Below are 72,089 nucleotides of genomic sequence, written 5' to 3'. Positions count from 1 at the left end.
AAAGAATAATAGAAGTACTTGATGATTGATCGAAGGTTGTCAATCTCCCAATAAACCCAAATGATCTTCTAATTACCCAATAATAAACTTGAATTACTCAATAATAAAGTTGAACAATAATTAAAGGAGAGATTAATGTGTGATTTGTGAAAAGATTAAAGAGTAATCTATTCCAATCTACTCCTAATGAAGGCTTAACCTAATCTAAAGAAGGATTGATTTAATCTAATAAAAACTTGATGGTTTGATTATTACAAATGGGGTATATATAGTAGTACATCATTAGGTTAAGCAAGGATAATTTAGTAAATAACAATGCTAATTATTGGGTAGGGAAATGCTCCTCTCAAAGAAAGATGCGAGTCTCCTTTTTTCTAGTCTTTCAAGAAATATGCGTGGATCATGGATCACGTAGCAGGGAAAAGCTTCCTGTCCAACAATACGCTAGTCCCGAGCTGAAAACGAGCATCCTGAGCTTCAACCCGAGCGGGTTGAATTTGACCCGACTGGGTTGACCAGTATCCCGCTCCAGATAAGCTTGACCCGCGCGGGTTGAGCTGATGTTCCCTTTCTTTTTGCTTTTAAGCCTAAGATGCCTCAATATACTCTTTATTTCTTCTTCCTTGGTCATCATTCTTGCCTCCTCTTCATACTTAGTTCATCATATATCGTCAACAAGCTTCCAAATATGCATGAAAGACGGGAATTTCCGCCTTATTATCTCCTTTCCTATAAAACATATAAAATGCACTAGGAAAGCAAAATAGAAAGCATTTGACGGATAAAATGGTCATGAAATGTTATAAAAGTATGCAAAATAGGTTCTGTTTGGGGATATTTGATGTTATCAATATTTGAGCATATTTAGTCCCCGAATTAGCCTCGTTCCTATGCTATTTAGTGCATATTTGGGTCATTTACTATCTTTAGTCCTTTGTTTTGCATATTCTTTGAGGTTTTGTTTCCTTGGTAGGATAGGAGTGCAAACCTTGCATTTTCATGGCAAAATAGAGCTAAATTGATCGAATCTAATGACCAAGCATCAAAGAGAAGACAAGACTAGAAGGCCTTCGTACATAATATAGTAGATGGGCAATGATGAAGAAGATCCTTGCATCTCCGACAAAATCCCGGAGGATTGTTGGAAGAAGTGAAGAAGAGAAGAAGAAAAGAAGAAATGGTAAGCTGGACTAAGATCCGAGCGTCTCACCTATCGGGACGCACGTCCAGAAGCTCCACAGGCCGCTCGTCCAACACCTATACAATCCACTCGTCCCGACCTTTTGGACGCTCGGATTGTCCTCCAGAGCAACACGTCCTCTTCCTTCTCCATTCGAGATGCGCATATTTTTGAAAGCCTAGCTAAAAGGAGACCCTCATCTTTTCTTGAGAGGAGCGATTCCTCAAGGACTTATTCGTCATTTAAGCCCTTCGTAACCCTAATTTGTGCACCTAATCCCCACTATAAATACCCCATTAGTCTAATTAGATTATCATGTTCTTCTTATCAATCTTTAGTGTAGTTTATATTATTTTAATCTCTCTTTAATCTTGTAATCAACTTATAATCAAGTATTAATACAAATCTCATTTCCTTAATTTCTCTATTGTTCATCTTTTATTTTGGGTAATTGAAGATTATTTGGGTTTATTGGGAGATTGACAACCTTCCATCAATCATCAAGTACTTCTATTATTCTTTGCATTATTATTTTGGAATCATCATTAGGTATAATTCTCTTATTCCCTTTTTAATTATTGTTAATCATCTTCATTTATTCATCATGTTTTGCTTTGTTAATATGATTGACAACCTTGTTAACATGTTAAACTTGATAATGAGTGAGTAGTTTCCTTAACTAGGGTTAATGGGGAATTAGGGGAAACCAACATGGGGGATGATTCATTCTTAATTTAATATGTTCACATAATTTATTTGCTTGCTTGTTGTGATCTCAACTTATGCACATGTTATGTTTGATGAAATGCGAGCCTATGAATCCTTGCATTTTTTACCCATCACTTACATTTTCAATGAGACTTGTAAGACATAAACCAACTCGAGTTTCATTAGACCATGCATATAGTTGAGTAGGGAGGATTAAGTCGACTTGTAGGTGTTGTAAAATCTAATTGATTCGGCTCCGGGACCCAAACCTTCCTAGGATTGTAAGATATAAACCAACTCGATCCTATCACAATAATAATTGCTTGCTTATAATTTGAGAATATGTTTGTATGATCAATTCCCATGAATCCCCTATGAACCCATGACACCCTAGTGCTTTTAATCAATTGTTTAAATCTCATTTTAGTCGTCTTGCTTGTTTACTTTTATTGTTATTTATTTTAGTGATCTTCTTATCTCAACCCAAATTGTGACAGCCCTAGACACCACTACTTACAATCGAAAATCCTACATCAATACCCGTCCCTTGGGATCCGACCTTTACTTGCCTCTTTACTAGTAGTAGAGTTGTTTGTGAAGTTATATATATTACTTTGGTCTAGGTGCTCCTAACGACAAGTAATCGAAATCTAAGCTCAAAGCGGACCGACCAAAAATGGCGCCGTTGCCGAGGACGGTGTTAACTTGATTTGATTTTCTTTGATTGTTATTAGTTGTGTCTTTCTTTGCTTTAGGGAAGTAAAACTCCTCAAGGTTTGTTCTAATTGTTTTCGAGTTGTTTGATATTTTGCATGTCTAGAAGATCACAAGGTAACTTGTTACCCATTGATTACGAAATTGAAAGGACTTTGACAACCAATAGAAGACTTGCTAGAAATAATTTGAGAGGTATTGGTGAGATTGTAGATATTCAACCAAATACTATTGAGTTCATCAAACCTTTTGCAAGAGAATGTGAGGAGAACTCAATACAAAACCAGCCACACAATCACCTCACAATGCCTACGTTTTCATCACATTCCGTACCAACCGAGGAGAACCTACTCAATGGTACTCCCACACAACAACACTTAACCAGAAATTTCATTGTAAAATCCGCATTTATCCAATTAGTCGAAAGAAGCCAATTTGGGGGGATGCCTAGCAAAGACCCTCATTCCCAGATGGAGACTTTTTGTGACTATTGTGATGCGATTTCACAAACCGGAGTGACTCAAGACCAAATTCGATGGGTCTTATTTCCTTTTTCTCTAATTGGTACCGCAAAACAATGGTTGAAGAGCCTTGATAAGGCCGCTCTTGGAATTGACTCTTGGAAAAAGTTGGCTCTAGCTTTCTACAAAAAATTCTACCCTCCGGAAAAGACTAACATGCTAAGAGCTCAAATCACGGGTTTTAAGCAAAGGGACGAAGAATCTTTGTATAAAGCTTGGGAGCGATTCAAAGGAACTTGTCGCTCATGTCCTCATCATGGACTTAGCGAGTGGTTCTTGGTACAATAATTTTAGAATGATCTTTATGAAGACTCAAGAAACATTCTCAACATGGGATCAAATGGTATGTTCACCGAAGTTGACGATAATCAAACTTGAAACAAGATTGAGGAAGTGGCGGTCCATAATTCACAATATAGTAGACCTCGCAAGGCTACTAGAGGAAGAAAGCATGAAGTGGACTCTATTACTCAATTGGGTGCTAAACTTAGTGCTCATATTGATACCATCAACTTAAAGTTTGAGAAGGCTATGGCTAAGCTTGAAGAAGCCTCAAAATCACCAATGTATCATGTTAATGCCATGGTGGCATCTTCATCAATCCCAAGTGGGATATGTGAGAATTGTGGAACTTTGGGGCATGACCAAAGTGAATGTAGGGGAACAAATGAGCAAGTGAATGCTTTTCAAGCATACAAAAGTGGAACCCCTTATTCCAACTATTAAAATGAAAACACCAAATATCATCCAAATCTCTCATACAAAAGCCAAAATGTTCAAAACCCTTAACCAACATACACCCCACCTGCCATGAGAAACCAAAATCAAAGACCCTTTTACAACCAAAACCAAGGTTATCAAAATCAAACTCCATACAATCAACAAAATGACCAAGGTTTTGATGTTCAAAAAGCGGTCCTCCTAATGCAAAAGAATCAACAAGAATTTTTCACTCAAATGCAAAAAGATAGCCAAGCAAAAGACATCACCATCAACAACATCCTAGCCCACACAAAAATGTTGGAAACTCAAATGACCCAACTAGCATCTTCAAGCTCTCAAAGACAAAAGGGGCAATTACCACCTCAAAGTAATCCCACAAGACATGAAACGGTTAGTGACATTCACTTGAGGAGTGGTACGAGATATGAAGGGCCAAAGAAGCAAGTTGAGGATGAAGTTGTGGAAGCTAGTGACAAGGAAAGAGTTGTGCAAAACTCTAGGGAAGAAGAACCCACCTATCAGGAAGTTTCAAAGAAAAGTAAAGTAAAGGCCAAAGAGAAGGAGCCTATTGTGATTAGACTTCCATTCCCGAGTCGTCAAGCTAAGCCTAAGTTTGATGACCAGCTTGAAAAATTCATGGAAATTGTAAAGAATTTAGAAGTCTCGATTCCTTTCACGGAATTGATCAATCACGTTCCGGTCTATGCAGAGTACATGAAGGACATCCTTACGAAGAAGAAATCAATCCGGAAGCTTGAGACTATTGCCTTCACTAAGGTGAGTAGTGCCATCCTTCAAGGGAGTTCACCTCCAAAACTCAAGGATCCGGGAAGTTTTTCCATTCCATGCACTATTGGTGACACTACAATCAACAAAGCTTTATGTGACCTTGGGGCAAGTGTTAGTGTCATGCCATATTCGATTAGAAAGAGGCTAGGAATGGGAGAACTCAAATGTGCCAACACCACGCTATAAATGGCGGATAGATCGACAAAGACACCTTTGGGGGTATGGGAAGATATTCCCGTGAGAATTGGAAAATTCTTCATCCCGGTGGATTTCGTTATTGTTGACATGGAAGAAGGCTCCAACATTCCTATTATCTTAGGAAGACCTTTCTTGCACACCGCGAGAGCGGTGATCGACGTGAAGCATGGAGAGCTCACCCTTGAAGTAGGAGATGAAACCATCACTTTTAATCTTGACAAGACCATGAGAGCTCCCCGATTGCATGAGCCATGTTTTATGGTCGATCACTATAGCCGGAAGGATGATAGGAAGAAGTTGGAATTTCAATGGAAAAAGAAAGTGGATGATGCTCCATCAAAAGAACAAGGAAATAGCAACAATGAGAGCTTGAAAAGCTCACCCATGACAAGTGAAGAGGAAGGCCTCATTGGCCAAGACAAGAAAGAAGGAGAGTTATCTCCATCAATTCAAGAAATTTTTAGTGATCAAGTAGACAAAGTTTGCGGTCTTTGGGATGATGAGTTCGAAGGGATATTCAATCCCTATATTGGTAATGCTATAAACCAAGACCATCATGGAGAATAACAAGTGCAAAGATCTATTGAGGACCTTTATCATGATCATGAGCAAGCTTTCGACTACTTCTTCAAGGTGTTGAATAACATCAACAACACCTTGAACATGCCCCCTTGACATCTCACATTGGATGAGAGTTTGGTGGAGTCCTCCCTAAAACACCATTTGTAAATATTATAACTCCCTAACTTGCATTTCAATTATTACATTGCAGTTTTGTCATTTTTGGATTTATATTTTTGTGCCTTGATCAAGATATTCATCATTTTGAGAGAAGTGAGGGAGGGACTTATGATTTCTTTGATGTGTAGTGCTTTACCTTAGTATGGGAATAGCAATTGCCTAGGCTATTCATGCCTTTGTAGTGGCCTTACAATGAAGAACACGAGAATTGAAGAATGAAAATGACACGGGTTACGAAGTACCCACGGATGGACCTGAATCCGTGTGGTCAGGGAAGAATCCGAGCGGCCAAAAGGACAATCCGCTCGTCCTGAAGAAACCCGAGCATTCAAGTCACCAGAAGCTCGTCCGGTAGAGCTGCAAAAATAAAAAATCTAGTCTGACAATGAATCCGAGCGTCTCAGCTGAGAAACCGCTCGTCTCATTCTGGACGGTCGTCCTTCAAGAAAGACGCTCGTCTTTTTGCTGCAAAATTTTTTGGATTTTCTCTGTAAAGGAATCCGAGCGTCCACCCAGAAAGACGCTCATCCCTCCACAAAGAATCCGCTCGTCTTTCCAGAAAGACGCTCGTCCTGTGGCGTCTTTTCCTGAGCCAAATTTTGAAGAATCCGAGCGTCTCGACACCTGGTCCGCTCGTCTTCCCCTGCATTTTCAAATATAACGGGTCTTTTAAAGCCCTCTTCTCCCATTCATTCTCATTTCTTCAAACATACAAACACTACCCAAAACCTAAAAACCCCAAAACCCTCATCCTCTCCATCAACAAAATCAAATTTCCTCAACCAAACTCAACCAAATCAAATCCAAACTTCCTCACAACAAAAATTAATCACTCCTTTTGCAACAACAATTGATTCAAACACCAAAATCTTCAAGTTTTTAGTCGATTTTTAGGATACAAAGCAACATTCATTCATCCTAAATCGATTTGGGCATTACTAAAAATTGAAGATTTTAATATTTCATTAGTGTAATCAAGCAAAGGAGAATGGCAAGAACTAAAGGAGGCAACAAGGCACCCCAAAATAAGACACTTTCCAAAAGGCAACTAGCTTTTCAAGCAAAATAATAGTCAAAGGCTTTGGTAGTCCATGAGGCAAGGTTGGAGGTTCAACAACAAGATCCCCTATGGAAGCTACAACATCAACAACTCCGGTCATTGAACAATTATCCAATTAACCGTAGGTAATTTTCACTTCTGACTCTCATAGGGAGAAATTCATTCTCTTTGCTAAGAAAACCATCATGCCTACTAAGTTTATTTGTGAAGATGCATTGTCAAAGTTGGGTGTCCTTGAACAAACCAAAACCTTCTTTGAGTCTATAGGATTGGGTAAATTGTTTACAATGAAAGAATTGACATACCCCTCCCTCACCTTGGAATTTTTAAGTTCTTTGAAAGTCACAAGGTTGGAGACTCGAACCAACATCGAATTTCGCCTTGAAAATGTTGATAGACGCATAACTTATGTTGAATTAGGTAAGATATTAGGCCTTAGTGATAACCCGAAATATACAAAGACTCCTATCAAGTATAACCCCGCTCCTCTTTGGATGGAAATTTCCGGAAAGAAATTCATACGCTTTCATGATTGTCGTGCTCTCTTAGTCCACCATCCGGGCATTAGAGTATGGCATAAGGTCATTGGGAATACTTTGATAGCTAGAAATGGCACAAATCAACTTACCAAACTCCATTGTATTCTTCTTGAGTCGGCCATGAACATTGGGAGGGAATTTACCAAGCCATACAATGCTCTAAGACATTTGGTTGAACGATGGCTTAATGTCGATTGTTGCAAAGAAGGCACCGCCTTTATTGTCAATGGAGGACTAGTTACCCATTTGGCTAAGCATTTCAACCGGAATTTTAACAAAAACAACACTTATGTGCCGGTTAAAGGAAGCCATCTTATTGATATGGACTCCATGATTCACAATTTTAAGTGGGTCAAGCACGACACTCTTAAAAACAAATATGGGTGGTTAACAAATGAAGCTAGATCCTTCACCTTGCCTTCCAAAATTTGCCGATTGAATGTTCACCGACCGAACTACCTTCCCCCACTCTCCGAAGAGACCGAGTATATCATTCAACAACAAAGGGGCGCAATTGCCGAGCCCTCCTCCTCCATTATCACCCCACCTTACCCATTTGAATACCACGAGTTCAAACCCAAAGATGTCGAAGTGGGAAATGATTACTTGACTCTACTCATGAGGGAAATGTATAAGCAAGCTTACAATGATAGAGTGGATTCTTACAAGGCCCAATATCCGCCCCTCCTACATCTAGCTAGGCAAGGACTTCTTGATCCGTCTTGTCCTTTGCCTAGTTGGGCGGATAGGGAAGTATTCTTTCCTAGCATTCCTAGTGGTGGTAGACCGGGTGGAGAGGAGATGGTTGTTGAAGAGGGTGGTGACCAAGAAGGAGGAGAAGAAGAAGAGGTTCAAAAAGAAGAAGTCCAAGAAGAGGAAGAGGAAAGTGAGGAAGAACAAGCAAGTGAAAGTGAGAGTGGACATGATTCCACATCTATGGAGGTTGATGATGCCTCAAGAGAGGAAGATGATGATGATGATGATACGATGGGTGAGGATTAGCAAACTTTGGAGGCTCCTACATTCTTACACCTCCCTTATGGTTTGTTTACTTCTCTTGTTTTTATTTTATCTTGATCATTTTATTGGAGTCCTAGCAACATTGGAGGACTAACACCTTGGCTTCATTAAGGTGTTCATTATCATTGTTCCCGACTTGTAAAATCCAAAATGACAATTTTTAGTTTCATGCATTGCATTCCATGTGCATGAACTCCCTCGAAATTCATGACATTAGAAATAATGTCTATATTGGTTTGGGGTAGTCCATGCATATGCATTGGGAGCTAATTTAAATTATGCTCTCCGCCATAACAAAAAAAAACACATGCATCATGTAGTGTAGTTTAGTATAGTTTGCATTTAGTTTAGAAATCATGCATATTCATTGCATAATTTTCTATCGTATTGGCCATTGAGGACAATGCCCATACTAGTGTGGGGATGGGAAATTCTAACTTGACTTTTATATCAAAATCCAAAAAAAATCAAAAATTTCGAAAAATCCTAAAAAATTGAAAAATTGAAAATCCAAAAACAAGTTCATTTCCTTTGTAGTGTAGTCTTGTATATATTGTTTTTTTATATATTGTGTTTGTTTATCCTTGTTCACATTGATTGACTACGCCACATCCGAGACATGAGGATATTGAAGACCGCATGGTATGATCTTTCCAATCTTCTTTTTCCTCTTTATGTTAATGACTATGTGGGTTTATTTTGATTGATGCTATATAAACAATGTGAATTTAGGATTGCATTTAGATTATTTGGCATACTAGTTGGTAGAAGCATATGCATTAGGTTGTATATATGTTAGTTGCATCATGGCATATAATTGCATTTAGGAAAATTTTGTGAAACCATCTATTTGGGAAGCTTGATAAGTGTATATAAGGCCCTTGTTGATACTTTTTCTTCTTAAGACTTTGCTTGTTAGAATACTTGTAAAACACCCTAGGATGTGTCATGCTAGTATCCTTTGACCCATGGATTAAGGCCTAGTCGAGAGTACCTTGTGATGTGATAACTTCTTGGCTACCGTTTATTCCAAGGTGACCCTTGGAACCATGCAACCATCATTCATCCATGTTCTACCATACATTTTGTCATCAAAGGGAATGGGCACAAAAATTATTCAAATTTGAGTTCAAGAATTGAAATGAAAATGAAAAAGTTTGCAATTGCATCAAAAGAAAAGAGGAGTAACAAAAATGAAAACTCCTATACTTCAAATATAAGGCACCCTCATTACTAATTGGGGTGACTTTGAAAATGTTCAAAAGAAAATGCAAAAAGTTGAAAAGTTGTCAAGTATTGAAATGCCAAACATCAAAAGAAATAGCAAAAAGAAAGTGTCCTCAAATGTCAAATGCCACAAGAAATTGGGGGGAAAAACAATAACAAAAGCAAACTCCCACATGAAACTCAAATTTTATTGATCCCTTTATCCATCGAATCCACTTTTGTGCATGGTAGAGAGGGGACGACCCTTCTTCTTGTCTAGGAAAGAAGGGGAATTCCGCGACCCTCCAGTATTTCTAACACCATAGGGAGTCTATTCTTGACAAAAGCATTTAACGATTGAGGACAATGGTACCCTTGCTTGACACAACTTGGAGGTGATTTATTGGTATCCTTCTAGGCTTAGTAGTTTGAAGAAACCATATCTATGAAGGAGTGTGTACCCTTAGATTGCTTCCTCTTTAGATAATTTCCGCCACTTAGATGAGGAAAGTGGCTATTCCTTTTGTAGATGCAACCATTACTTTATTTTGTGTGCTTTAATGATTGGATGTGTCGCCATTTTGGCAAGACCCACCTTGCCTTGCAGGAAGGCATCCTACCTCATGGTGTCTTGTTGTGAGTTGAAGGGGCGGATTGAGACCCACTAATTGTCTCATATCGGCTATATTAGTAGGTTAGTTTAAATAAGGGTCCGAGTTTTTGTCACCTCTTTACTCGGGACGAGCAAAGGTTCGGTTTGAGGATATTTGATGTGATCAATATTTGAGCATATTTAGTCCCCGAATTAGCCTCGTCCCTATGCTTTTTAGTGCATATTTGGGTCATTTACTATCTTTAGTCCTTTGTTTTGCATATTCTTTGAGGTTTTGTTTCCTTAGTAGGAGAGGAGTGCAAATCTTGCATTTTCATGACAAAATAGATTTAAATTGATCGAATCTAATGAGCAAGCATCAAAGCGAAGACAAGACTAGAAAGCCTTTGTACATAATGTAGTAGATGGGCAATGATGAAGAAGATCCTTGCATCTCCGACAAAATCCCGGAGGATTGTTGGAAGAAGAGAAGAAGAGAAGAAGAAAAGAAGAAAAGAAGAAATGGTAAGCTGGACTAAGATCCGAGCGTCTCACCTATCGGGACACCCGTGCAGAAGCTCCACAGGCCGCTCGTCCAAGCCGCCAGGCCGCTCGTCCAACACCTATACAATCCGCTCGTCCCGACCTTTTGGACGCTCGTATTGTCCTCCAGAGCAACACGTCCTCTTCCTTCTCTATTCGAGATGCGCATATTTTTGAAAGACTAGCTAAAAGGAGACCCGCAACTTTTCTTGAGAGGAGCGATTCCTCAAGGACTTAATCGTCATTTAAGCCCTTAGTAACCGTAATTTGTGCACCTAATCCCCACTATAAATGCCCCATTAGTCTAATTAGATTATCATGTTCTTCTTTTCAATCTTTAGTGTAGTTTATATTATTCTAATCTCTATTTAATCTTGTAATCAACTTCTAATCAAGTATTAATACAAATCTCATTTCCTTAATTTCTCTATTGTTCATCTTTTATTTTGGGTAATTGAAGATTATTTGGGTTTATTGGGAGATTGACAACCTTCCAATCATTTATCAAGTACTTCTATTATTCTTTGCTTATTATTTTGGAATCATCATTAGGTGTAATTATCTTAATCCCTTTTTAATTATTGTTAATCATCTTTACTTATTCATCATGTTTTGCTTTGTTGATATGATTGACAACCTTGTTAACATGTTAAACTTGATAATGAGTGAGTAGTTTACTTATCTAGGGTTAATGTGGAATTAGGGGAAACCAACATGGGGATTGATTCATGCTTAATCTAATATGCTTTCATAATCAATTTCCTTGCTTGTTGTAATTTCAACTTATGCACATGTTATGTTTGATGAAATGCGAGCCTATGAATCCTTGCATTTTTTACTCATCACTTACCTTTTCAATGAGACTTGTAAGACATAAACCAACTCGAGTCTCATTAGACCATGCATATAGTTGAGTAGGGAGGATTAAGTCGACTTGTAGGTGTTGTATAATCTAATCGATTCGGCTCCGAGACCCAAACCTTGGCTCCGGAACCCAAACCTTCCTAGGATTGTAAGATATAAACCAACTCGATCCTATCACAACAATAATTGCTTGCTTATAATTTGAGAATATGTTTGTATGATCAATTCCCATGAATCCCCTATGAACCCATGACACTCTAGTGCTTTTAATCAATTGTTTACATCTCATTTTAGTCGTCTTGCTTGTTTACTTTTATTGTTATTTAGTTTAGTGATCTTCTTATCTCAACCCAAATTGTGACACCCCTAGACACCACTACTTGCCATCGAAAATCCTACATCAATACCCATCCCTTGCCTCTTTACTAGTAGTAGTGTTGTTTGTGAAGTTATAAATATTGTTTTGGTCTAGGTGCTCCTAACGACAAGTAATCGAAATCTAAGCTCAAAGCGGACCGACCAAAAATATTATGGTCATTTCTTATCTTCAGTTTTCCATTTTGCATATTCTTTGAGGTTTTGTGTCATTGGTAGGAGAGGATTGCTATCCTTGCATTTATGGAGCTAAATGGATCGCATCTAATGACCAAGCATCGAAGAGGAGACCGACACTAGAAGCCTAAGAAAATAAATGAAGTTAAATGGGCAATGACGAAAGATCCGTGCATCCCCAATACAATCCTCACGGATTGTTAGGAAGCCAAGAACAAGAGAAAACCCTGTACCAGGATCCAAGCGTCCTGAGCCCACGACGAGCGTCCCAGTACCAGGATCCGAGTGTCTCCAAGCCAGCCCGAGCGGATCTTGTTACAGGACCAACCATGCTTCAGGCGAGGACCTTGGGAGTTGATGCATGATCCGCACATGTCCCTCGGGAGTAGAAAAATTACCAAGTTTCTCTTAGGGTCTTAATCATCATTTAGCCCTTAGTAACCCTAATCCTTATAAGTAATTTTTGTATAAATACCCTATTGTACTATCTTAGAATCATCTTATCATAATCAATCTCTTAATTTAGTCTTAATCAAAGTTGTAATACACATTTTAATATTAATCACATCTTAATCTTTCCTTAATCTCTCAATTGTTCTTAGTTTTAGTTGGGTAATTAGAAGATTATTTGGTGTTATTGGAGGATTGACAACCTTCCATCAATCATCAAGTTTACTTCTATTATTCTTTGCTTTATTGTTTGGATCATCTCAAGTAGGTATAATCTCTTTTACCCTTGCTTAATTATTTTTTAATCACATCATTTATTCATCATCTTTTGCTTTGTTAGTATGATTGACAACATTATTAGCATGCTAAACTTGACCATGAGTGAGTAGTCCTTTAGCTAGGGTTAATGGAAAATTAGGGAAAACAATCATGGGAATTAATCTATGCTTAATCTAATATGTTTTCATAATTAAATTGCTTGCTTGTTGTGATTTCAACCTATGCACATGATATGTTTGATGAAATGCTAGACTATGAAACCTTGCATTTTTAACCCATCTCTTATCTTTTCAATGAGGCTTGTAAGACATGAACCAACTCGAGCCTTGTTAGACCATGCATAAATTTGAATAGGAAGTGTTTAAGTCGACTTGTAGGTGTTGTAAAGTCTTGATCGACTCGGCTCCGGGACCTAAATCTTCCTAGGGATTGTAAGATATACATTAACTCGATCCCATCACAACAATAAGTGCTTGCTTCTAATTGAGAACATGTTTGTATGATCTATTTCCATGAATCCCCTATGAACCCATGACACCCTAGTACCTTTAATCAATTGTTTACAAACCCCTTTAATTGCTTTACTTTGTTTTCATTAATTTACATTCATCTTGTTGATTAGTTTAGATTACATCTCATCTCAACACAATTTGTGACACCCTAAGACATAACTACTTGCAATTGAAATCTTAAATCGATACCCGTCCCTTGGGATCCAACCTTTACTTACCTATTTCCTAAGAGTAGTTTGTGAGGTTATAAATATTGTTTTAGTTAGGTAGTGACAACGACTAAGCATTACACACAATAAAGCCTCACCAATTGAGGAGGTTGTTGATGATAAGGATGAGGAAGGTAGTGGGTCAAATGATGACGATGAGGAGCAAAGTTCAAGTGGAAGTGAAGAAGAAGAGGATGATGATGATGCCTCCGGGTCCATGGAGGATGATGATGTTGATGATGAGATGAGTGAAACTTGATGGTTGACAAAGCATGAAGGAGGAGGACACAAATGCGGGGTTGGTGGCTTATGCTAGCATTTCGGCCTATTCCATTGTGAGTCTCCTACCCCTCCTTTTTCTTTGTTTTTATATCTTGATTACATTGTTGACATGACTTGTATAACTTATATAACATTTAGCTTAGAGCATTTAAAGAGTCATTTTGGACTCTTTTATGGATGAGAGTTTTTGAGTCCTAACACCACCAAAGGACTCACACCTCGGTGATATTGAGGTAACTATCTTTTTGCTCCCACCGTAAAGAATCCAAAATGACAACTTATCTTGAATGCATTGCATTTGCATGCTTGTGTATAAACTTTACCTATTTTTGCACTAGAAATAGTGTTTTGTTCGGTTTGGGGTAGTTCATTCATAAGCAACCCGAGTTAATTTAAATTAGCTCTCCGAACAATAGAAAGAATGCATCATTTAGTTTAGTTTAGTTTGCATCACTTGTATATACTCATCACATGTAAATTTTTCACATGTAGTATGCATTTAGTGTAGAATCATGCATCATAACATATCATTCATTTGCATAATTCCCTATTGTTTTGTCCATTGGGGACAATGTCCATTTTAAGTGTGGGGATGGGGAATTCTAACATTCTAACCCTTATTTCAAAAAAATGATAAAAATTTGAAAAATTTAAAAAATACAAAAAACATGTTCTTCCCTTTGTAGTGTAGAATTGTATATTGTATATATTTGTTTGTTTGTTTGTCACTCTTATCACATTGGGCCGACTATGCCGCATTCGAGGCATGAACGAAATAGAAGACTGCATGGTATGATCTTTCCAAATATCCTTCCTCTTTTTATATGTTAATGACAATGTGGCTATATTTTAATTGATGCGGTACAAAGCAATGTGTGTTTGAGAGTTTGCATCTAGTTTATATGACATTTTAGTTGATATAAGCATCTGCATTAGAGTTGTATATATGATAGTTGCATCATGGCATGTAGTTGCATGTTAGAAATTTTTTGTAAAAATGCCTATTTGGGAAGCTTGACAAGTGTATATAAGGCCTTTGTAGATAATTTTTCTCCTTGGGAATTTGTTTGCTAGAATACCCTCAAGACACCCTAGGATGTGTCATACTAGTATCCTTTGACCTATGGACTAAGGCCTAGTCAAGAGTGCCTTGTGGTGTGATAACTCATTGGCTACCATTTATTCCAAGGTGACCTTTGATGTCATGCGACCGTCGTTACACTTCTATCATCATATTTTGTCAACAAAAAGGGAATGGACACAAAAATATCAAATTGAGTTCAAGTTATCAAATGTCAAATATTTGCAATTGCTTCAAATGAAAAATGGAGCAAAAACAGACTCCTATGCTTTAATAGAAGTACCCTTGCTACAAATGGGATTACTTTTGAAAATGTTCAAAGAAATGCAAAAGTTGAAAATGCCAAACATCAAAGAATGGCATGTTCTTAATCGTCAAATGCTACAAAAAGGGGGAAAAATAAACCCAAAAGCAACCTACTATCAATGAAACTAATGATTTTTGAAACCCTTTTATCCTTTGAAGATCCTACTTTGTTGTATGGTGGAAAGGGGATGACCCTTCTTCTTGTCTAGGCAAGAGGGGGAATTCCGCGATACTACCATAGGGACTTGGCCCTTGACAAAAGCATTTAGCGATTGTGGATAAAGGTACCCGAGTTTAACACAACTTGGAGGTGACTTGTCTGTATCCTCTTGGACTTAGTAACTAGGAGAACCAATATCTATCGAGTGTGTGCCCTTGAATTGCTTCCCTTGTAGGTGATTTCCGCCACTTGGATGAGGAAAATGGCTATTCTTTTTGTAGATTCATCCTTTACTTGATCTTGTGTGCTTATATGATAGGATGCATCTTTATTTTGGCAAGCCCTACCTTGCCTTGCAAGAAGGCATCTTACCTCATTGATGTATTGTTGAGAGTTGAAGGGACGGAGTGTGATCCGCTAATTGTCTCACATCGGCTAGTAGTATTAATAAAAGTCATAGTTCTAGTCACCTCTTTGCTCAGGACGAGAAAAGGTTCAATTTGGGGATATTTGATGTGACTCATATTTGCACACATTTAGTCCCCGAACTAGCCTCGTTCCTATGCTTTCTTGCATGCATTAGGATCGTTTCTTATCTTTAGCTTCCTACATTACATATTCTTTGATGTTTTGTGTCCTTGGTAGAAGAGGAATGCTAACCTTGCATATATGGAGCAAAATGGAGCTAAATGGATCCCATCTAATGACCAAGCAATAAAGAGGAAACCAATACTAACGGCCTTGATCAATAAAGCAAGTATTTGGGCAATGATGAAGGACCCCCAAGGCTCCTCAACAATCCCCACGGATCTTGAAGCAGCAAATTGAAGAAAAAGCCACGCTGGCCTATGGGACGGGCGTCCCTAGCTCAGTTCGAGCGTCCTGATGATCAAGATAGGCGTCCCAAGACTCTGCTCGAGCACCCCACAAGCAGGACGGGCGAATTCCCTTACAGCATGGGCGTCCAATAGGGTTAGGTCGAGCGGCTCTTTAGGGACTTGCAAGGCGTTAATCTTCATCTTAGGGACTTAATCGTCATTTAAGCCCTTAGTTACCCTAATACTTGTACTTAGTATAAATACCAAGTTTTAGTAGAGTTTTAGTAGAGTTAATTACCAAGTTAATCAAGTTGTATTACACATTTCAATCTTAATAAAATCTTAATCTTTCCTTAATCATTCAAGTGTTAGATTTAGTTGGCTAATTTGAAGACTATTTGGGTTTATTGAAGAATTGACAACTCTTCATCATTCATCAAGGTTTTTTCTATTATTCTTCGTTTATTATTTGGATCATCCTAAGTTGGTATAATTCCTTTTATCCTTTGCTTAATTATTGTTTATTGCTTTACTCATTTACCATGTTTATCCTTGTTAATATGATCGACACCCTTATTCGCATGTTTACCATGATCATGAGTGAGTAGTCTCTTAGCTAGAGTTAATGGGGGATTAGGGGAATTAATCATGGGGTAGATCTTTACTTTATAAGTTCATATGATTGCTTGCTTGTTGTAGTTTTAATTTATGTACATGTTATGCTTGATGAAATGCTTGATTAAGTACCTAGTATGAATCTCTTATCCATTCAATAAGAGTTGTAAGACATAAACTAACTCAAGTCTTGTTAGACCATGCATATATTTGAATATAAAGAAACTAAGTCGACTTGTAGGTGTTGTAATGTCTTGACCGACTCGGCTCCGAGATTCAAATCTTCCTAGGAATTGTAAGATATAAACTAACTCGATTCCACTACAACAATAACTTGCTTGCATCTATGAAACTTGTTTATTCGATCTCACCATGATTCCCTTAAGAACCCATTACACCCCAGGGCTTTAATCAATTGTTTACAACCTCATTTGCTTGCTTTGCTTTACTTTCATTTGTTTACATTTCCTTTTTAAGTAGTTTAGATTGCAAACCTCAAACTCAACCCAAATTGTGACACCCTAAGACATAACTTTCTACATTCGATAATTTAATCCAATACCCGTCCCTTGGGATCCGACATTTACTTACCACTCTACTAAGAGTAGTTTGTTGAGATTATAAATAGTGTTTGATAGGGAGAATAGACGACGATTCGACCCTCATCACCAAATCAAGGAACATTTGTAAAAGAAATGATCTTTGTTTTCGATAGAATAGCTGCATAAAATACAATGAGGTGGAACATTTATATGACTCTTGAGCAGCCTATCTTTCATTGGGAGGCCGTCAACACAGGCTTTCAAACGAAAATTTTTTAACTTTGGAGGAATATTCAGTTTCCAAGTCCTGTGAAATAAAGATTTGTCATGAGTTTCATGGAGCAAACCTTGCGGTAACGAAGTTGCTGTTTTGGTAGAAAAAGTTCCATCCACGGGCAACCCCCAAAGGAGGGTATCTGGAATGTCATTATGTGGTAACAGAATGTTAGTAATCTGATTTACAATATCATTATTCACTAAATTGGATAATTTACAAACATCCCATTATTTATCAGATGTTATAAAATCTTTAACCAAAAGATTAAGATCACTATTACTATCATCATAACCCGTACTGCTGGTAAGAGGGTGAGAAAATACCCAATTATCAGACCAAAATTTAATGTTGGTACCTGTTAGAGTAGTGTCCACCACAATAAGTGCGTTTACATATTAAATCTCGTTAAAGGAATATCAGAGATTTATTTATTTATTTGTCAGCTGGTCGTCGGTAATCGGTAATGATTGGCTGACTAGAGTTTGACATTACTGTCGTGTGATGGCGGTGATCAGCTGATCCCTTTAGGTCACACCTATAGGATGACGCCCAAAAAGAATGAATTAATTATTTGTATGAGATATGATTTAATTAAATCCTTGTATTAATTAAGTTTTGTTAAGTCAAATGAATGTATTATTTGATGACGGGTTACAAACTCGGGCCAAGAGTTTTATTATTTAGTTATGTGATAATTAATTAATAAATATAAATATAAATTTATTAATTAATTGTTAATTAATTACTTTTATACGATGTGTGTGTATGTTGTGAGGCGGAGGTAATTAGCTATTTAAATTTACAAGAGGTTGTAAAATTAGCTAATAAGGGTTCATAAGATACATTTTATATTGATAAAATGAGCTAATAATAACATAATAGTTAAGTGATCATTAGTTGTTAATTTGTATTATTTAAGTGTTTAATAATCAAATTAATATTTAATTATATAAGATAATCAAATATAAGACTTATAAGCATTTGTGTGACAAATGTTAAAAAACCGAAATGGACCCAAAATAGGCCACTTGGACCGGTTTTATCTTAGGAGGAAATTGAGACCTCCACTTGTCATTTATTTTGGCAAAGATCACATGAGATGTTCTTTGAATTATTTACATTTCCTCCACTATAAATATCCCTCATATGCAAACACATTTGATGATGAAAATTGAAGGAAAAATTTGGTCTATTAAGCCATAGTGGCCGGTCCATTCAAGTTTGAAAAAAATCAATTTTTCTCTTCTTTTTCCTTTGATTTACATCAAATAATCATCTTATAATACCAACATAATATTATATAATACAAATATTATTAGATTAATAATATTTGTAGTAATATACAAGGATTATTACTACTATTACCTACTCTATAATACTAGTAGTATTCGAGTTGATTCTTGGGTGCTTCTTGAAGGAGATTACGTATTTTGGTAATTAAGGGTTTAGGAGGCTCATCCATAATCTATTAGTACAAGACCAACTAAAAGAAGGAGTCTTTTAGTTGTGCCCATATATATTTCCACCATCAATGTAAGGAAATCTCTATTAAGATGGTTTTATACCATCTTTATGTTATTTATCTTTGCATGCATGCAGATTTAGACCACTATATAAAATTAGTTAGTAATTTTGACATCATAAGATGAGTCTAATTGTTGGAGGTGGTGTCCTCCAGTTAGTGCGGATAACGTCATTGCACATACACTTGTACGGACAAGTGGGAGCTTGTCGGGGCTGGTGTCCTTAACAGTTAGTGCAAGGACTTATAAATCTCTAAAAGGATCAAAGGGTATACTTTTGTATCATAATCAGTTGTTCCACGTTTATCAATAACGGTTGGCTTGCTAGATAAGTTTGACGTTATTGTCATACAGATGGCGGTGATCAACTGGTCCCTAAAAGTCACACCTATAGGATACGTTTGAGAGATGTGACGGTATGAAAATACAGTCATGTAGATGCCAAATTTGACTAACCAGTTAGTCCGAGTTATTTGACTAGTAATTAGTCAAATATGTGATGTTGAGATATTTTTATTTAATACGGATTATATAAAAATGGCTAAGACGAATTAAACGATTAATTCGTAAAATTGAATATAAACGATTTATATTTGATTAATGTATATTGAATATAATTATACAATATTGTCTTTGTTGGACATGTATTAATAATTCAACTAATCCGTATTATTAGTTGATGCTTTAATAACCGATAACCGATAATGAGTTTATAATTAGATCGTGTCATATACATTTAGTAAATTGCATGTCGGACCGCGAGTTAAAATAAAGAGGAAATGGAAAAGCCCATTTCCCTCTCTTGATCTCGGTTTGGCCGAATGGCCTAGACAATAAGAGAGGCTCACTCTCTTGTTTAACCCAATCATTCATTTGCAAAAGGAAATTAGGGTTTTGAGAAAGTGCCTCTCGAAATTCGGATCTCTCATCCAACATAAACTCACAAAACAATCCTCTCAATATTGCAAGGCAATTAGAGGATTCACTCTAGCACAAGGGCATTTCTCGGACAATCTTGGGTGCAACATTTAGGAGGAGATCTACTTTGATCTCTCATTGCCATTTTGCACTAGGACCGAAGGTTATTTCTATTGCTTAATCGTTCTTTGTTAATTTTGTTTATGACAATAAATTGCATATAAAATTTGCGTTATAATCCTATAAAGAAAGGGTTTTATACGGATATTACCCTTCAAGTGGTATCAGAGAGAGGCCACGTAAATTTTCTATGTGTTTTTTCATCAAACGGAATGGATCGATTAATTTTTGATGCATTTTTCACTCGGCTGAAATTTTTTTTTTCCTCGGCATATTTTTTTTTCCTCTCGGCAATTGTTTGATTGCTGCGTTTTTTTTTGTTTTTTTTTGCCTTGGGAACCGTGTCAAGTATACACGGTAATGGTTGTTACTTGTTTTGTTTTCATTTTGATCTTTGCATATTGTATTGTAATCGATATTCATTGCAATGTGTAAAAGATCTATCAAAATGATTGCATAAAATTTCGTGTGGCACAAATTTTTGTCTCGAAAAATTTTTTTTATGGAAAACCGTGTGGCCTTCATGTTCACGGCCTGATTTGATTTTTTTTTTTGCATCGTTTTGCGTGCTACAAAATTTTGTTAGATCAATCGATCTCTTGTTTTCAATCGTTCTTCACATGTTGTAATTTTAACCGATAATTATTGCAATATGTTGAAGATTAACAATTGTAGTTTGATTTCTATAAGGATTAGATTAAAATTGCAATTGTGTTTTATCAAACCGTTTTGTTTTGATCTCTTGTTGCTCACGATTGAGCCGTTTTTCTTCCAATTGTTGCTCACGGTTTTAGCAACATTTTAATAAAAAAAAAAAAAAAATTTCATGGTACTGTTCACGACCAGCAGTGAAGAAAAAAAAAATATTTTTCTGTTTTTTTTTCCGGCCCTTTTATTGCATAAAACGGATTTATGCTCTCGCTTGATAGTGAAACGGTTCACCCACGTAAAATTATGTTACTTTAAAATGATTTATAGTAACGGATTATCTCGGATTAAAATTAACTTGACTAAAGCGGTTTTGTCATATAATTTTAATTATCTTTGGTGGTTTGGATAAATTTAACATAATTACGGAATTATGTCACGAATAAATTTAAATTTTAGTTGATGCATTTTATTTATCGTTCTTGTTTTATTTGAATGCTTTTAATTACGTATTTATTTATTTTTGCAAACGGTTGTAACTTAGTGTGGCCTTAGTAGAACGTGTTACCGTAATGATGGAACACGGTCTTGGTTGTATTTTGAGATCTCGTATCTCCATTTTATTTTTATTATTACAAGGTTTTATTTAGAATGTAAATAGGTTTACATTTGTAAATTTTAATTGTAATTTTGAGAAGACTAAAGATGGAGACCGGATGCTCACTCCCGCTACATGGACAAAGATGGAACATCAAGACAAGCTTTTCGGGTCCAACGGTGGATTCCAAAGTTGTATTTTGTTCTTTTTACTAGGATAGGCCACACTAGGAATTTTTTTATTTACGTATTGCATTCTTTTATTTATTTTATCGTAACGATAGTATGCATCATTTTCCGCCTAAAAACCAAACCACCTAATTATTGCATGAAAACTGACACATATAGAGGTCACGAGTTAGTTTTCTTTGACATTCTCATGTCACACGTTTTTTAAGCCATCACCCAAATTAATTCAATCACGCAGACGCTAGTTATTCGTTCACTTAATATGAATTATAATTTAGTTGATGGGATCTTCCTCGTATAAACAAAAATTGAGAACGGTCTTTATAGGTCAAACTCCAATGAGTCCCTTCTTCGTCGGTAGGCATAATATGACCCCTTCTATGTCGAGTAAGTTGGAACCGATTGACCTATTTTATCTCAACACTATGGTCACTCGTACGATCCTGTGACTATGGTGGACTATAGATAGGATTTACGGAAATCTATCGACCAAGAGTTCTTACGGAAGAATTAGCTAAACAGTTGGCTTATCAATTTACAGAAATTGAGTCTTGGGATCACTTGTATCATTCTTGAGGGAGATCAATTATGCAAGTGCGAGAGTCTACATGTTAAAATGAATTTTAAAATAGACTTAAATCACCTCGATGAGTTGCTTATTTCGTTTTTGTTTTTCTTTCTTTTTCAGTGTAGATCACGAACTTTAAACTGCTAATAACAAATGGTGGTTCTACGATAACCCAATGCCAAGGGCCACATTGGACGGTGAGTCCCGGCCGGATCTTCATGAATCGGATGAATCGGTCTACTCGATCGAAGAATGATGGATCAAACTTCGCGGACCGGGAGGCGGCATTACGGAATCTGTCGCTGCTGGCGACGGAAGCTCAAATATCTATTAGAGCCCATCCCGGCAAACCCAGGTCCCACGGCTAGAGCCGCTGAAATCACCAAGTTTAATGATTTTACGTATGGAAGCGGGTGCGATTAAAAACGTACTCATTTTTGCAATGGAACCCAATTTGCAGAAACGCTTCATAGCCCATGGTGCGAACAAGATTTTCACCACGCTCACCAAGGAATTCTCGAAAGCACCGAGAATCGTGACCTATGAGCATACCACTCGCTTCTTTGATGCGAGACTCCAGAAGGGCCAACCAGTTAGCCCACACATTCTCAGCATGATTGAGAATGTCGAGAAGCTGGAGACCTTTGATTGTAAGATCAGCGAGAACATTGTGATCGACCGCATGCTTCACTCACTCCACGATGGTTTTTCGCAATTTAGAGCGAATTACTATATGAATGATTTGAAGAAAAGTCCCCATGAACTACACTCCCTTCTCGTACAGACCGAGAAGGACATGAAGTTCAGTGGGAGCAATAAACAGGATGTTCTCGTTGTGACAAACAAGGGAAAGGGTAAGGGCAAAGCTCAGGCAAACCTAGCAGTAGGTAAACCGAAGTTCAAGAAGTCGGGTCCAGGTAAGAGTGGGCCTGGTGAGTCGAGCACCTCATCAGGCGCGACAAAGAGCAAAACCGAAAACATGGAATGCCATCACGCCACAAGATGGGCATTGGAGGCGGACATGTCTGTTTATCATGAGGACATAAAAGCGGGTCGCGTTAAACCGGTTGGTATGTCTTCTTCTTCTACTTTTATTCATATGATTGAGATTAACAATGCAAGTTACGGAACTTGGGTACTAGATACTGGTTGTGGTTCTCATCTGTGTAATCATGTGCAGGGCCTCCGAAATCTCGAGCCTCTCGTAAAGGGTGAGGTTGACCTGCGTGTTGGGAATGGAGCAAGAGTGGTGCCGTCGAAAGGGGACATATGTGATCCAGCTTCTTAGCGGATTTGAGTTGTCATTATATGTTTGCTATTATGTACCCGATCTTTCGAAAAACATTATTTCGGTTTCGCACTTGACAAACTTGGATTTTCATTTGTAATAGAGAATAATACTTGCATTTTCTCATTACACGATATGATTTATGGCAAGGCAGTCTCCATGAATGGAATTTATGTTTTAGATCAGACGACCGAAATATTACACGTAATGAATAAAAAGTTAAAGGTTGGTGACAAAGATCAAACGTATCTATGGCACTGCCGTATGGGACACATTAATGAGAAACGCGTAAAACAGCTCATTAAAAATGGAGCTATCTCGGCCTTTGATTTTAAATCATTTGGCACGTGTGAATCATGTCTCATCGGTAAGATGACTCGGATTTCCTTCAAAGGTGTTGGAATGCGCTGGCGACCTATTAGGGCTCATACACACGGATGTATGTGGTCCTATGTCAATCACCGCACGAGAAGGCTATAGGTATTTCATCACTTTCACGGATGATTTAAGTAGATATGGCTATGTCTACTTAATGAAGCACAAAAGTGAATCCTTTGAGAAATTCAAGGAATACCAAAATAGGGTACAGAACCTATTGGGTAGAAAGATTAAAACACTGCGTTCAGATCGTGGTGGCGAGTATCTTTCTCACGAGTTTGATCAACACCTTAAAGACTGTGGGATTGCCCTACAGTTAACTCCACCTGGAACACCTCAATTGAATGGTGTGTCCGAACGGAGAAATCGAACACTAATTTGGTCTAAATAACTAACAAGTGGTATCAGAGCTAGTAATAGCTGCTTTGTAGGTCTTAGGTTCATCACTTTCCAAAAGTAAAACCTCATAGTCACCATCTTCCTCGATAACACCAAGGTATCTATCAGGCTGGCGACTAACCCTCTCTGACCTCCTAGGTTCAGAAGGAACAATAACCGATTCAGACGTAGAAGGAACATCTTTATGTAATGTCACATCAGTTTGTGACTCTTGAACCTCATCAAGTTCAAATTTTACAAATATTATTAGATTTTGAAAAAACCAATTTTTCTCTTCTTTTTCCTTTGATTTCCATCAAATAATCATCTTATAATACCAACATAATATTATATAATATAAATATTATTAGAGTAATAATATTTGTAGTAATATACACGGATTATTACTACTATTATCTAGCCTATAATACTAATAGTATTTGGGTTGATTCTTGGGTGCTTCTTGAAGGAGATTACCTATTTTGGTAATTAAGGGTTTAGGAGGATCATCCACAATCTATTAGCACAAGAACAACTAAAAGAAGGAGTCTTTTAGTTGTGCCCATATATATTTCCACCATCAATGTAAGAAAATCTCTCTTAAGATGGTTTTATACCATCTTTATGTTATTTATCTTTGCATGCATGTAGATTTAGACCACTACATAAAATTAGTTAGTAATTTTGACCTCATAAGATGAGTCTAATTTGGTCTAAATAACTAACACTACCATTACCTACCTCCCATCTCAGACCTTTTCTAAAAAGAGCCCGTAGACTCATAAGTTTAACCCATTGCCAAGAAGAGACTGAATTAGGCTTATGGTCAAAGAGTGAACAGTTTCTCAAGTACTTTTTAGTTATCATTTTGATGATATATTTTTATTATGCATAAGAATTTTCCATAAAAGTTTCATTTTAAAAGCTTTATATGATGCTTTAGAAGGTTTCATGCGTAATCCACCAACCGATTTTGGTAAACAAACTTTATGCCATCCAATCAAATTAGGGGAGCGTGGGGTAATATTCTTATTTCAGAGAAAGTCTCTATTAATCTTATCTAGTGTATTATGGATTAACGAGGGAAGAAGGAAGCTTTGCATTTGAAAAGTTCCCTTCGAGGCTAAATTAGCATTTACCAGAACTAGTCTACCCGCTTGCGAAAATGAATTCACTCTCCATTTTGATTGTTGAGTGCAAGAAGATTGAATAATGGTTTCAAGCGTATTTTTAGTCACTCAGCTGTAAATTATAGGGCATCCTAAGTACTTACCTAAATGACCTTCCTCGTTCATATGAAGAATGCCCCTAAAGGATTCACAATGTGTACGATCAATATTTCTAGTTCATTGAAAAGTAGATTTGTCAAAATTGACAAACTGTCCTAATAATGTGCACAATTTATCTACGATAGACGTATTGGTTCTGCAGCTCTGGGTAAAGGCTTTAGCGAAAATTATAGTGTCATCCGCAAAGTAAGAAATGGAATTTTCTCCACCCTAGATCCAATTCGAATACCAATATCACTAGAACTAAGATCACTATTTTTTTTCCAGTGATCTTGCTAAAATTTCAGCACACATAATAAATATATAAGGCGAAAGCGGGTCTCCCTGTCGAATACCTCGAGTGGGTTTAAAAATGTCTCCTAGTGTTCTATTTACTATACCGAGAAAGAAGCATTTTTTAAACATTCCAAGATCCAGGAAATCCACTTATGATTAAAACCCATTTGTTTATAAGTTTCCTCAATAAAATTTCATTCTAGTCGATCTTACGCTTTCTCCAGATCAAGTTTAATTGCAATCCAATCTCCTTTACCTTTTTTGCATTTAAACAATTGAAAATCCCATGCGCTAAAAGGATATTATCTTGAATGAAGCGATTAGGTGTAAAAACACCTTGAAACGGATGGATGATCTTATACAAGACACTACGAAGACGATTAGCCAAGATTTTTGAAATATTCTTTAAATTGATCAACAAAGACTAATAGGGCGAAAGTGGTTTACTGATTGTATATTATAAATTTTATGAATTAATTCTATGAAAGTATGGTTAATTTATTTTAGTAATTTACTTGAATAGAAAAATGCTAAAAATGATTTGGTAACAGAATTTCCTACAATATCCCAATATTTTTGAAAGAATTCTGCGGGAAATCGATCGGGACCTGGACTTTCATTTGTAGCTAAACTAAACATGGTTTATTTAACCTCTCAAAAATAATATTACCTGTAAAAAATTGTTATCTTCGTCTGTAACTAATCCATTAATCGACTTAAAATTCTCATTCTTGTCGAAGTTACAAAGTTGGTTTTTTTACACCTAAGTTTAAACTTATCCGATATTTCATGTTTGATGAGGTCTTTATCAGTAATATAAGCCCCATTCTTATTTATAAACTGTTTAATGCCATTTCGACTACGTCTAATCGTGGCATAACTTTGAAAAAATTGGTATTGCTATCTCTAAAATTCGCTTTGTTTATACGAGATTTTTGTTGCCAATAGACACCTTAATAGTCACGAAGTGCATTAAGCTTTTTCAGCCATCTCAATTGCGCGTTTTTTAAATCGGTAATATGAGAAGACCCTAATTGTTGTTGTATATTTTCTAACTTTTTTTCAGCAATTGAAAGTTGTCTAAAAATATTTCCAAAAATAAACTGATTCCATTCCTTAGCCTTTTGTTTTAAAACTTTGCATTTGTTAGAAAGACAAAACATATACGATCCATGAAACTTCTATTGCCAACAACCTTTTACCATTTTACTGAAATCATTCCGGAGAGTCCACATATGTTCAAAACGAAAGGAGGGGCTTTTTTGTGAATTTGGTTTTGGTTATGAAACTTCACTGAGATAGGACAATGGCCTGAGCAAGTGAAAGCGTGGTGGACAAACTACATGTTTGGATATATACTCATCCAATTAGGAGAAGGTAAGGCTCTATCAAGGATTTCAAAAACCTTTTCAGAACCAGTTTTCTTTTTTCTCCAAGTATAAAAAATTACCAGAAAATGGTGATCTACAAAATTAGTATTACTGAAGAAACTATTTAGTCTTAAACAACACGCATTGGTAACCTTTGCGCATCCTCCTTTTTCACTTGGACTCTTAATCTCGTTAAGATCCCCCAGTAATAAGAATTGAAAATCAAGATTAAGGGCAAAATTTTGAATCTTATTCAAAGAATCTGAATTTTTAGCCGGTTGAGCCGGAGCATAAACAAAAGTAAGGCAAAATGTCACATTCTTCATTAAGTCACACACCTCACAAGTAATGATTCTTTTCGACTTAAATATTACATTTATCGAAAAAGTTATGTAGATAGACCATTTCCAAAATAACCATATACCGCCTGATAGTCATGTACTAGGAATAAAATCACAATTATTAAACCCAAAATTAGCCATCAAATAAGGTTCAGGCATAAAACTCGATTTAGTGTCACATATAGCTAAATTTTTAGTCCCATTTGATGAGCAAAAGAAATTGAGTTCTTCAGCAAAATTCTTTCTTTTAGTTCCGCTAACATTCCAAAAGATAATATTCATGGAAAATATATTGAAAAAAGACGATGCATAAGTGGCTTAAAATGTCACAAGATGCTGAACTCCGTATATTAAATGCAACCATAGCCAACAAATTTCAAATGCTATGTTACCTGTATGATAATTCCAAGGATAGTCATCCAAGTTCCGAAACTATAATTGGTTTTAATGGAAACGACAAGACTCAAATCAAGCTTAAGAAAGACAGAGAACCGTAATTCTATCCTCCACAAAATGTTAAGGCAGAATCCAAACGAATATGCTAACCTTTTTAAACCCAGCCGTAGCCAACAACTTTCATGTGTTATGTTACAAGTACAGAGGATTCTAAGAACAATCATACCAAAACCAACAAACAATTGTTGGATTAAAAACAAATAAACTTTACAAGCAGTAGACCATATGTAACTCATACAAAATATATAAAATAAAACCATACTAACCATCAACAATAATTCTGTTACAAATTTATGGCACACTAAGAGCAAATCTGTATGACAAATTAACTTTAGAGTATGTCTGGAAAAGTATCTAGCACAAATACTCTTAAGATGAGTTGGAAAGCTTGTGACTGAGGGTGACTCTTGATCGAAACTTTCTAAATAGACACAATTTTGGAAAAGCTTTCCATGACTAGATTGGAAAGCAACCAAGTGTGTGCTAAAAAGAAAAGGGATAGATCAAGACAATTGACAGAGCAAATTACGAAATTAATCACACGCAAGGGTAAAAAGAAAGATAAATGATTTACCCTAAAAGAAAGAAAAAGAGGAAAGCAACACCAAGTCAACACTCATATGACCCTACTTTTCATGTACTGGAAAAAGCTTGAAACTTCTGAAATCCAGAGAAGCACATGAAACACCCACCATGATCGGAAACAGGAACAAATTCTGGATAACTCCATAAATAGGATCTTTAACAATAACGGAGTGTCTAGATGCACATCATCGACACAATCGTTGGTAGGATTAACAACAAAACGCCCATAATTAGACCTATTCTATAACTATAAAATAAAAGGCTAAACAGAAGATGTACAAGTGTAGCGATTCAGACAAGAGAAAGACAAGATCTCCAAATCGACCTTAAAAGCGTCACGGGATGCTAAATTCATTATATTTAAATGCATCCATAACCAGTAGATTTCAGGTGCTACTGTACAAGTATTAAGGATTGTTACAACGCTCATACTTGATTCAAAACTATATTTGGTTTTAATTGAGACGACAAAACCTCAATTTAAATGATGAAGGTAAAATCTAAACCAATAAGGAAAGTATATTTGATGGTCACATAACCCATCAAAAATGATAAAGGTTGCTAAAGAACAATGTATTTGAGTAACAGACTGTGGACCAAGCCACCAGCGCCACGCGACATCTTGCGCGTTGGTTATGATTTAGAGGCGGCGACATTTCTCTCATAGAACTTTGGTTGAGACAAAGCACGTCATGGGCCGTTACCGATTTGAAAGACATTGAAACCAGTGAAAGGTTTGAGCAAGCCTACATTTGTGGAGTCGCCACCAATTTTTATGGAAAATGGGAACCGTTCGAATACTTCATGTCATGTCAAGATACAAAGTAGTGACATGAATCTTAGAAACTCGTTACCCTAGGCATTTTATGTCTAGAATGACTCTCGCGATGCCAATAAACACGGATGCTCACAGATATCTAAGTAAGGGGTGAGGGTACGTATTAGGAAGCTCTTTAATGAAACACCTAATTGTGCCTGCCTCGATAACGGCCTCTATTAATGATCAGGGAAGTTATTTATATTCGATATGTTGTCAATTGTATGCATGCTATGTAACAAACATGTTTTAAACCTAGCATGTGATTATACCTAGGTTAGTTGGCAAACAATTTAGCAAACAATCGGGTCGAAGTTGGAATTTATGTTAATTACATGTGAAAGCTAGAGAAGTAAATCATAGAATATAAATTACATGAGACAAATAAATTACAAAGAATTATAATAACAACGGATATTGGAATTTACGTCATAAATACACTCAAAATTATTTGAAAAGAAAAGAAAATTAAAATAAACTAATTAAAAAAGAGAAAATATGAAATAAGTAAAATTGGTCGAATTGTTGCATTATAGGTGATAATAAGGATAATAATCAATTAAAATCCTTATTAGAAAACCTACATCGAAACGAGAAAAGTTTATAGGCAGAAGCAATCCCAGAACAGGCCCATCAAGAACTGAGTCCTCTGGAAGAGGCGCAACAGTTTATGCGGCTGTTCTCGAGTTGGATTCTGACTGTGAAAGTCAGACTTGTTACATGCATCTAAAATCGTCATAAAGCTTAAAAAGATTTATTCAAAGGTTTACAAGTTATGGTTATTTACGATGTCGTATTTTACGAAGATTGAAACTTAAACTATAAATAGACGAGAACAGGGTTAAAGATTGATAAAAATGGAAAACCAAACAAAGTATGTACAAAAGACGAATCCTAAAGACTCGATATAGAAGAGTCGAACCTTTAAAATCCGGGTTTGAATTAAATGACGAAAACCCGCAAATAAGAAATAAGAAATAAAACGAATTAAGAAACCAAAAAAGATGAAAGTTCGAAAGAAATAAGAAATAAAACGAAAAAAAGATGTTGAAACGAAGCAACGGAGGAACATGAGGAAGAAGAAGAAGAAGAAGAGAAACAACGGCTAAGTAGCCTTTGGAATAGGCGCAGCAAGTGCTGCGACTGTTCCAAAAGAGGCAACAACTAGTTTCTTCTCGACAGTGTCTCTCTGTTGTTTCGTTGGCAAGGGTTTTAAAACATGTTTTTGAAAACTGTTTTGAGCTTATTTGTGATATAAATCCTTACATTAATTAAAGAAAAAAAATATAAAATTAAATGGGATTTACACCCTCAAACTTACATATTTGACGAAGCGAGATTAACTAAGTTGTGGTTTAGTTCGACTCGATGTAGGATTGAAACTGTCCTTAAAAAATGATTTAAAACCATTAATTAGATTGATTTAGTGGAGTTGGTCAAGTTGAGTTGGTCAAGTGGGTCTGTCTATGCAACGTGATTGGTACTTAGAATGATCTGAGCTTAAGTGGTCGAGTAGATAAAGCACGTAGGCGTCGAAGAGTAAGAGTGCGGTCTTAGAATGCAAAGGGAGAAGAGAAGGGCGCACACTCGTGTGAAGAATATGTGAGGCGGAGGCCTCTATTTATACTAATCACGAGGTGGAATTTAGGAAAAATTCGGATTAGGAAAGAAATCCAAAAATAATTAGGAAACTGGGGAAAAAAGCAGCATAGGAAGAGGCACAGCAGGACCTGCGACATTTCTAAGAGGCGCAGCTCCTGCTGCGATATCTCTTGCGGCCTTTGCTCCTCAACAAGAAAGATTTTCGCGTTTAATTTAGGAATTTGGGAAGATGTATGCTTCCTTATTCCGTAAAGAAGATATTTCCGTGTTTTAATCATAACAAATAAATATTTTAAAAATAAAACTCTAGAATATCCTAGAACATTCCGACACGTCTTAAGACGGTAGAAAATGGAAATGGTTTTTGACCCGGACTCCAATGAACTCTAATTAAAGTCAAAACGCCCGTATCAGTGCGTAGATGATTACCATGAGGTTAACTCGACTATTTGATCTATCACTTGTCGACGATCTTACGATATATCATAAATAGCTCCGCTTGATAAGCATGCGGCCCAATCATCACTGGGTGGTTGGCGGAAGGTGCAGAAATGAGGTATCTACTTAGATAAGTAAAAAAATCTCCTCAAAGTACGAACCGGTGTTATCTTTGACAAAAACACCATGGCGACAATGGAAATAACTACAAGAAGAATTCAACAAATTAAATCCTTGAGTTAATCAAATCCATCTCAGAGAGATGGTTAAACATTTAAAGTAAACAATCTGATCGGAAAAAAGATTGATTACATAAGTTTTGGTTGGGACTCACTTAAGTCGAAAATCTCTTAAATGTAGACAAAGGACTGAGAAAAGCTCTCCAGTTCTAAAATGGAGAGCACCTCAATGTCTATAAATAATTAGACTAAAGGACTACACAAATTCTCTGAAATCAATAATAGAAGAGTCTCAAAATTGGACAAATTGATTGGAAGATGACGACTTACTACTGAAAAACGTGACCAGCTTCTATGTTCATCTTCCTGACCAGAGAAACACACAGACATAGACCTTTTTTTTGGAAATATTCCTTATCACTGCTTATGTTAGTAGCAACTCAAAGACATGGCATGTTTATCTCTTCCACTTAGTGGCAGACGGTCCTAACACATCGACGATACTAACACCATCATCCTTCATCGGAGTCGATTTCAGGACAAGAACAATAGATCTTAAATCACTGAAATAGAAGGACATAAAAATTGCCAAGACGATAAGGTTTTGTCTACTTATATTCACTCATTAGCTTACCAAGAAAGATATTGGATTAGCACAATCATTTTCAAACATACTCAATACGAGAAAAATTCGGAGACATAACTGACTTTATCAAAGTCGTAGATCTGACTTCATCAATTAGAAGATGATGAGCAGTTAAATTGCAAATTTTGGAGAGGGGGCACTTTGTAAACGCAGGGAAAAATTGTGGAAATATGGTTTCATTGATTTTTTTTCATTTTCTTCTGGGCATTTTTTAAAGAGTGGTTGGAAGTCTTCTCGCTAGAATTTCGTAATTAACTATCTCTGTAAAGTAATTCAATGCTTCATCGGTGCTTATTATAATGCAACTGAGATCCTCATCAGTAATTGAAGGGTTTAGGTCTTATTTATCACATACAAGAGGAGTAAAATAATAGTTGCATTAGATATGTAATCCCTCATTTCTCTCTTGGAAAAGTACTGGACCTCTTCGACGTTACTGGAGAGGATCCTATCTCATTAATATGTAGGCCTTTTTTTCAACTTTATTTTAAAATAAGAATGTTAATTAAACCAAACAGAGTCAAAAAATTTTATATACTACAAAGGCGGGTTGAGAGAAGATGGTGGTCAACGTCACCTCCCAAGGAACTAGCCGTTGATGTGTGCTCTTATGAATTTTCCCACCGTCCATTGTAAATGATTTGTTTCCGCTGAGGCGCCTAACTCCCCTTTTTACGGGTTTTCGATTCTATTATACTTCCTCTGTTCAACTCCACTCTACCACTTTCCATTTTCTACACTATTCACATGTAAACATTCAGTTTTGATTTTCTCTCAATACATAAGTGAAGATATATATTCATGTGGGATCTTGTTTAATTTGTCTTTATGAGTACATTAAAAATACTTAACTTTTATAATTTTTGCAAATGTGTAACTAAAAATATTTATCGCGTAAAAGACACGTTGGCAAACGTGAAAAAACAAAGTGGTAGAGTGGAGTTGAGTGGAGGAAGTAAATAAGTTTGTTACAGAATGGTAACGAGTTGAGGATAAGAACGGTGGTCATGCGACATTTATCACGCACTTTTATACTCTGAAAACCCCCACCATATTTGTTTCATCAGTACCATGCATACCTCTGACCACTTCAAAGGGTAACCTTCCGTGTCTCTCCCATGTCTCAAGGTCAAGAGTTTAGTTTACGATTTCCGCGCATATGCAACACTCACCTTCAGAGAATTTATCACCACATATCACCTACACCATTCCTTTCAACCAAATATGCCACACCGAAACACCTTTTCTCCATTGAAGCCCTTTCGTCGTCCTCTTACACTACGACAAATATGGGCATTAACAACGGACACAACACAACGGTTTACTGCATATAATAATGGTATTTCTGGTACCGTTGTCAAAATATTGGCGGAAACGTTATGCATGCAATTTATGCATTCAACAACGGTTCACAGTACATCCGTTGTAAAATGTGTGACAAAAGACAACGGGTATGATAAGAACCATTGTAAAAAGTGTGACTAAAGACACGGTCATGGGAAAAATCGTTGTAAAATGTGACAAAAGACAACAGTATGAGAATAATCGTTGTAAAACGTTAACGGTTATGGCAAGAACTATTGTAAAAGTGTGACAAAAGATAACGGTTACAGCAAAGTCCTTATAAAAATTTATCAAAAAACTTCTCCAATATATTCTTGTTACGCTTATTGAAACTCCTTTGACTCAACTGTTTCTAGTAACCCTTCTACACAAATCCTTTTTGTCGCAACCTGTCCCTCTTGGTGCCGCCGTCATCAGGTAAATTTTATAATTACATAGATCACAAACCCTCGCCTCTTTCCCCTCGATCTTACTCTTTAATAAATTATCATTGATGTATTGGTAAGGAATATTGTTCTTGAACGTTTAATTTGGTGGATCTATAACTTTATTTAGCAATTGGCAGGAACCACTATAAGGTATATTTATTTTATTAGCAGACGCATACTGTTAAATGCAAAAGCATAATTTTTGTAACCTCGTGTTTGTTATTGTTGTCACTCGTTTGGTGACAACATGTTCTTTATCTATGTATTAGATTACAATTTTTTTTATTGGATTTCATGGTTTGTTATGTGTTTTTATGTCGATTTCCGAAGGTACGTGTTAACATATTGTTTTGTAAAACTAGCAAGTGTAAGAGGCTAAGTTACAGTGATGTAGTTTCCGTAGTGTTATCATGATAATTTAGTATTTTTTTTTTGGAAATGTTGTGAATTTTGGCGTTATTGAGTTGAATTATTACTGATTGCTCATTGTTTTATTCATCTTAGTTGCATAATATTACCTTTATTGTGTAGGTGATAAATGCAGCTAAAGTATCGAAAGAAAGTAGTATTTCTCCAAATTCAAACAAAAACTACTTGAGGTATTATTTACTTAAATTTTAAGTACTATTTGGTTGTCACTTTAATTCGTAAGTATGTCGTTTTCCTTACAATTTATAATATTGAGTAGTAGATATTCTTCATATATTTTTAATTTAATATCTTTTAATCATTCTTAATTATTGCACTTCTTAAGGTAGAGTTTTGAGTTATTTAAATTTAAGAATAATGCATTTGAATAATATGATTTATTCTTGAGTAAAGGTAGACCAAAGAATCATCTACATGCAATGAATTTTAACATATGGATATTGTATTATGTTTGGAAGTTGGTGGTGAACCAGAGAAAGTCGTTGCCGAAGCCTCTAATCTTCCTCCCTATTTTATTTCTATTGTATAACTGATTAGTAAATGTGTTTGTTTTCAAGAATATGTTTAGTGATAATTATGTTATACTACCTCCAATTTTTCTAGATGTTTACATTTCATTAAAACACGCCTCACAAAAGAATAAAAATGTAAACATCTGCTGAGTAAGTTTTTATATATTTTATTAATACTCTATTATTTGTATTGTCATTTTTTGTAGTATTTAATCAAGGGAACTTTTAATAACAATTTGGGGTAACAAAAATGCCAAGGGGTTGGTGTTCGACGCAATGCCCGACGAGGTGGGAGACATGTAATAAGGTGAGGGAGTAAGTATTTATATAAAAATGAAATGCAAAACTAGATAGGTATGTAATAATGTATCATATTGATCGATATGATGTTACGTGAAGACATATGATCTTACTATCTTAGGGCGGTGAATATGTATGTTTCATTTTGTATAGAGACTTGTGTATGGTGAATTGATATTTTACGTAAAAAATTAGACTAATGTTTTGATGCTATAATGAATGTTTTTAATAGATTTGTGTATAAATTTCTCTTTGTGCAAACATTCTGCATATTATGGAGATGCTGAAATGCTACTGAAAAATAACATTTACGTAGCTGGAACACGCTGAACAAATTATTAAAAAAACAAATAAAACAAATATGACAACAGTTATTGCAAAACCGTTGTCAAAATTGTGATAAAAGACAACGGTTATACCATAATCATTGTCTTTTGTCATGCTTTTGACATTAAGTTAGTCATAATCATTGTCTTTTGTCATACTTTTTTCAACGGTTTTGGCAATAACTATTGTCATTTATCACACTTTTGACAATGGTTTTGCTAATAACAATTCTCTGTTAATTTGTCACACTTTTAACACTGGTTTTGCGAATAACCATTGTCTTTTTAACAACGGACCCCTGTTTTTCCACATCCGTTGTTAATATTTTATAACGGTTCTTCTTACAACGGTTCCATGTCTAATGCTACAACGGTCTCTATGTAATACCTCAGATATTCTGGTCTTAGGGTACTCTATCGAGTAAGTTATATATGAGTTCTGGAATACGTTCTGATCTGAGTGTTCTCGATCGAGTGGAGGCAAATCGATCGAGTAGGGTGTACTCGATCGAGTACGTGAGTTACTCGATCGAGTGTTTGTTTATTTACTGGTTTTTGTCGCGGTTTGATAGTAAAAGTGGAAGAGGCATTTAAAGGTTTTTTCGTCAGTTTCTTTTCATTCAACATTTTATTCTCAAAGAGTTACACAAAACTTCAACGATGTTCAACCTCTACACGTTTTACAATTAAATCTAAAGCTAAGGTTCATAACTTTTGGGGATTTTTACACCTTTGCAATCGTTAGTATTTGGGTAAGTTCCATATGTTTTTTTTATGTTGATTCGTTAAGTTTGGTCTAACCTTAATTGAATGATTTAGGGTTTTGGGTAGAAAGTAGATTATGATGTATAGGTGTTTATTATTGTTGTAGGTGACGATGTGGTACTCGTGTATAATTGTATGTTTGGCAACAATTATAGCGGATTGTGAAAAGGTTGGGTTTCCCTACTCAGTTGACTTTGTAATTAAGTATAAGATGGTGTGATTATTTTACTGGCATGATTACTATTATTGTTGAGATTGTTACTTTTGATTTGGCATGTTGATATTGGTATTGTGAGTTGGTTGCTTGTTGTGTCTGTGGCTCACGAGGTGCGCCCTCGGCTGAGTAGAGTCCTTTTTGGGAATGACTTCACGCCCTTGATTCGCCCCTTGTTGTTCCCGTCACAAGCAGAATGTGCACATTAATAGACATAGGTTATTCGCTCTATGGTTTTCAGCGGGGCTTAGGTGGTACGGCTGCGATCCCCATTGGTGGAGTGGAATACTGTTGCGATGGGTTTTTTAGGAGGGCTACACACTTTAGTGTGTAGTCAGGTGATTGGTGATGAACTAGAGTTGGAGGAATGTGTTTATTTTACTGGATGTTGTTTTTTGCTTATCTAGATTATTCAGTAACTGACCACGTTTAATTGTTTTAAAAATTGTGGTGATCCATTCGGGGATGGTGAGCAGTTGATTACCAGGTATTTCTATGGAGTATGTGTGGGATCTAGCTGGTGATGGAGTCATCACTAGTCCGAGTCGTTTAGTCTTCCACTGATAGTTATGACAGTTTTATGTCAGTTTTGGATTTCAGTTTGAGACGGTTGTATTTTATATTTCCAGTGTTGGTTTTAAGTTGTACGCACATTAAACTTTTAAACTTAAGTATGTTTCTTTATGGTCTCCTTTGATTACCATACCTAGGGTAACCGAGATGGTAGCATCTCCATGTGCTTAGGTGGACATGGTAAGGCACCTTGGTGTATGGGGGTGTTACAAAGTGGTATTAGAGAAACGATTTTGGAACCTGTAACCAATGAACCGAATTAATATAGAGAGTCAAGTTAAAATGAATCCGGGTAGGAGTTGTTAGGAGCTAATGCAAAGGCTTGAGAGACGTCCTAAAGTTGCGAACTTGCCCTTGCAACTTTGAACCATGGTCACTATGAGTGAGTCATGGGATCGCTAATTGTTTAGTGTGTTTAAAGTATATGTGTTGTATGAAGTATGTGAATGAATTGGATGGAATGATAGAAGTATGTGAAGTATGATGCGGAATATGTTTAAGTGACGATTGATGTTTATTGTTTGGTTGATATTAGTAGCATGTGATATTAGGAGGATATGATGACATGTATATATATATGGAATATGTGTTGAAGTTATACTAAGTAAGCATGCGGGTAATACATGATTGATAAGTTGAATATTGTATGAGTATGATGGATGTTATTGTTTGGCTTTTGTAACAAAGTAACATGTGGTTAGGGATAGTGGTTTTATGAGTATCGAGTTGCTTTTGTTTGCTTTGTTGCTGATTAAGTTGTTTTGAAGGAAAAATCAAGTTGTTATATTGTCCGATTATAGAGAAGTTGCCTTTAAACTGTTATAACTTCAGATGCATATATGATATTGATGTGTTTCCACTTAGAGGTCATAGCTTGTTCTCTTACGATTCTAATATTAAGTCACACGACCAAAACGACCAAGAAACGAGTGAGATACGACAGTTGTACGGAACTTGGATAGTCCTGAGAACTGCGTAGGGTACTCGATCAAGTACACCTCTTTGTACTCGACCGAGTACCCCGTACTCGATCGAGTAGCCCTGTTAATTTATTATGCATGCTTACGATCTTCACCTACTTGATGGAGTAGGCTGTACTCGATCTAGTAACCCCTGTTTTGGTCATATTCTTATCTTTTGACCTTATCGCATATCATATATATTTCAAAGATGTTCTTTTGCTTCTTTATGTATTGTTTTAAATGTGTGTTTGTCCTGATGCGTAAGTTACCAGATCTTATGATGTAAGGAGTAGCACTTTATGATGGGTATGAGTTTGGTGGGGAGGACATGGATTATACCTGATTGTGATGGATAGTGGAAAGAGGAAGGGAAGATTGATGAGTTTATTGAGGCAATGACCACATTTGGTGAGGTATGGTGAGTGATATGGTCATGGGTTTAAGTAGAGTAGTGATAATCGTACATGGTCAGAGGGGTAGGTAAGTCCGAGGAATGTAAGAATGAAAAGAATGAAAGGAAGGATGTGAATTGTGCCAACTTGGGATGTGTAAGGATTTATAGAGGGATATAGTTAGGATTGTGTTGGTTAAAGATATATGTGATGGAAGGTTGTTATAAAAGGATGGAAACGAATGGTGTATAGTGAGCTTAGATCGAGTTTTTGTCGCGATGTGTAGCTACTGGCCGAGTTTGGGAATTTGGATTATCAACAGGTGAGCCTAATGTGTAATTTCCTTGGGCAATTAAAGGTGTGGAACGAATTTTGGTTTTAGAGACGTAAAAGGGAGATGCAATTAATTAAAGAGTAATCGTTTATTATGTGGACTGATTGGTGGCAAGTGTGAGTGAGTAGCATGATGAGAGAGGATCCATGGTAAGAAAGAGTGAGAAGGTACTGATATGTATTAATGGAATTTGAGTTTTGGAGCAATGAGAAGATAACCGGAGCACTAAAGAGTTAGGTAGTACGAATAAGGAGTTGAATTGTTAATTGGTTTTGTCGAGTGTAAAGGGAAAAGAATTAGGGGAGTAAACTAAGAGGATGTTGCCCAGAGTTATGCGATATGGAAGTATGGAATCGTCGAGATGTATGATACTATCATGAGGGTATGGGTTAATGGTTATATAAATAGGAATTTCCGGACGACATGTTAGTCATGAGTTTCGAGGAATTAAGGGGAGTAAAAAGTTGGTAGATTATTTGCACGATATGAGATTTTGGTGGTGAGTTAGGTGACGATACATTTAAGGACATAATTGGAATGAATGCTGAGGTAAATTTTGTTGACGGATTTGTTGTTTGTTAATTGGGATGTTAACCGAAAGAGAAATGAACTGTTTTTTTAGAGGAGATTGTAAGGGATTTGTTATACAAAAAATGGTGGTGTCGTGATGTTATCACTAGTATTTAAGGATGCGGTAAATAGAGAAGATAGCCGTCTTAGAGAGGTTGATTTTATGGAGGCCGGATTGGTATATATGCTTGCAAAGGAGTATAAGATGTGGATATAGGAGGCGTTTGCTAGTACTTAGGTATTAATGGTATGGTTACATTTGTGAGGAGGTGATAGTTACGTGAATGGGAGAATGTGTTATGAGAAGCATACGAGTTAAGCTCGGGCGAGAAGTAATCTTTATCAGGTGGTAACATATGTGATCATGATAGGCTAGTTAGATTCGATTTTGGGTCTATGATGTATGTACGTGTTTGTGAGAGGTTCTGACCTCACGAGTAGTAGTATAGTGTGATAGTCATAAAGTTGTTATCTAAGTCTTCCGTGTTATATGTTCTGTATGGTAACCTAAAAGGATGGTATTCATAAAGGGTAATGGTGGTTGGGAGGAGTCATGTGATAATTGTTGTTTTGAGAGTTTGGTTTTGTAGTAATGTGGTTGTTATGTTCCGGATGCGATCCAGGCACGGTACCCCATGTTGCGATGTGGGTACTTTAGTAACACCCCCATCTACTAAGGAGCCTTAACAAGACCTTCCTCAGCAGATAAGGGCGTTACCATCTCGGTTTCCCGATGAATAGTAAATATCAAACGTCAAAAAAAGAACAATTATGTTTGTTACAAGTTATCTCAGCAAAAGAAAGGTACAACTGATAACAGCTATTAACTACGTGGAACCTTCCATGCCATGACTCGTGATAGACTCGCTTCTCCAAAGCACTCAGCTAAGCTCCGCATATCAACATATGCTAAGACCGACTGCTCACCATAATGGATTATGGCAGACACAACACAAGAAGAAAACACACACATCACCACTCAAGGTCAGTAATTGAAGAACAACACAAAACACCAGTCATAGCATACACACATCCCATCACCACTTCCAATTACCCATCACTCCTCTGACTGCCCGAAGGTTAAGTCCTTCCAGATTATGGCCGCAAGCAATAATCCACACCGCCAGTGGGGGACCGCAGCCGTTCCCACCTAAGCCCCGCTCATCTTTTGCCAAGCGCAAACCCATGTTCCTTAATGTGCACATCCCCTCTTGTGGCGGGTTCAACAAGGGGCGAATCAAGTGCGTGAAGCCACACCCGCAAGTGACTCTACTCAGCCGAGGGTGCACCTCGCGAACCACAGACAAACAACTACAACCAACTACAATGCCAACAGCAATACCAAATACAAAAAGACAACACAACCGACATACTAAACAATCAACAATACTAATTAGTAAAAAAACCTACCTTTAGCAATCCGCAACAACACCGAATATGGCCGTATGACGATAAACAACCACCATTACCACCTATTACAAACAGCATGACAAACCCTATTACTACCAACACAACCATAACCAACACTAGGGAAAACGATGATGATGATGATGATGGTGATGATGATGACTTACCTATACTCGGTGTTCCGGCGACAAGACCGCTACCCGACTCATGCTTCTCATCCCCATGGTGCCTCAACTTATAAAGGGCTCCCAAGGATGAAGATTGTGAAGGAGAGAGTTGTATCGACAATTAGATTTAGAGGAAAAGAAATGAAACTGATTTTGGTTTCACGACTTCACGATATATATTTTACCGCAGAACTCCACTTACTCGATCGAGTGGCCTCTACTCGATCGGTTGGCCTCTACTCGATCGAGTTACAGAGCCGCTCCATCGAGTAGCCCCCGCTAGATCGAGCATCCTAAACCCAAAGGTTACTATGACTTAGATCGCACGACCAAGGCTTACAAAGGTCTAGACACGTGTCTAAGATCAGTCAACGACGGTCAACGGGTCCCTAAAAGGGAGGGTAATACAGGCTTCCCCCCTTAAAAGGAAATTCGTCCCCGAAGTTCAACTCATCATCTCCCACAACTCAAGGTGTAACATTGACTAAGGTAACCGATGACAACTCATCCCAACAAGAACAACCTTAAGCATTTCCCACATACCACCCAAATGCCCATTGCGACTATTCATCATCATCATCTACCTCTATGAACATGACTATCCAACACAACTTTTTACCGAGTCAACAACCACGTATAACACACGAAAGGACACCCTATCACAAACTGCCACTTCCATTCTACCAACCAAATTTAACACCGCACAACTCCATACACCACACATAACATACACATCTGGCACAAATACTCTACTTATTCATTTCACAATTAATCATTAACATCAAATTTACATGAAACTACCAGTCAATTATTCAGTAAATGATTCAACATTCCTTTAAATTATCTACACAACACTTATATTGCACAACAACTTAACAATTTAAATTACTTAATAATTTTTTTAAAAAAAAATTACGCACATTACCTTCACGCAACCAAAGTTTAAATTTTATCTGACAAATGGAACTTCGTCCCTGAAGTTCACCTTTAAGATGAGATATAAATATTACATGAACATTATATCTTCACATAGTCCTGACTTATGAAGTGATCCACGTATGATGAAACCGACAATTATCATGTTACATCCTTTGACATTACTTACATAATATGTATGCATATGTGTATACCAAATGAAAACAATACTAAAATGAGTATATGAAACGCAGCGTTACCAAACAAATATTTGTGGAAATTAAGTAATTGCATACGTGACATTACAAACATGATTACTCAATATATAACTAGCTTTGAAGTTATCATCACCGACGATATAGCTTAACCAGACTTTAAAAAGATAAGCAAATACCTACAAGCATGATATCACATGAGACTAGTATAAACCACCTTGATAACACATGTAGTGCAATATGAAATATAGAAGCATGATTAATAACCATGAAACAAGACATAAATCAACTAATCTTTCCCATAATCCCAAGAAAACGGAGTATGAGGGTCATCAGGGGACACTCGATCGAGTTGAAGGCACTCGATCGAGTCCGGGTTAGGCTACTCGATCGATTAAGGCGTACTCGATCGAGTACCTAGAGGTCAGAACACTCCCTAAGATGTCCTCATCAGATACTCGATCGATTAGAGGGCACTCGATCGAGTATCTGCAGGCCAGATCACCCTCCGAACGCGATCATTAAGCCAAAGAAACGTAATCAATCTCCAGGGTTTCACCCCACACCACACACCTGCATAACAAAGTTCGAAAATCTAACAAAATGCGGCCTTATGGCCAGATACAACCAATATAAATCAATGTACGATGAAACAAATGTAACAAGTAACATAAGTCTGCTAAACAACAACAACAAGAAAATCATTCGAGGTCACCACCTCAGCCCTTCTCCATCCCCTCCTCCTTCTCCTCCAGATGTGTCGGCTCCTAACATACCTCCTCCTGTGGTCGCTCCCATACTGGGGTCATCTTCTGCTCTCCATGGCGCAAGACAACCGTAGGAATAGCTCTCTGGGACTCCCAAGGTGGTCGGGTCCACTCCATAAGAGTGAAAGACTCCACTATCATTCCCGACACTTCGCCACAAACGGGTTGGGCAAAGTTGGTCCCAATGCCCTGCATGTATGCCATCTCATGAAGGTTCCAGAGCACTAAAGTGTTGGACACCCTCTCCGTGAGATCACTCACCTGCATCTCGGGGCTAAAAGAGGAAGGGTAACTGGGGTACTGGTACCGTGGTGGCACGGACTACACTGGCTGAGTCTCTCCGACCATCTCTCTCACTCTCCTAGGAGCTCTCCCCACCATGGGTACCTGGTCCTCTGGTATAGCCTGGTCTCCCCCAACCGGCTCCTACATCTCCTCTAAAAGGTCATCCACGATCAGGTAGGCCTGACTGGTAGGGGCGGGCTCATCATCATCCGAGTCCGATGCAACCACAATCTCAGTCAACGACTCAGTCACAGGAAGATGGGTCGAGTCGAGTACGCTCATCCAGCTCTTACCCCTCACCCTCCAAGCTAACTCACCACCCTCCAACACTCTCAGCCACTTCTGGCCGATGAAGTAAGTCATGTTCATAGTGGGCACAACCGGAACCATAGGTCGGAGAGACGAAGAGGCCTCAAAGTTAGTCAACCTCTCTGCTAGGCAGGTTGCAATAACACCACAACTCAGGTATCGGGTCGGAGACTGGGCCATCAAGGCCAAACTGGCACACACGATAGCCGGGGCACTAAAAGCTACACGTTGCACTCGGGTGGGGTTCAGATAGGCGAACAACAACATAACCTCATGTGAGTTGGGCTTACTCACATCCTTCCTATCATAAAATAAACAAGTCAGGGCTCGGAGTAAGATCTTCAAAGTAACATGTAACACCCCCATACTCCGAGTGCCTTACCAGGACCACTCAGGTATGAAGACATCACCATCTCGGTTGCCCGAGGTATGATAATGAAATAGACAAAACAGAAACAACATTTATTATAAGTAATTTAATGAATAAGTACAATCCTCGAAACCAAACTGAAAGTACAATACATTATTCCAAACTATCTGTTCTCAACTGAAATGTAAATAAATACTAAACTACAGCGGAAGACTCTATCGTCATGTCGTGGTCATCCCAGCTATCCCAGTATCATCTCTATACCTGTTCAATATCTGCTCACCATCCCCAAATGGATCACCGCAGGTTTTACAAAACAACACCGGGGTCAGTACTAATCACACAATCAATATAAATAACAACAATAAGACAAATAGACAGCTGAACTGTCACACACACACACACACACCACCAACTCCCATCATCTCAATACCGATCGTCCACTTTGGACCCTACCGCCCGATGGGGGACCGCAGCACTGTTCCCACCTAAGCCCCGCTCATCGTACGAGCGATAACCCTGTCCATTAATGTGCACATCCCCTTTCGTGGCGGGTTCCACGAAGGGCGAAACTAGGGCGTGAGATCACTCCCGCAAGTGACCCCACTCAGCCGAGAACGCATCTCGAGAACCATCAACAAACACAACCACAATCACAATCACAATCACAATCATCATATCAAACAAATAACTACAAAGACATCACCAATATCCCATTATGGGACTAATGCGAGTAGGAAATCCTACCGGAAAGCACAATACGCAGACGGTATCTACAATTGTCTCAAAACGCCTCTTCTACGAATTCTCCTCCTAACATATAACACATAAAGACTACCAATTACTTACTATTCATAAAACCCCCAAATCCTAAATTAGGGTTTGACCAAACCTAACAAAACATTATATAAATTATATTAAAAGCTTACCCTCGACGCAAGGAATCCAACGACACGAACTACGATACGAACTGACCGTCTGAACTCCGGAAATTGTTAAGGATGCGATTAGGAAGATGATGATCGCTTTCTCTCTTAAACAGGTTTTAGGTTTTGGTAAAAGTGAATTAAAACAACGACGATTATGTTTAAATACCCTAATCGCATAATTAACAAAACCCGCGAAAAACTCCCCGTAAACCGGACACTCGATCGAGTACCCAAGGTACTCGATCGAGTACCCCCCTACTCTATCGAGTGCCCTGACTACTCGATCGAGTGCCCAACAGTCGAAACTATTTTGCTTCGCCACTTACCCTTACTCGACGAGTAAGGCCTACTCGATAGAGTACCCCCAAGACTATAAATACGGAGTATTACAGTCTTCCCTCCTTAAAAGGAACTTCGTCCCCGAAGTTCAAACCACCACTAAACAAAGGTACTCCCATAAGCCTCCCGACTCGAAGGTCAAACAAAACACGACGTAAAACATGATACTAACCCCAACCAATCCCGACAATCATACCGACACAACATATAAAAGGTGTATATAGAACTCTTAAAAACTCTCGCGATCATCTCCTACCCCCCTAAAAGAAACAAGGTTACGTCCCCGTAACCATACATACCTGATCAAAAAGGAAAGGGTAACGCTCTTTCATTATATCCTCTGCCTCCCATGTAGCTTCCTCAGTCTCGTGGTTAGACCAAAGGATCTTAAGCAAAACTGTCTCACCACTCCTGGTCTTTCTAACCTTTCGGTCTAGGATCTGCTTAGGTACCTCAAGATATGATAAAGACTCATCAAGCTCTAAGTTCTCTGCCTCCAACACATGTGACGGGTCACTCACATACTTCCGCAGTTGCGATACATGAAACACATTATGCACTCTCTCCAATGCGGTAGGTAAAGCCAAACGATAAGCCACTTCCCCAACTCGCTCTAAGATCTCATAAGGCCCTATAAACTTCTGACTTAGCTTGCCTTTCTTCCCAAACCTCATAACCCCACGCATAGGAGACACCTTCAGAAGAACCTTGTCCCCAACCTGAAACTCTATGTCCCGACGATGTAGATCCGCATAACTCTTCCGTCGATCCCGGGCCGCTCTCATCCGTTCCCTCGATCATCTTAATCTGTTCCACCATCTCATGTACCATCTCTGGTCCTAAAACCACCGCCTCAAAGACTATCGTCCCAACAGATCGGACTCCTACATCTCCTCCCATACAAAGCCTCAAACGGTGCCATACCAATACTAGTGTGATAGCTGTTGTTGTAAGAAAACTCTATCAAGTCCAACCTCTGCTCCCGGCTACCACCAAAATCCATCACACAAGCTCGCAACATATCCTCAAGAGTCTTGATTGTTCTCTCGATCTGCCGTCTCGTCGCAGGATGAAATGTTGTACTCATCTTCAAAGTCGTTCCCAACGATTCCCGCAACTCCTTCCAAAACCTTGATATAAACCTCGCATCTCTGTCGGACACTATGTCCTTAGGGACTCCATGTAACTTAAGCACGTTCTTTCGATAGGCCATAGCCGATTGTGCCTTAGTCCATGTATCTTTCATTGGAACAAAGTGAGGCGACTTGGTCGACGATCCACTATCACCCAAATCATGTTGTTACCTTGTTGACTCTTTGGCAAACCCACAATGAAATCCATGGAAATGGATTCCCACTTCCACTCGGGCACCTCCAAAGACTGAACCTTACCTTGTGGTCTTCTCTGTTCCCCTTTAACTCTCGGGCATGTCAAACAACGGGACACAAACTCATTTGTCTCTTTCTTCATCCCGGGCCACCAAAACGTTTTCTTCAAATCTTTGTAAAGCTTGTCTCCACCCGGATGAATTGAATATGGTGTGCAATGCGCTTCCGTCATGATTGTCTTTTTCAACTCCTCGTCATTAGGAACACACCACCTACCATCAAACCTCAAGCTACCATCTGTATGAATGGAAAACAGGGACACTTTGTCCCTTTTCTACTCCACTCTCCACTCCACTATCTTAGGATCCAAAGCCCGCTTATCCCGAATATCATCATAAAACTCCATGTGTCTTGTCATATCACCCATAGCATCTCCTTTCTCGCATCATATGAATCCCAAAGCTCGCTACCTCATCCTCGGCCTCATCAAAGATAGAGCGTACACAAGGAATGTACACTCTTTCTACTCAAAGCATCAACAACAACATTGGCCTTCCCTTCATGGTAGATGATTTCCATGTCGTAGTCACCAATCAGCTCCATCCACCTCCTCTGTCTCATGTTCAACTCCTTTTGCGTGAAGATGTACTTGAGACTCTTGTGATCAGAAAATACCTTAAAGATTGCTCCATAAAGGTAGTGCCTCCAAATCTTGAGAGCAAACACCACAAAGACCCAACTCCAGGTCATGAGTAGGGTAGTTCTCCTCATAAGGCTTCAATTGCCTAGAAGCATAGGCAATTACTTTACCATTCTGCATCAACACACATCCCAACCCATTCTTCGAGGCATCTCGTATAGACCTCGAAATTCTCGCTCCTTCAGTAATGCCAAGACAAAGCAATTGTGGTCAAACGCTCCTTTAAGGTTTGGAACGCCGTCTCACAACTCTCATCCCAACGAAACCTGTTCTCTTTCCTCATCAACGCCGTCATTGGTCTAGCTATCTTGGAGAAATCTTTCACGAACCGCCTGTAGTATCCAGCTAAACCCAAGAAACTCCTCACCTCAGCAACATTCTTTGGTGCTTCCCACTTTGTCACTGCCTCAATCTTCGCCGGATCCACAGCTACCCCATCTTTAGAGATTACATGCCCCTTAAAGGCAACTTTCTCCAACCAGAACTCACACTTGGACAGCTTAGCATACAACTCATGATCCCTCAAAGTCTGCAACACGATCCTCAGATGCTCCTCATGCTCCTCCTTAGTCTTAGAGTAGACCAAGATGTCATCGATAAACACTACTACAAACTGATCCAAGAATTGTCTGAAGATCCTATTCATCAAATCCATAAACACTGCCGGCGCATTAGACAACCCAAATGGCATCACCACATACTCATAATGGCCATACCTCGACGTGAAAGCTGTCTTCGGTATGTCCACATCTCTAATCTTCACCTGATGGTACCCCGACCTCAAATCAATCTTAGAAAAGACTGTTGCACCACTCAACTGATCAAACAGGTCATCTATCCTTGGCAAAGGATACTTGTTCTTTATCGTCACACGGTTCGGCTCCGGTAATCTATGCACTGACCTCAAACTCCCATCTTTCTTCTTCACGAACAGAACAGTGCTCCCAAGGCGATACACTTGGTCTAATGTACCCCTTCTCTATCAAATCATCCAACTGTCTCCTAAGTTCCTCCATCTCCTTAGGACCCATACGGTACGGTGCCTTAGAGATTGGCCCCGTTCCTGGCTTCAACTCAACGGTGAAATCTATCTCCCTCTTCGGTGGCAACCGGAATCTCCTCCGGAAAGACATCTCGCAAACTCTCCCACCACCGGTATCTCATCAATCGCCGGGCTCTCTATCCGGTCATCTCTCACATGGCACAAAATCGGAGGACATCCTTCCTCGATACGACTTCAAGGTGACAGCTGCAATCAACTTAACTTTGGGTTTGACTAGAAACCCACGATAAGACACACTTACACCCTTAGGACCTCTAAGGGACACTCTCTTTTGATGACAGTCTATCTTAGCCTTATACTTTCCTAACCAATCCATCCCAACTATCATCTCAAAACCATTAAAAGGAAACTCTAGCAAGTCTACAGGGAAATCGACTTGCCCAACTATCAAAGATACATCTCTAAACAACCTCCCACACGATACGAGACTACTTTGAAGGTATGAAAACTTGCTCCCTAACCGACTCATACACCCTCAAACCCAATGTTTTACATGACTCGAAGACACAAACGATCGAGAAGCCCCGAATCAAACAAAACAAACGTAGGAATACCATTAACAAGGAATGTACCGGTGATAACGTGCGCATCTTCCTCAGTTGCCTTCTTGTCCATCATGAACAACTTGCACATCTGGTCTTCCGCCCACCTCCCTGGACAGTACTAGCTGATGCGGTCGGCTTAGCACCCGACCCTTGATTGTTGTTGTTGTTCATCGGTGTCTTCTGATAAGAATTACCGCCGTTGCGGTTGCCTCCGCTCTGGTAGCTTTGACCTCCCCGGTTTGGCCATGATCCAGCTGGTCTGTTGCTCGCAAAGCTCTGCGCAGGTCTCTGAAAGGATCCCGGTGCACTCGTGCACTCATGTCTCTTGTGGCCTACGCCACCACAACCAAAGCAGGTCACTCCCCAGCTATTGCTCACACTCCCACGACCTCGCCCAAAGGAAGTTCCAAAGCACTAAACCCAGACCCGGAAGAAAATCCCTTAGATTGATTGTGGTTGCCTTTCTTGAAATTAGATTGGCCACCACCCTCGCTCTCAGACTTCCTCTTCTCTCCACCTGACCTCTCCTGAGCCATCTCCACTAGTCTCTCAGCTCTCCCAGCCCTCTCATACGCTTCCTTCACATCAGTAAGGACTCCCACGGGTAACTTATCCATAATCTTCGTGGTTAGCCCTCTCTCAAACCTCAAAGCCAGATTCTCCTCACTCAAACCCATATCCTCAAGCATATATCGGATTTCTCATTGAACGCCTGTAGTACTCGACCCACTGAGACATCTCAGCCGTCATCTTAAACTTGTCGAACTCCTCTCTCAACTTACTTCTCACATGTTCTGGTACGAACTCCTTCCTCACAGCCCTACGAAACTCCTCCCAAGGTATAGCAGGTAACCCTTGGTTGGTATATATCTCCTTGGCACTCACTTTCACTGAATCCCACCATTTGCCAGCTGCCTCCCTCAGATAGAATGCAGCCTGATCCACTCTCATCTCATCAGGACAGCGAACTAAATCTAGTATGTTCTCCATCTCCCTCAGCCAACTATCAAGATGGTTAGGCTCCTCAACTCCCTTGTACTCCTTCGGGTTAAACCTCGCAATATAGAGGCTGACTTTAGCATGGTCAACCTCCTTCTCCTTACTCTTATCCTTGTCCTCATTCACTCTCTTCAGGGTCTCAGTAAGAGCGTCCTGGTGTTCCAACATCTTAACGATGTCATCCGTAGTCATAAGCTCAGCTCTCGCGTACAAAGCATTTCTCTTGGGCAGCATCTTGAAGCTATATAAGAAAGGGATAAACATAAACACGCGTACTAAACCTCAAAACACGAAAACGCGCTGCCCAGAACCTACTCGATCGAGTATCCAAACCCACTCGATCGAGTAACGGGCTACTCGATCGAGTGCCCCCATGTACTCGATCGAGTACCCAAACTCCAGAACCAAACAGACCTTCTGATCTCTAACCCACTCGATCGAGTATCTAGGCTACTCGATCGAGTGACCCCCTACTCGATCGAGTACGCCTAGTTACTCGATCGAGTGCCCCAAAACTCGATTCTGGACTCAAAATCGCCAAAAACCTACCCGATCGAGTCAGCCTCACTCGATCAAGTACCACCAATACGTAAGAGCTACCCACATATTACGTCGTATACTAACATGCTAACTTTATAAATCACATTATATCATAACAATCATGCTATTAATTGCCACGTTGTAAAAACATTCCATCATGCTATCATTTCATCAACAATGTCTATATATATATAACATTACTTTTCTTTCATCTCATCAACTTCCAATTCGAACATCCAACCATCAACACATTCCATCACATTGTTACGCAAGTTACTAAGCACACACATGACTCAACACACATTTCCCCCATGTGGCCGGTTCAAAGTTGTAGGGCGACCCCCGCGACTTTAGGACGTCTCCCAAGCCTTTGCACTAGCTCCTACAACTTTTACCCCGGGTTCATTTTAATTGAGTCCCTATGTTCATTAAGTTCATTGGTTACAGGTTTCAGGATCGTCGCTCTGATACCATTTGTAACACCCCCATACTCCGAGTGCCTTACCAGGACCACTCAGGTATGAAGACATCACCATCTCGGTTGCCCGAGGTATGATAATCAAATAGACAAAACAGAAACAACATTTATTATAAGTAATTTAATGAATAAGTACAATCCTCGAAACCAAATTGAAAGTACAATACATTATTCCAAACTCTCTTTCTCAATCGAAATGTAAATAAATACTAAACTACAAGCGGAAGACTCTATCGTCATGTCGTGGCCATCCCAGCCTATCCCAGATATCATCTCTATACTGTTCAATATCTGCTCACCATCCCCGAATGGATCACCGCAGTTTTACAAAACAACACTGGGGTCGTACTAATCACACAATCAATATAAATAACAACAATAAGACAAATAGACAAATTTGAACCGTCACACACACACACACACCACCAACTCCCATCATCTCAATCGATCTGTCCACCGGACGACCGCCCGCCAGATGGGGGACCGCACTGCCGTTCCCACCTAAGCCCCGCTCATCGTACGAGCGATAACCCCGTCCATTAATGTGCACATCCCCTTTCGTGGCGGGTTCCACGAAGGGCGAAACTAGGGCGTGAGATCACTCCCGCAAGTGACCCCACTCAGCCGAGAACGCATCTCGAGAACCATCAACAAACACAACCACAATCACAATCACAATCACAATAATCATATCAAACAACTAACTACAGCACATCACCAATATCCCATTATGGGACTAATACTGAGTAGGAAATCCTACCCGGAAAGCACAATACGTGACGGTATCTACAAATTTGTCTCAAAACGCCTCTTCTACGAATTCTCCTCCTAACATATAACACATAAAGACTACCAATTACTTACTATTCATAAAACCCCCAAATCCTAAATTAGGGTTTGACCAAACCTAACAAAACATTATATAAATTATATTAAAAGCTTACCCTCGACGCAAGGAATCCAACGACACGAACTACGATACGAACCGACCGTCCGAACTCGGGAATTGTTAAGGATGCGATTAGGAAGATGACTGATCGCTTTCTCTCTTAAACAGGTTTTAGGTTTTGGTAAAAGTGAATTAAAACAACGACGATTATGTTTAAATACCCTAATCGCATAATTAACAAAACCCGCGAAAAACTCCCAGAACCTGGGACACTCGATCGAGTACCCAAGGTACTCGATCGAGTACCCCTACTCGATCGAGTGCCCCAGCTACTCGATCGAGTGCCCAACAGGTCAGAAACTATTTTGCTTCGCCACTTACCCTTACTCGACAGAGTAAGGCCTACTCGATAGAGTACCCCCAAGACTATAAATACGGAGTATTACATAACATGCTGAATATCATTATTTTCATCCTTGATTAGCAATGGCTCGTCAAAAGAGAAATCAATCTAAATCTAATAGAGTAATTAGAGTAGTAAACCATAATAATTCACAAAAAACTCCTCAAAAAACACAGATTAGTACTAGTAAATCAAATAATAATAAATCTGGTTCTAGGCTTCATCATCTCGATCAGGAAATTGACAATTCTCAGGTTGATATTCAGGTTGAGGATTGCGTTCTTGATAACGATGGTGAAATCAGGCCTTTCAATTTCAGTCATGGTATGGATTCAATCGCTGAAGAAGATTCGGATGATGGGAGTACTTGGACGGAGGTGAATTCGCGGTCAGGTTCCGATTCTGAAAGAGTAAGTCCTCTTGATTGACTTCGATGATATCTGAATCGAGCTAGCGTATTGGTCGATCTATTGCTTTGTCTCGCTACGTTCTAGGTGCGAATCCTCCGTTTAAGATTATTGATGGGTTTGTAAAGCGGTTTTGGGGATATACTGAATATGATAAGATTTCTTTCTATTCTAATGGTATATTCATTGTCCGTTTCAAAACTGAGGATATGAAGTTAAGAGTCTTACAGTCCGAGCCTCTATTTTTTGATAACAAACATGTGGTTATCAAGGAATGGACTCCGACTGCTAAGTTGATTCGTGAGACCGGTTATATGGTACCCATCTGGATCAGGTTCTATGGGTTACCTCTTAAGTTTTGGGGGAATGCGTTGAACAAGATTGCAGGTCTGGTTGGGGTTCCTGTGAGATGTGATAGCAATACACAACTGAAAAACTTCATAGGGCATGCGAGGGTGATGGTTGAAGTCAAAATGGGGGCAGACCTGCCTAATGTGATAGAATTCACTGATGAGTTAGATGTTTTGCACAGGCAGATAGTGCACTATGAGTGGAAGCCTGTCATCTGTACGGAGTGTAAAGGTGTGGGGCATATGGCTCTGGAATTCAGGACAAAGCAACAGAAAGGGCAAAAGCAGGTCAGACAAAAGTGGGTCCCAAAGGAGAGGGTGCAAAGAACAACTGTTGTTGTACTCCGAGCTGTTGTGATTCCACCACCTGCTAGTTCTTTAAGGATCCAATTCAGGAATAACATTAGTCTATCTAGAGGCTTTGTTACTCCAATACCTGTGTCATCCACTCCTTTTTCACCAGCAAGAGTCTTGACTAAGTTTACTAAACAAGGGGGAATGAGCATGGGAAGTGGCAGGAGAACCTTCTTAGAGGTTCTTGAGCATTCTTTTCAATATCAAGTGATTGAAGAGGAACCATGGGAGCAAGGCCTTGTCATTGAGAATGGGTAGCATAGGTTTCTGGAACGTGCGTGGTATGAATAGTGTAAATAAACACAAAGATATTAGATGGTTTTTTCATTCAAATAATTTAGGAGTTTGTGGGCTCTTAGAAACTAGAGTAAAAACTGCTGCTATTAATAAAGTACATCAAGGGATTGGTTCTCATTAGTCTGTGGTTCATAATAATGATAACCATGATGGGGGCAGGATTTGGATTATCTGGGATGCAAGTAATCATGATGTAGAAGTTTTGAGAAGTGAGGCTCAGGTGGTGCATACTAGAGTTACATTCCTACCAATTGGGAAAGCTTGGTTTCTATCAATGGTGTATGGGTTTAATAGGTTGGCTGAACGTGCTACTTTTTGGCAATCTATTAAGAGTATGAAGAATGCTGTTAGAGGTCCATGGGTTGTTATGGGTGACTTCAACAATGTGTTAGCTATGAATGAGAGAATTTGATCTGAGGTTACTGATGCTGAGGTTAGGGATTTTCAGGAGTGTGTTGACTATTGTGGGTTATGTGATATTCCTCCTCAAGTAGCTTTCTTCACATGGACAAACAAACATGAGATTGGGGATTTAAAATTCAGTAGAATTGACAGAACTCTTGTCAATGACAGCTGGTTAATTGAGTTTCCAAATACTATTACTATGTATCATCCTGAGGGTGTCTTTGATCATTGCCCATGCACCATGCAACTCACCTATGAAGTAAGGAATCAGAATAGATCTTTTAAGTACTTTAACATGTAGGGGAAGGACCCTAATTTCCTTAATATTGTTCAGGCTAGTTAGAGTGTTCAGGTGTATGGGTATAAAATGTTTCAGCTAGTAAAGAAACTTAAGCTACTGAAACAGCCCCTGAAAGAACTTAACAGTCTTGGGTATGCCAACATTGAGACCACTGCTCAGGTTGCATTGAAACATCTTCACAGTGTTCAAATGCAGTTGCAGGGTGACCCTACTAATGTTGGTATGCAACAGGCAGTTAAGGATGCTGATCTCCTCTATAAGGAACGTGGGCAAGCATTGAGAAGTTTTCTTGCACAAAAAGCTAAAGCACATTGGATGAGGGATGGTGATGATAATACTCAGTACTTCCATAGTGTCATTAAAGCTCGTAGGATGCAGAATAGGATCCTTGGAATTTATGACATGGATGGTCAAAATCACACTACCTCGGCTGATATTGAAGCAGCATTTATAAACTACTATAAGCATCTCTTGGGTACACAAACTTAGGTGGCTAAGGTGCTTATTGGCATAGTTCAGAAAGGCAAGTTGCTAACTAATGAGCATAAAATGAGGCTGATTGGTGATGTGTCTAATACTGAGATCAAAGATGCTTTGTTTTCTGTACCTGCTGATAAAGCACCTGGTCCGGATGGGTATACTTCACAGTTTTTTAAGGACTCATTTGATATTACTAGAGCTTATTTATGTGGTGCTGTGAGAGAGTTCTTTACTGCTGGAAGAATGCTCAAACAGGTCAATTCTACCACACTGACCTTAATTCCTAAGAAGGACAGACCAGTGACAGTGGCAGATTTTAGGCCAATTGCTTGTTGCAATGTGGTTTATAAAATTATCTCTAAAGTGATTTGTGCCAGATTAGCAACTGTGCTACCAGATATCATTAGTGAGAATCAGAGTGCGTTTTTATAAGGGAGAGACATTATTGATAACATACTGGTTTGTCATGACTTGGTGAGGTTATACAAAAGGAAAGCTTGTTCTCCTAGGTTTTTAATGAAGGTGGATCTCAAGAAGGCATACGACTCTGTTGAATGGGAGTTCATTAGGCAGATGTTGGTTGCTCTGGAGTTCCCTCAAAAGATGATTCAATGGGTTATGGAGTGCATTTCTACTCCCTGGTTTACATTGTCTCTTAATGGAGCTATATTTGGGTACTTTCAGGGGAAAAGAGGGATCAGACAAGGAGATTCAATGTCTCCTCTCCTTTTTACCCTTAGCATGGAGTACCTCAGTAGAATTTTGAATTATGTGACAAGTTCCTTGGAGTTCAATTACCATCCCATGTGTAGAGCACTCAGGCTTACTCACTTGTGTTTTGCGGATGACCTCCTCATGTTTTGTAGGGGAGATAAACAGTCTATATGCACCATTCTGAGAGCTTTTGCTACGTTCTCTAAGGCTTCTGGACTGGTAATGAATAGAGAGAAATCTGATATCTACTTTAATGGTATGTGCAATGAGGATAGTCAGTATGTGATGAGGGTTTCAGGCTTCAGAGAAGGGACTTTTCCTTTTAGGTACCTGGGCATTCCCATTTCTTATAAGAGAATGGTTGTTGGGGATTGTTCCAGGCTTGTGGAGAGAGTGGTAATGAGAATTCGTGGTTGGGGAGCTAGAAAGCTCAGTTATGCTGGTCGCCTTGTCCTTGTTCAGGCTGTTCTTTCGCAGCTGCACAGTTTTTGGGCTCATATTTTTCTCATTCCTGTTACTGTGATGGACAGAATAGAGCTTATTTGTCGAAATTATTTGTGGAGTGGTTCTGAGGAATTTCTGAAAACTGCCCCTGTAGCTTGGACTAAGGTATGCACTGAAAAAAAATCTGGTGGTCTTGGTATTATTAACTGTAAACTGTGGAATGTGGCTATGCTTGGCAAGTATGTATGGTGGCTTGCCATGAAGGCGGATCACTTATGGATACGATGGGTGAATCACATGTATATTAAAGACCAACATTGGATGGATTATGTTCCAACTGTTAGTTCAAGCTGGACATGGAGGAAACTTTGCCAGGTCAAGGAGCAACTTAAACCTGCGTACTGTAATGGGCAATGAAGGTCTAATGCAGGGCGATATACTATCTCTGAGGGTTACATTTGGCTTCAAGGTGATCAGGTCAAGGTTCCTTGGCATCCTGTTGTATGGAATCGTTTCAATATGCCCAAGCATGCGTTTATTGGATGGCTAGCTATCCAAGGAAGACTACTCACTAAGGATAGACTAGTACGTTTTGGGGTTATTCAGGATGGTACGTGTGATATGTGTCTGGACCATGTTGAAGATCACTCTCATTTGCTATATCAATGCCGATTCAGTAGCCAATGTTGGGCGTTGGTTAAAGTCTGGTTGGATGTGGCTTTGCCTGGCAGTGGGATACTTGAGTGATGTAGCTCTTGGAGATGCAAGTCTCTCATGAAAAAAAGGATTGTCTGTGCTGCGGTTTTGTTTTTGGTGTATCAGCTGTGGAGGGTCCGTAATGTGTGCAGGGTGGACTGTTACCTTCCTTATCCTGCAAGTGTTGTTAATTCAGTGCAACAAATAGTGCAAAGTAGAGGTCATCAATGGAATTGGACTTCTAAGTATCAATGTATGAGTTGGTCTCCTTGGATGTAATTTGTTATATGGTTAGCAGTTTAGAGTAGGGTTACTATGTTTGTGTCTATTGGTGAATGTATGACTTTATCTTAATTATTAATATAATTTTCACATTTCACCAAAAAAAAAAATATCATTAATCAATATATTACTTGAAGTAGGAGCAGATTTACCGGTGAAACAAGGCATGTAACCGCTAGTACCACACTCAGTCGGGATATCTCTAAGAGATCCCTTCTTGGGTCATGCAAGCCTAAGGTGAGAAGCGAACTGGTCCATGGTCAGGTAGGAACTAGTGTACATCAGACAGAACTCTACGGTATTCTCCGCCGCATGATAAGCGAAGGAACTCATAAACTCTAAGGTCTGAAAAGGATAAGAATGTTTCCTGAGATAATATAACCCCGCCAAACCCAAAGTCTCAAAAATGTGCCTAACATCAACCTCTATCTTTAGGTCCTCTAGAATATCCATGTCAATGCATATATTGGGTCTCATACGACGTCTCATTAACTCAACAAAAGCATCTCTTTGCTTAAAATCAGCAAAGGCTATGATAGGGTATTCAATAATCGGTAGAACAGTAGGCCCCTGACTCCCCTCCCCAACCTCAGGCTCAGCGGCTCTTGACCTCTTGCTCTTGCGGGTTGCAGCTGCAGCTCTTGGCATCTGTTTCAACATGTTTTTAGCCGTACATATTGGGTTTTACATAAACAAAGTGAACTTTACAAGGTACTCATGTGAAGGGAAAAAACAATTTAAAGTAAAACTTTTTAAGACAAAATAAGAATTTCCACTCCCGTTTATCCTTATAATTCATAAAAGACGGTTTTCAAATTTTTCAAACAGCCAGTTTTCACAATCGATATAAGTATTTGGATCTTAACCTCTCAAAATAAACTTCACAAAAAAGACCATTATCACAAAAATTAGGCAAAGATTAAGTTTTAAGGCACTTTTAAGACGGAGTTTTAAGACGAACTTTGGGGTGAAATCAACAAAAATCAAGCACCAAACATGATACTAATAGCATTCCCTACTCTATTTCAACCTTTAAAGATTCAAAAGATTTAAAGTGATTCTTATCAAAATTCAACAATTATAAAGCAAAAACTTTGGGTATAAAACAAAATTTCAGAAAATCCAACATTTTCTTTTACTACCAATTGATTAAAACATAGGAAAGGAGTAGAAATCTTACCTTGAATGAGTTGCAATTAGATTCACTGAAAGAACAAGGATGATTCAAGATGAATCAATCACAAATTACACAAAAATTTAGAGGGAAGAAGGCTTAATAGGATTTTTAGGGTTTTTGAATGATATAGAATGAGAAAAGAATGAAGGAAAAAGGGAATATAAGTCCCGATAAAACCCGTGTACTGTAGCGTACTTACTCGATCGAGTACCGTACTTGCTCGATCAAGTGACTTGGTTACTCGATCGAGTAGCCTCTACTCGATCGAGTTAGGGTTGCTCGATCGAGTTTCTGTTGGGAAGAATAAACTGCGATTCTGTTTTTCCAACGATTTCGATCGAGTGACCCAACTACTAGATCGAGTAAGGCCTACTCGGTCGTGCAGGCACTTGTACTTGGTCGAGTAAGATTAAAACAAGCGACAAAAAGGTTGCACATTCGATTAATCGTTCCTGTAAAACAACAAGTCGTTCGGAGTCTAAGGTATACTTAGACCTCGTCACTGATTATTTCCATACGATTACTATCAATTAACGTTGCAGACCACACGATTACCGCAATCAAACACTTTTACTTTTATTCTACTACGTTCCCAACAACACACAATTCAATTCAGCCATGATATACTATAACTCACACACACACACACACACACACACACACACACACACACACACACACACACACACACACACACACACACACACACATACACACACACACACACACACACACACGAACACACACACACACACACACACACACACACACACACACACACACATATATATATATAACAACATTAATAACAACAACTCATGTGGTGGGTTTAACAAGGGGCGAGTCAAGGGCAAGAAGCCACTCCCGCACGTGATTCCACTCAGCCGAGGGCGCACCTCGCGAACCACAGACAAACAACCATAACCAATTACAATGCCAACAACAATACCAAATCCAAAAAGACAACACAACCTACATACTAAACAATCAACAGTACTGAGTAGGAAAACCTACCTTTAGCAATCCGTAACAACACCGCATATGACCGTATGACGATAAACAACCACCCTTACCACCTATTACAAACAGCATGACAAACCCTATTACTAGTAACACAACCATAACCAACACTAGGGAAAACGATGATGATGATGATGATGATGATGATGACTTACCTATACTCGGCGTTGCGACGACAAGACCGCTACTCATGCTTCCCATACCCATGGTGTCTCAACTTACAAAGGGCTCCAAAGGATGAAAATTGGTGAAGGAGAGAGATGTATTGACAATTAGGTTTAGAGGATATATAAGAAATGAAACTGATTTTGGGCTCACGACTTCACGATATATATTTTACCGCAGAACTCCACTTACTCGATCGAGTATGTAACTTACTCGATTGAGTGGCCTTTACTCGATCGAGTTACAGAGCTACTCGATCGAGTAGCCCCCGCTAGATCGAGCATCCTAAACCCAAAGGTTACTATGACGTAGATCGCACTACCAAAGCTTACGATAAAAAGGTCTAGACATATGTCTAAGGTCAGTCAACGACGGTGAACGGGTCCCTAAAAGGGCGTGTATTAAAACGTTCGCGCTGCCGTGCGGCTGTTGGTGACGGTGTTGTGATGCCGTCATCGGTTATGGTGGAGTAGGCGGGATACTTATGAGACGAATTTCGGAAATAGTGTGTCAGTTATATAGATTGTTGTTTTGTTTACTGTTGTTTCCTGTGAGTTTCGGTTTGGACATATAGACTGTTGTTTTTTTTATTGATGTTTCTTACCAGTTTTGGATTGGGAGTCAGGGTAGAGTATGATATGGAAGAGAGTTACGTATGTTTCCATTGTTGTCATGGTATTGTGATATTCTGTTAATGGGACACTATTATGAGAGGTTGTTGGAGTAGTTTTTAGTTTGTTTTAGAAGAGGCATTGGTTGACATAGTAGTGACAAGTGATTTGTGGAACATGTGTTGTATTGAACTGGAAACTACAGGTGGTTTATAACCTTTTATCGAGACAATAGGTACGGAGTGTTGGGACTTAGTATCATGTTAAGTTAAGGGTGAGTTTTGCGGTAATAAAAGAAAAGAAGTTGAGAATCTAGTGTGAGTGTGTGTAACAATTGTGGATCGTAAGTTCTGATTGTGGAGATAAGTGTATATATAAAGAAGTATGTCGTTTTGCAGTAATGTTGAAGAGTTGTAGTAGTGGTTATGCTGAGGATTTTATGGTATAGGTTAGATGGAGTGCAGAATAATTGGAGGCACGAGAGGTGTTAGAGAGACAGAGCCTTGAATATGGGATGGTTGTCGGTTTTGAAGTTCTAGTCGGTGATAGGTGACATAAGATGAGGATAAGAGAAAAAAAATTTAAGGATCTAGTATTAGTGGGTTACGAGGACGTAACATTTATCTTAAGAGGAGTAGGATGCGACAAAGAGAGTTTGATGGTTGTGCATGTTGTAGTATATTTGGAAGCTTGAGTCTTGGTGTAGAATAAAGGATAGATTTGTGTTGTGGTTGAATATGCCAATGTGCTTATTGTATTTAATTTACTGGTCTTCTATTAAGTTAATCACTTATTCTTATTTATATATGTACAAAGGCTAGACTAATTAGTAATGTATAATTTGAGTTGTTAGTGATTACAAGGTTCTTAGCCAACATGACTATGACAATAAATATTTATTTCACCACAAGTATAGTATTCAAGTAACTCCTTAATAGCAAGCAACTGGTGATTGTAGTTTTATGGGGTTGTTAGAGTAGGAAGCATTGGTCGTATATTTGGCTCCAATTACATACTTTGTCCTTAGCAAATTAGGGGAAATAACTACATCATAACTCTAATGAAACGTTAATATGTGGTTCTTCAATATGTGGCTCTTATTGTCATACATTATCACCAAAAAAACCTCTAGAAGATGCTGGTAGCTTGCTGATTCCGTCTAAACTTTGTCGTCTAAGCTTACAAATAAAAACAATATTTATAAACTCAACTAACTACTCTTACTAGAGTGTCAAGTAAAGGTTGGATCCCAAGGGATGGATATTCTATTGATTTATTGGTTGTAAATGTAACACCCCCATACTCCAAGTGCCTTACCACGACCATTTAAGGTATGAAAACGTCACCATCTCGGTTGCCCGAGGCAATGATACTCAAATAGACAATAACGAAATGTATTTAAATGATAATAAAGTTTAGGTGATACAACAAGGTTCCAAAAACTATCAAAAGGAATACAACTGTTCTCCAAAAACCAAAGTACTCAAACAACTAAATAAAACACAGCGGAAGACTCTAAGACCGGTGGTGACTTCATCCCATCTATCCCTCGCATAAGCCATCATACATGTTCAACAACTGCTCACTATCCCCGAATGGATTACCACAGTTTTTAAAACAATTAACGTGGTCAGTACTGATTACATAAAACAAAAGCCACAAGGAAACAATATCACAAACAGCTCAAACAGCTCAAACCAATCTCCAGTCTCCATCTCCAATCTCCACACAACTGACTACACACTAAAGTGTGTAGATCTGTCAGAGTACCCATCGTAACAAGTACTCTTCGCCGCCAGTGGGGGACCGTAGCCATTACCACCTAAGCCCCGCTCATCTCCATCGAGTGATAAACCCAAGTTCATTAATGTGCACATCCCCCTTGTGACGGGAACCACAAGGGGCGAATCAAGGGCGTGAAGCCACTCCCACAAGTGACTCCACTCAGCCAGGGACGCACCCTGAAGATCACAGACAGATACACAATTGATCAACAATATACAACAAACAACCATCAAAATCAAACCAACAATATAATTAACCAACAATCACCATCACAAACACCACACATTACGTAGCCAATACTCAGTAGGGAAACCCTACCTGGAAAGTAAACACCAACAGTCGATCAAGCAGCTAAATCAGAATCTTTCCTCAACGAAACCTCCTCCTATAACATACATACATGCAATTACTACCACATTCAAATAAATCACCCAAAACCCCCAATATCACCCAATTCGGGATTAACCAATCTTAACAAAACATTATAAAAATTATATAAAAAGCTTACCCTCGACACACGGATCACAACGGCGTAAACAACAATGTAATCCGACACTCCTAGCCTTGGGATTTGCTAATAATGCGGCAACAACAATCAACGTAACTTCTAATCTTCTCTTTGAAAGGTTTTAGGGTGTAAAAGTGTTTTAAGAAAAGTGACGAAATCTTTATATATACTAATCCCGCATTATTAACAAAACCCGTCAAACATCACCCGTAAACTCACTTACTCGATCAAGTAAGTGACTTACTCAATCGAGTGCCCCTTACTCGATCGAGTCCCCAACTTACTCGATCGAGTACCCTACAGGCAGTCTACTGTTTTGCGTAAAAAGCTACTTACTCGACAGAGTAAGCCCCACTCGATAGAGTACCTTAAGAAACATAAAACCGTAGTATTACAGTCTTCCCTCCTTAAAAAGAAATTCGTCCTTGAAGTTCAAACCACAAAAAAAAAAAACACACTAACCTCACCCCGACACAACAACATAACCAAAATGACCACAAAACTCAAAACACACCTCCCAAAACAAAACTCAACCCGACTCAAGACAACATAAAACATGCAAAAACTTGCAAAAACTCTATGCGACCATCTCCTACCCCCCTAAAAAAACCAAGGTTACGTCCCCGTAACCACACATACCTGATAAAAAAGAGACGGATACCGCTCCCTCATAGCCTCCTCCGCCTCCCAAGTAGCCTCCTCAACCTCATGGTTAGACCAAAGAACATGAAGCAACACTATCTCACCGTCTCTGGTTTTCCTAACCTTGTGATCAAGAATCTGTTTGGGCACCTCAAGATAAGACAAGGGCTCATCCAGCTCGATGTTCTCTACATCCAACACATGTGATGGATCACTAACATACTTCCGCAGCTAAGACACATGAAACACATTATGCACTCTATCCAAAGCAGCTGGTAAAGCTAACCGATAAGCAACCTCACCCACACGATCCAAAATCTCATAAGGTCCGATAAACTTCTGGCTCAGCTTCCCTTTCTTACCAAATCTCATGACCCCACGCATAGGAGACACTTTTAAAAGAACTTTGTCCCCAACTTGAAACTCTATGTCATGACGATGTAGATCTGCATAACTCTTTTGTCGATCCTGGGCCGCTTTCATCCTTTGTCTAATCAGCTTGAACTGTTCAACCATCTCCTGTACCATCTGTGGTCCCAAAACAACTGCCTCAGCACTATCAACCCAGCAAATCGGACTCCTACATCTCCTCCCATACATGTCCTCAAATGGTGCCATGCCAATACTCGTGTGATAGCTGTTGTTATATGAAAACTCAATAACACAACCTCGCAACATGTCCTCTAAAGTCTTGATGGTCCTCTCTGTCTGGCCATCTGTCGCAGGATAAAATGAGTACTCATCTTCAAAGTAGTCCCCATCATCTCCTGCAATTCTTTCCAAAACCGTGATATGAACCTTGCATCTCTATCGGACACTATATCCTTAGTCACCCCATGCAAATGAACCACATGCTTCCTATAAGCCAAAGCCAATTGTATCTTGGTCCAATTATCTTTCATCGGCACAAAGTGAGCTGACTTAGTCAGTCGGTCAACTATGACCCATATCATGTTATTACCCTGTTGACTCCTCGGCAAACCCACTATAAAATCCATAAAAATGGACTCCCACTTCCACTCAGGTACCTTAAGAGACTGAATCTTACCTTGTGGTTGTCGTTGCAACCCTTTCACTCACTGACATGTCAAACAACGAGCCACAAACTCAGCTGTTTCCTTCTTCATCCCAGGCCACCAGAAAGTCTGCTTCAAATCTTTGTATAACTTGTCACCGCCTGGATGTACCGAATATGGTGTGCAATGACCCTCTGTCATGATTATCGTTTTCAACTCCTCATCACTAGGAACACACCATCTCCCATCGAATCTCACACTACCATCTGTATGAATAGAGAATCTAGACACTGTCACTTTCTCTACTCCTGCTTTCCACTCCTCAATCTTGGGATCGAAAGCCTGTTTCCTGCGAATGTCATTATAAAGGTCTGTATCCACTGTCAAATCCCCTCTAGCATCCCCTTTCTAGATCATATGTATCCCCATCTTTCCCACCTCATCTTTCAACCTCGTCAAAGACATAGCTGTGCATAGAGAATGCACACTCTTCCTGCTCAAGGCATCTGCAACCACATTAGCTTTCCCTTCATGGTAAATGATTTCCATGTCATAATCCCCAATCAGCTCCATCCACCTACTCTGTCTCATGTTCAACTCCGTTTGAGTGAAGATGTATTTGAGACTCTTGTGATCTGAAAACACCTTGAAGGTCGCCCCATAAAGATAGTGCCTCAAAATCTTGAGAGCAAACACAACCGCACCCAACTCTAGATCATCTGTCGGATAGTTCTCCTAATAAGGCTTCAATTGCCTAGAAGTATAGGCAATTACATTCCCATTCTGCATCAACACACAACCCAACTCATTCTTTGAAGCATCGGTATACACCACAAAGTTCTCACTCCCTTCAGGTAATGCTAAGATTGGAGCTGTGGTCAAACGCTCCTTTAATGTCTGGAACGCCGTCTCACAGCAAGGACACAAAACCTCAATGAATATGCAAAATAGGTAACTAAAGATAAGAAATGACCGTAATAGTTGCTAGAAAGCATGGGAACGAGGCTAATTCGGGGACTAAATGTGCACAAATATGAGTCACATCAATGACATAGTTGTAGATGAGTTGTATTTCATTTATTCATTAGTTTATATCTGTAATCACTAAAGTTGTTATTTATTTAATAAAGTTTCTTAATTGTAATTCCAATTTCACTGCCTCGGGGAAGCGAGATGGTAACATCTCCGAATTTTCTTGGCCGGGTAAGAAGGGAGTGTTACAGTCCTTGTACTTACATTTTGATTAGAAATTGATTGGGTTGTATCGCCTATGTATTCATTAAAAATGAAATCAAACCCAGAGCGTAGTTCAAAAATAGAAAATGTAAAAGAAAAAATGTTCGAAGCAAGAGCTTGTAATGAACGTAGGGAATAAGCATGGTGCTTTACTTAATGTTAAGAATGCAATTAAGTTATTTTGATGATACTGGAGATGAAAATAAAAAATGCCATGATGCAAGAGCAAGGTGGCCCGCATTTCAAGGCCGACCAGGGCCGTGTATTACGTGTCACAGGAGCGGCACGTGGATCCCGCGGAGGCGCATTTTTAAGGTCTATTCTAAGGGTAATATCAGTTGAGTTGGTTTAGATTAGCCGGGTTTGAAAACTCATTCCCGTCTAAATATGTAATTCTAACCGCACTCCCTAAGAGTATAGATTTGACTAGATAAGGCCCGACCCAATTGGGTTTTAATTTTCCCCTTTGGTCGACTGGTAGAAGAGCTCGAACTGATTAGCACTAGATCTCCCTCTTTAATGTTTTGGGATTTGACTCTTTTGTTGAAGGCTCTTCTAATTCGCGCTTGATATGTCTGGACATTATGCAAGGCACGTAATCTTCGTTCGTCCAGGAGGACAAGTTCTTCATACCTATTCATATTCCATTATGCTTCCGAGATTTGGATTTTAAGTAAAATGCATAGACATGGGATCTCTAGCTCTACTAGTTGTACGACTTCCATGCCATATGGTACATAGTAAGGATTAGCCCCAGTGGGCATCCTGACAGAGGTTCAGTATCCCCATAATGCATAGGGTATCTTGTTAGGCCAGTCTCAATAGTTGTCGATCATTTTCTTGAGGATCATTACGACATTTTTGTTTGCTGCCTCTACTGCACCATTAGTTTGAGGTCGATAAGGCGAAGAGTGATGATGCTTGGTTTTGTACTTGGCCAACAACTATTGGGTTTCATCTTGAAAATGGGACCCGTTATCGCTGATTATCTCACGTGGGCACCCATATCGACACACGATATTGGTTTGTATGAACTCAGCCACATGTTTGGATGTTAGAGCAGTATAGGATTCTGCTTCTTCCCATTTCGTGAAGTAATCAATGGCTACCAAAATGAAACAATGACCACCCGTCCCAGTTGGAGTGATATTCCTAATGATGTCAATTGCCCAAGTAAAAAACAACAAAGTAGATGTCATCGTGTATAGTAGAGATGGTGGGACGTGTTGTACATTCCCAAATCTCTGGCAATTGTGGCAATGCCTTACGTATTTGATGCAATCTGTTTCCATGTTGTCCAATATTATCGTAGACGCATGACTTTCTATTCCATCATGGGACCACTCATATGAGGACCACATTCTCCATGATAGACTTCTTCCATAACTTTCTTTGCTTTTGAATGATCAAGGCAAAGCAAAATAACGCCTTATGGCATTCTCTTGTATAACTCCCCTTGATTCAGGACATATTGAGATGCTAATAAACGAATCGCTAGTTGTCCCCTCTTATCCATATAGGGTGGATATACGCGGTTGAGCTTGTAATTCAAAATGGCTTGATACCAAGGCTTCGCCAAATTTTCGTTTTCATTGGTAAGAAAATGTACATAAGCTGGTTCGGACCGTCGCTCAATGCACAGTAGCATTTCTATCATGTTGTCGAGCATGTTGATCAAGGATACAAGTTTCACAAGAGCGTCTACAAACTGATTTTCTTCTCGAGGTAGATGAAAATAGACAAATTGGTCTAATAATTGAGTCACTTAATCTATCCAGGCTTGATATAGCGCTAGGCTTTCACTCCGGGCTTTCCAAGAACCAGTAATTTGATTGATGATTAAAGACGAGTCGCTATGGACCCGAAGTCTCTTGGTACCTAAACTGACTGCTGCTTCTAAACCGATGAGGTAGGCCACATATTCCGCCGCGTTATTAGTCACCTTGAAGTGTAGTTTGACAGAAATTGGCGTATGCTCGCGTTCAGGAGAAATGAGCAACACTCCTATACCGTACACTATGAGGTTGGAAGCCCCATCGAAGTAGAAGTCCCATGATTTTTTATTGGTGTGTAGAATATCTTCGTCTGGAAATGACCATGTATCTATTACTTGGGTACCATGAATGGGGTTGTCTTTGAAGAATTCGGCTACTGCTGGTCCTTCAATGACCTTCAGAGGTACATATTTGAGATATAACTCTAAGAGCATCAAAGTCCATCTCGCCAAACGTCAATTTAAGACGGGCTTTTCGAAAATGTATTTGATAGGGTCCATCTTCGAGTACATGTTGATGTAGATACCCAATATCTGTCGAGTCTCCGACAAACACCCGATGATTATCGGACTACAACATGCTTAGGAATCGATACGTTTAATCGACAGTTTTGTATAACTATACGTCGAAAAACTCAAAACGATTTCGAATACAAAACATTTTGAAAACTTTTTAAAAGTACCTGGTGTGTTTAATGCACAACGACGGGGTCACAATTATACTAACTAGAGTCAAAACCGACACCGGGCCAAAAACCAAATCAGAAACTTAAATCCCGACTACAACAACGAGTAAAACTGACTCAAACACAAAAAACAAACATCACAAAGCTTCCATGTTAAGTATACCCGGTATACTTGAATGGTCAAGTACAATCATGTCATCCAAAACCTAGGATAGAACAAATAATGATTTCAATTGCGTGATAGTGACAACACAGCTCGAAGACCCGCAAAATGGCTCACCCTTCTTCGAGTAGCCCATGCGGCCACGTCTCTCAAAATGCCCACAACCACTCAATCTTCTATAAATACCCCTCAAATGCCACCATTTGAAGGTATGCGAGCGTCCGCCCCCTCATTTCTCCCTTAAAATCGAGTAATATTTTCAACCTACCGATCGAAAATACAAGCCATACACATTGTTTGGTACTGTCATCGTGCGTTAAATCACTTGACCGACCATCTCGACCAACTACACCATCACTAAACTTAACAAACCGCCCTTTACATTGCTAAAACGGTTTTCAACCGAGTTTTCCGACCTAACAAGTTATTACACTTTCGTCGATTTCTCGTCTCAAGCCTAGCATGTAAGTGTGAGGGTATAATAATCCTCTTCGTTCATGCATCTTTATCTGTTTTATGACCTTCACATGCTAAAACTTGCATAATATGGTCCAAAATACGGATCGAATGAGCCAAAACTATGTTTTGACCGAAAACAGAAGGCCTTAAACAACACTAGGTGCCTCGCGCCTCAATGAGGTGCCCAGGTCAGAACTCAAAAGTGTTTGAGTTCATTCTTTCCATTTTACAACCGGTTTTTACCATTTGAAATCATTGTTATGATAAACTTTTTAACCGTAAAATATTTTCACCCTTGGTTCCTCCTACCATGACGGTTTAATCCGTGTTCTGGTGATAATATTTGGTTGATTACATTTTAAAAGGTATTTTAAATCCTTTTATTTCATTTATTTACATTTCAAAACCACCATATTAGTCATATATGCACAGTTATCCTTGGTTCCATATACCATTTCACCTTTTAACCCGAGTACGATGATTAACATTGATTAATTATAAACAAATAAACTTAAAACAAGTATTTCATAATCATTTTCCAAAACTATTCATGTCAAGCTTTTAAAACCGAACCCGACGTCGAATATTGTCAACACAATGATGATTATTCAAGTCTCGTTCTTCATGTTGGCATAAAAGCGGTCTAAACGACCTTTTCAAACAAAGACGTGTTTTGATGTGAACATTATTTGCACACATTTAGTCCCCTAATTGAGCCTATTTTGCATACTATAATAACATTCCATAGCTATTTTATCCGTCAAATGCTTTCTATTCTGCCTTCCTAGTGCATTTCATATGTTTTGTAAGAAATGAGACAATTAGGCGGAAATTCCCGTCTCTTGAGCTTGTATGGAAGGACATTGACGATCTTGGTAGGACGAGTGTAGAAGAAGAGGCAAGAACTAAAGACCAACGTCGCAAGAATAAGAAGCATGGGAGAAGAAGTATTCTGAACAACAATCCGGGCGTCCGAAGCAGGAAGTCCCTCGTCCAACTGTCCAACAATCCGAGCGTCCCTACCTTCGGGACAAGCGTCCCTCCTGCCTACAATTCGTTCGTCCCACCCCTGAATCCGAGTGTCCCTCGGCGTCTTCATCAAGGACGCGTATCTCCTCGAAATACTTGTATTTCCCTACTTAGAACTTAGAATTGTTAATTACTAATTTAGCCTTAGTTAACCTAATGAGTCACTACTATAAATACCCCATTTGGATGATAATCAAAGGGGGCTTCCACATTATTAGAAATTCCTCTTAGAATAGATTAGGAGTAAATTAGATTAGATTACTCTTTAATCTTTCCACAAATTTCACATTAATTTCTCCTTAATTATTGTTCAAGTTTGTTACTTTTGGGTAATTGAAGATTATTGGGTTATTATTGGAGGATTGACAACCCTTTATCAATCAATCAAGTTCTCTTCTTTTATTCTTGCTTTATTATTTGGATCATCTCAAGTTTGGTATAACTCTTTTACCCTTTACTCTTTATTGGTTATTTCCTTAAGCTCTTATCATGTTTATACTTGTTGTAATGATTGACACCATTAATGACATGTTTTCCATCATAATGAGTGACTAGTTACTAAACTAGGATTAGTGGGTGATTAAGGAAAACAAACATGGGAATTAATCATGCTTAATCTAATATGTTTTCATAATAAATTTGCTTGCTTGTTGTGATGTCAACCTATGCACATGTTATGTTTGATGAAATCCTAAGCCTATGAATCCTTGCTTTTACAACCATCTCTTATCCATTCAACTTGACTTGTAAGATATAAACCAACTCGAGTCTAGTTAGACCATGCATAGAAGTGATTAGGGGGAAAGTAAGTCGACTTGTAGGTGTTGGACAATCTAATCGATTCGGCTCCGGGACCCAACTCTTCCTAAGAACCGTAAGACATAAACCAACTCGGTTCCTTTACAACATTAATTGCTTGCAACCTTGTGAATATGTTTGTATGGTCAACTCTCATTAATCCCCTATGAACCCATGATATCCTAGAGTTTTTGATCATTTGTTTACATCCTTCCTTCATTGCTTGCGTTAGTCTAGAACATAACTACAACCCAAATCAATCGTGACACTAGCATAAATTGAGATAGATAGACTTAGAATCCAAAGCACACCGTCCCATGGATCGATCTCGACTTACCACTAACTAGTTGTTTGTTGAGTATTATAAGTGTGTTTGATTGGATGTGTGACGACCAACTCTTGTCCCGTCAAAATGGCGCCGTTGCCGAGGATGGTGCTATGTGATGAAGTTCTTACTTGTTTCTCTATTTTGATTTTGCTTTCACCTTGAGGAACTTGTTCCTCAAGGATTGTTCTTACCATTTTTGTGTAGTTTTCATACTTGTAGTTGTTTCCTTGTCTTAGCTATGATGGCTCAAGACTTGACATATGGAGTATGTGGTGGATCATTTGAGTATGACTATGGGTATGGGGAGTTTGAGAAGCAAGTCAACACAAACCTACCTCACTATTTGTACAATGAAAATCCTAACTACTACCCCCATTTTTCCCACCAAAATCACCACATCCATTATCCACAACAACCTCCTACCCAAAACTCACTTTACAATCAATTCCAAATGCCACAATAGTAGCACTTTCACACATACCCACAACAAGATGATGAACCCATTCAAAATGTGATTCTCCAAATGATGGGAAATCAACAAAATTTCATCAAACAAATGCTAGAGGAGAGCCAAAAGAGGGACAATGTTCTTCAAGACATTGTTGCCCAAGGTGAGGAATTGGAGATTCAAATTGCCCAAATGAAACAATCCCAAGAAATCACTCCCCACCGTTCTTTGGACATTGATCATGAATGTGAATTTGAAGTAGTAACCTTTGACATGGAAAATGAGAAGTGGGAAGAGCCAACCTCCTTGAGCTCTTGTGAGTATGAAAGTGTGGTATTTGATGAGGAAGATATGAGGTTGAGTAAGCCAAATACTCTTAACCTTTGTGAGTATGAGGGTGTGTCTTTTGATGTTAACTTTGATATGTTGGAGAAAGAATTGAATGAAGCGCCCATTTATGATTCATATGAAGAAAGTAATGATGACAAGACCATAAAAGAGGCCTATGAAGAATACGTGTCTTACAAAGACCTTTGGAATAGGGGAGAAGAATGGACTTGTGATATCACCTTGCTTGAGGAGCCTATCCTTGAGAAGTTTGAGGTATGCTTCCGTGAGGAAGATGAATGTCCCTACCCTATTGCCCATGAAGACTACTTAGCGCCCACCATGGAGCCAATGATTGTTGGAGACGATATGGTGGACCTTTTTCAAAAGGTCAAAGCATCATACAAAGGATATTTGATGGAAAAGCTCAAAAAGAAACTTGCACATGAAGCTACTTGTGGAAATTTGGCACCTACAACATCAACTCCAAAAGTACCCTGTCATCAATGCTAAGAATTCTCCTCTTGAAGGATTGATAAATTCAAATGCTATCATCATAACCAAAGTCGAAGAAGAAGGTAGTGAGTGGAAGTCTCCAGACAACCATGAACCATACTTCCTACCTTACGCTAACAAGAATCATGGGCTAATCGGTTTGAAGCATCACAATTATTCAAGTGCCAAGAAAAGGAAGAAAACAAGAATGAATGACAAAATTCCTTGGCCAAGCTTCGCCTTGAAGTTAAGCAAACCATACTCATCCTTATTTGGAGCTTGTTCACAAGCTTTCGATCTCCTTCTAAGAGCCTTGAGCTCTATGGACAAGAATTTTCACATATTGAACTAGTTTGGTGGAGTCCTATCTCAAAACACCATTTGTAAGATATTCCTTGAACCCTTGCCTAGTATAAAATTGTACATTTTAGCAATTTTATTTATAATTTCTTACATGAGAGTAGTGAGAGAGAGTTCCCTTACATTTTTATTGAGCAAAATTTCAGAAAAAGATAAGGACGAATGACAAAAGGGTACAAGGGTACGATCTTGAAAAGAAAAGGAAGAAAAGTTTGAAAAGCAATGAGGGACGCTCGTCCTCAACCGTCCTCAGGGCACTGTTAGGGGCTGACTTGAAATCCGAGCGGATTATCAAGGAAGACGCCCGTCCAGAGAAAGACGCCCGTCTTTTCAGTGGGACGCTAGTCTTGATGGATACCTGAAGAAAAATTTCACGCTAGTTTGAAATCCGAGCGGATTCTAAAAAAGACGCTCGTCTCAACTGAGCCGCCCGTCCCAAAGCTCGGGA

The 72,089-nt window shown here is 38.8% G+C and overlaps 1 protein-coding gene and 1 non-coding gene across 2 annotated transcripts; one reads left to right on the top strand and one right to left on the bottom strand.

Moving 5' to 3' along the window:
* Positions 1 to 3,279: 3,279 nt before the first annotated feature.
* LOC141589321 (small nucleolar RNA R71) lies at positions 3,280 to 3,386 on the bottom strand. Its single transcript, XR_012520265.1, has one exon. It is a non-coding gene; the product is annotated as a small nucleolar RNA R71 (small nucleolar RNA).
* A 48,581-nt stretch (positions 3,387 to 51,967) lies between these two features.
* On the top strand, positions 51,968 to 54,487 carry LOC141588000 (uncharacterized). Its single transcript, XM_074409459.1, has 5 exons — positions 51,968 to 52,277; positions 52,379 to 53,249; positions 53,452 to 53,679; positions 53,731 to 53,956; positions 54,074 to 54,487. The coding sequence occupies exons 1-5, from the start codon at positions 51,968 to 51,970 to the stop codon at positions 54,485 to 54,487; spliced, it is 2,049 nt and encodes a 682-aa protein (XP_074265560.1).
* The last annotated feature ends 17,602 nt before the right edge of the window (positions 54,488 to 72,089 follow it).

This window comes from Silene latifolia, chromosome 6 (genome assembly GCF_048544455.1).
Source record: "Silene latifolia isolate original U9 population chromosome 6, ASM4854445v1, whole genome shotgun sequence".
NCBI classification, from domain to species: domain Eukaryota; kingdom Viridiplantae; phylum Streptophyta; class Magnoliopsida; order Caryophyllales; family Caryophyllaceae; genus Silene; species Silene latifolia.
The sequence above is the reverse complement of the archived record's forward strand: the minus strand, read 5'-3'. Positions and strand labels throughout refer to the sequence as shown.

Excerpts from the sequence above, each read along its gene's own strand:
- LOC141588000 (XM_074409459.1), top strand. The coding sequence starts at position 51,968 with ATGGCTCGTCAAAAGAGAAATCAATCTAAATCTAATAGAGTAATTAGA. Across the intron at positions 53,250-53,451 it reads GGCCTTGTCATTGAGAATGG|GATTTGGATTATCTGGGATG; the intron begins GTAGCATAGGTT and ends TGATGGGGGCAG. Across the intron at positions 53,680-53,730 it reads ATGGGTGACTTCAACAATGT|GGATTTTCAGGAGTGTGTTG; the intron begins GTTAGCTATGAA and ends TGCTGAGGTTAG.